Raw genomic sequence first — 56,477 nt, forward strand, 5'->3', positions numbered from 1 at the left:
GTATTAGCCAGACTGTGGGTATATAATAAATGTCTGTGCAAACATTATATTGGTGGCATACAAAGAGACAGCAACAGGCATGCGCCAATTGCATGCATCAACCCAGCGTGTTAGGGACAGCGCAATCCGAGGTGAGGCTTGGCTTGTTGCTGCCGCACCACTCGTTTCTCCCCGGTATTTTAACAGGACTTTAATTGTGTTTTAAATCAAGACCTAGATAGGTCTATTGTCACAGGGGCGATGACATCTAACACTGCAAAGACAATTACACAGTTTGTAACTGACCACAACCTATCAGACCCCTTGAGATTTCTAAACCCAAACTCAAGAGCATATTCCTTCCAGTCAACAGTGCATCATTGCTACTCAAGAATTGATTAGTTCTTTGTAGATAACAACATCTTGGCTATGATCAAATCTTGTAAGTACGACGCTGTTGTTACTGTATTTCTGACCATGCCAACTTGATTTTGGAGCTAAAATCACTATGCCCCACATACTCATCTTGCAGATGGTGTCTTAATCCACTTTTATTAGCAGACGAGAACTGTACAAAAATTTATATCCAAGCAAATCAATTTTTTTAGAGACAAATACACCATCAGAGGTTTCTGCAGGAACACTCTGGGAAACCCTGAAGGTTTTTTTAAGAGGACAGATTATCTCATATCTTTCCCACAAAAATAAATTGGAAACCAAGAAGGTATCAGAGCTAATCAACAAAATTGCTAGAATAGATCAAAAACACGTCATGTATAAAAGGTGCGTACGCACAGAAATGTTGCGTAAGGACATTTCCACATTCAAATCGCGATGTATAAAACCTAAACTTAGCGTCAAGCCACGCACATTTCCACGGTACCTTATACCCTGTCGTACGCAAGTTCTCCACTCGATTTTGAAGACTGGCGGCACCCAGCGTCAAAGCAGTGCTACTGTTCCTGTGTGGTTTATCTTTCTTTCTTAAATCCACATTCCTATTATAAATACAGTGGAACCTCGGTTTACGAACATCTCGGAACACGTGCAAAACATTTTACGACCAAAAAGTTCGCCAAACCGCACACTCGGTATACGAACATGCCAGTTTCCCTTTCGGTTGGTGTGCGCCGATGTTTTCCGCACGTGTTCAGTCTCTCCCTGTGCAGCAAGCTAGTGAGAAAGAGAGACACATGCATACACACACAGGCACATGAGAGAGAGAGAGAGACACACACACGGCATGCGCGAGAGAGAGAGACACACACACACACACACACATGCATGCATTGTTGCAATGTTACTTTTCTTGGTTGTTTATTAAATTATGGATTTTTCAAATGTTCATTTTTTTCCCTGTGCTTAAAACTCATTAAACAAAAGTGTTTTTAGCGAGTGGTTCATAGCGGGAACTCTTGCTGTGTTAGTTTTCTCTGTTGTTCAAGGTTTTCTCAGTGTTATTCAATGTTTTTACATTTAGTTTACTATTACACTGTGCATTCTATTGTATAATTAACTATATTTGTGCTGAAAAACTTTATAAAAAATACATATTTACATACAGTTTGTACGGTCTGGAATGGATTAATTGTATTTACATACAATCCTATGGGGGGAAATTACTTTGAGGTTCCACTGTACACTGAAACTGCATATTGTTTATTAGTGTAATGCATCTGATTGTAATTAACCTGTAACAATATAATGGTCCAAGGAATAGCCACAGTATTCCAAATACCATAGCTGCTTTAATGTTGTTACTGTCACTGCACCTTCTTTTCTTCTTTCAGCTGCTCCCGTTAAAGGTTGCCACAGCGGATCATCTTTTTCCATATTACTCTCACTGCACCACTCGAGTATTTTTATCACTGTATCTGAGTGGGGAATCACAGCAGCAGCTGATCGAAAACAGAATTATCGGTATACAGCATCAAGCACACGCTGCCTCAGCCACGGCAGAACGTTTCAAAGCCTTTCCTGTACGGATCTTGCAGTTCAGAAACAGTTTCATCCCAAGAAGTATAAACACACTCAATCAAGTACTCCTTGTAGAACTGTTTGTACTTATAAGTACAATTACCCCATTCTAAACTTGCACTACAGTTATAATATTGCACAACCTGTGCCACTTTATAAAGCGCGTATTTACATATGATGACGATATCAAATTTAAGATGAAATGCAGCAAAATATGTTGATTATATTATACAGATAAAACTTTAACTTCATTTAAATAATCTGTATTGTTAATAATTAAACATGTGAGGACACGGTGCCGCAGCCCTAGCAAGTTCACATATTGTTCCTGCCTCGCGCTGTATATTTGCTGAGGCTGGCGCGACACTGAAAAGATAGACGGACAGAATAATTAAACACGTACTATGAAGATATTTCAATGTTCCTTAAAAGTTTTGAAGAATCATCATTGTAAGCTTACAGATGGCTTAACGACTATTACAGAGCTGATTGTGTGGCGATTGGGTATTTGGAGAAAGAAAAGTAAGGACAGGAATTGGAGGTTAGTACGTTTGAAAGAGACAGTACTGCTACAATAAATTATTCCATCGAAGGTCGCGCATGGCGCAGCAACATCTTGTGTGAGACATGAACAATCACTGCGCCACCGTGTTCCCATGTTTAATAACATGCTTTTATTCCAATCATCATGGAAATGATATGTATACATCTCAGTATTTTAATTATTCAGAGAGCTGTAATATCATGAATGTAATGGATTTTGTGTCCTGTCAGAGAAAGAGAAAGAACGGAACCACTTAGTGATTCACATACATAGAGCACATAGAAGATCAAATACAAAACAAAGCATTTACCTTACTACTTTAGTTACAATGGGATTTGAGAAACTAGTAAATTAAATGATTTTAAGATGAAGTTTATGATGTTCTACTTTAATGACAAAATAAAATACGTGATTAAAGTGGAAATTTCGAGATTAAAGTTGACATTTTGTGCTTTTTTCCCACTGTGTGCCTATTTTTTTTGTCTGTACCCTAATAAGCTTTCATATGACACTCCGACGGTGAGCTACAACTCGCCTTTTCACGATGACTTTGATATATGACTTCTTTTTTATTTCGAGCACTGTGCGATTTTGTGAACTTGAGCTTTCAAGTTTCTCCAACACGCTATGTCACTCGATCAACTTCCTTTTGTTGATTATACCACTGTTTAAACCAACAAATAGTATGTTTTTCCTTTGCCTCCACTTGGTATTCGCTGAAATTCTTATATTTTCCCCTGTGCTTTTCCCATTGTATTTTCACAGAATGCTGAGCTTAAGGGCTATTTATATTGATTTGCATATTTAAAGAGTATTAATTCTCGGAGGATTTGGGGCAGGACAACAGGCACGTGCACATGCATTACTTTTCACGCTGACTGGGATTTATGTAGCGGAAGAACGTGGAAGTTGGAGTACTCACAGATTCCTGCATCTGGATTTTTCTGTGCATAAGCACATTTCGGCTTTTGTGCTTATGTCATGTTATAGCGCAAACTCTACGCACGCCGTTATGCATGAGGCCTCAGGTGTCCAAGTGAGACGCTTAATACGAAAAGGCAGGCTCTGAATTCTGAGCTCAATCTCTTAACAACTAAAGAAACTAAACAACTCATACTTAAATCAAGATATCATTATTATTAATACGGAGAGAAAACTAACTAACTAAGATCTTAGCTCAACAAATCCACAAGCAAGACGTTCGCAATGCAATCGCAGCAATCAGCAGTACAAACGGAGACAAAATCATTGACCATAAAAACGTAATGCACACATTTAGAGACTACTATAAATCCTTATATTGTACTGAGATTAAAGAAGACAAGACACAATCTAAGGCATTTCTGGATGCATTACAGATACCACAAATAGATACTCTTAGTGCAGTGGAATTGGATAAACCTCTGGCACTATCAGAATTACTAGATGCTATAAACTCACTGCAGAATGGGAAAGCAGCAGGCCCTGATGGCTAACCTGCGGAATTTTATAAGAAATTCTCAACTCAGCTAGCTCCCCTTCTATTAGCAACATTTACAGAAGCTAGAGAAAATAAAAAATTCTACCTAAAATGTTTCGCCAAGCATTAATTACTGTCTTTCCTAAACAAAATAAGGACTTATTAAAATGTGCATTGCACAGACCAATCTCAATACTAAATAACAATGTTAAGATGCTCTCCAAAGTCCTAGTTAGAAGGATGGAAAAAGTGCTGCCTTAGGTAATATGACATGACCAAACTGGACACTTAGCTTCCAATGTTCGATGCCTGTTTAATGTAATATATTCACCAACAAAGTCAAACACCGCTTGAGATATTATTATCATTGGATGCAGAAAAAGCATTTGATAGGTTGAATGGAACTACCTTTTCACCATATTTGGGTTTGGCCCGTACATTTGTGCATGGATCCAATTACTGTATACTAATCCAGAAACTTCAGTTTGTATTAACAACATCAATTCAGACTACTTTAAACTACAGACAAGTACCAGACAAGAATGCCCTTTGTCACCACTTCTTTTTGTAATCGCCATTGAACCACTCGCAATTCACTGTCAAAATGCTATTGAGATAAAGGGGATTATCACAGAAGGACTTGAACAGAAACTTTCTCTATATACAGATGATATGGTACTGTATATATTAGTTCCACAAAATACTGTGCCTGCAGTCCTAATAGCACTAACAGAATTTCAAAAGATTTCTGGTCTCAGAATCAATTTGAATAAAAGTGTGCTCTTCCCAGTGAATTCTCAAGCAAAACAATATTAGATTGGACACCTTCCCTTTTGTCATTGCAGATCAGTTTAAATTCCTAGGTGTAAACATCACAAGTAAATATAAAGCTCTTTATCAACAAAATTTTGACGTCTGTATGGAAAAAATTAAGCAAGACCTGCATAGATGGTCAACCCTTCATCTCATTTTAGCTGGGAGAATTAACATTGATAAGATGAATATCCTCCTCTTTTTATTTCAAAACATTCCAATATACATCAATAGATATTTTTTTAAGAAATTGGATTCAACCATAACCTCATTTATTTGGAATTCAAAACATCCATGTATCCAAAGGGCGACCCTACAAAGACCTAAGGCGGAAGGCAGCATGGCTCTACCTAACTTTCAATTTTATTACTGGGCAGCAAACATACAAACTATGAAAACATGGACATGGACAGAACTAGACAAACATACACATGCTTGATCCGCAATACAAATAAAATCCTGCACGACTTCTTTATATTCCTTGCTTTGTACCCCAATAAATACAAGTTTTTGCCAATATACTAACAACCCAATTGTGCTTCACTCAATAAGAACATGGAACCAATGTAGGAAGTATTTTAAGAAAGAGAAGCTTTTATCTGTGGCACCTCTGCACGAGAACTACCTTTTCCTATTCTCTCAAACATACAGTTTTTAATGCCTAGAAAACATCTGGGATTAAATCACTTAGAGATCTGTAAATAGACAATGTTTTTTACATCCTACAAACAATTACACTCCAAATTTAACTTACCAGCAACACATTTCTCTCACTACCTTCAAATCTGAAACTTTATTAAACAGAACCTACCCAATTTTCCTCATCTCCCACCTACCTCTATGCCGAAAAAAATATTGCTCAGTCTCGAGGACTCAAACAGCATTTCTGTAATATATAAAACTATTTTACAGTCCCTCCCTTTCAAAGGTCCAAGAAAACAGTGGGAAAAGGACATCTTACTCAATATTTCAGAAAAGGAGTGGAAAGTAGCAATGAAACGATTTCCTGCGAGCTCCATATGCGCAAAGCATAGAATTAATCATGTTTTGGGCATGCACCAAATTAACATCATTCTGGACCAAAATTTTTAAATGCCTTTCAGACAGCCTTGGTGTCACAATTCCTCGTAATCCACTAAAAGCTGTGTTTGGTGTACTTCCAGATGGGTTTAAAGTGGAGAAAGACAAACAAACTGCGATTGCCTTTACTACATACACTACTGGCACACAGACTTATCTTGCTCAATTGGAAGAATCCTAACTCTCCTATTATAAGTCAATGGGTAACTGATGTTATATACTATTTGAAACTGGAAAAAATCAAATTCACACTTAGAGGATCTGAATAAAACTTTTTCAGAACCTTGCAAGATCTAATCAATAACAATTTAGAATAAGCATTTACATTGAAGAAGCAGGCTCTCTCCCCTCTTTTACTCCATTTATCTTTATTCATTTATTATTTTATCTATTCATTTGTCTTTACTAGCATAAAGTTTTACACTGCTCGCCTAGATCTCTTTCTCAAGAGTGGGGGTTGATTTGTTTCAAGGCTTTGGTTTTTCTTTTTGTAAAACTTGAGTTATGTGTATGGAATGTTATTTGATTTTAATAAATTCAATAAAATTAAAAAACAAAATGCAAACATGACTGACTGTGTTATGATATCATTTTGATTGCCTCTTTGGATGGCATTGAAAACCTTGAATTTTGTAAAAGTGTGCTGTAGGAGCAAAGGAATACACTGGGCAGCATTTAAAGAGCAATACTCAAATAATGTCCCTATTTTTAATGAATAGATTGTGGAAAAGAGCCCTGAACCACAGACGTTGTTTGCAGCAGGAAGATGTTGAGTCCTGTCATTATAAAGTCACTTCACTTTCTTCACCCTGGTCTGTCTAATACAACAGAGTCAGCTTAGCCAAATCAGTATAACCAAGTTTTCTATTTAATGCCTGAAATGATTAAGTGGGCTCTTAACATGACTACAATACACACACCTTGCTGTGTTTCCTTTTCCCTTTACTTTACAATTAGAAATGCAACAAGCCTGAACAATCTCTGAGCCCCGAGTCTGCTGTCATTTTCTGACTGCTGTTTGCCTCTGGTGACTTAGCTATGATTTGGTATATTATCACTATCTGTCTGTTTAGTACTATATGAATAAAAAGAAGGGCAAGGAAGAAGTAGACCCTTATACTGTACTTGGGGTCTGTTTCCACAAAACTATCAAGACAGGCCTATAATGTGTCAGGTATATAGAAAAATAGACAGAGAAAAGAGTAAAATACACAGACAGAGAAACAGATAGTGTGCTAGGATTCTGAGCTTTGTCCAGATCATTTTTCAGACTTTGATCTTGCTGTATCTTGTTTTGTGTGTTAGTCACTGCTAAACTTTGTGTGCCTGATGTCATTTTTAATTTTCATATTGCTTGTTTGCCTCTGAATCCATCACACAATGTTGGAAAGAAATATGGATGGCCTTTTACATCTTTAGCAAAGCTGATCCTGAAATTTGCATTATCAGCATCATTTAAATAAGTTGCAAAGTAGATAATTGTGAAAAAAAGATCAAGAATGTGCCACTTAACAAAAAAAATAAATAAATAAATAATTGACCGAATGCCTCATACAGAAAAGAAAAAAAAAAAAAGAAATCATAAACATCAATGTATTCTGAGACCACAGACTGACTGGCCACCAGGAAGTCTTGAACATCCATAGTCCAGAGGTTATGAGGTCAATGTATGCTGGGAGAGAGGTGGAAACACAGATATAATTCCTCTTAATTCTCTCCCGAGTATCAAGGCATTAAGAAGTACCTCAACAAAAGTATAAATTGAGATAACACAGAGAGTCTGAAAATACTAATTCTGAAAAATGTTCATGTTGTTAAAGTAATGACCCATGTGTCTACCTGCAGGGATAAAAGGTTTTCCAGGAGTGTCCTTATGGCTAATTGTCCTTGTTTATGAACCATAAGGTTTCACAGCTTGGCAGTAAAAAAAAGCAACTCAATGCCTTGTTAATAAAGCAGTTTTAATATGTGAATCAGAAATGTCTAATATGCCTAATATGGTGGTGCAGTGCTTATCTCTTCTTTCTTACAGGTATAGGAATTTTGCACATTTTAACAATATGTGGATTTTTTAACAGATGTTTTGTTAATCCTTCCCCAGTTCAACTTTACATTTTTAAGCCTAAATCCTTCTTAAGACCTTACAGGTTGTTTCTGCTGTTATCTGTTTAGACTGTGGTTCCTTGTTATCCTGTAATAGACAAGGCAGACTTAGAAAATGAATGGATTAATTGATTGTGTTATATGAAACTTAAGACTTTGAATCAGCAGTATATCTGAGTGAGGATGCCCTGTCTAATTCAATTCAATTCTGTTAATTTCATAATTTTTGGGTTATTTCTATCTGTTTGATGTAATTGAAACTAATAACACTGAAATAAATTGAAATGTTTTCAAAGGACTGTTCAGTCTCAGTAACTGAGTGGCAGGCTTTATAGAGGCATCCAGTTTTACAACTTTATTAATTTCCTTTTTCCAGTCTTTTTCTCATTTACTTTGGAAATCATATGTAGATGAGGTGGGGTTTTTATTTAACACCATGCTCAGCATTGAACAGAGAATGACAGGAGAGGGAGAAGGGCAAGAAAGCGCCCAAAAGCACTGTTAACACAGACAGTAGCTTCATTTCAGAAATGGCAAGTACAGAAACTGTTTACTTGAGGAAAAACATCAACCTTCTGGGATCAATGTGCCTTATTATAGGCACAATCGTAGGAAGTGGGATTTTCATTGCTCCAAAAGGTATTCTGAAAAACTCTGGCAATATCGGCATGTCTCTTATCATCTGGTTGGCCACAGGAATTATCTCTACTTTTGGTATGTAAAATAACACTTTTCTCTGGAAAGCTTGGGTTAAGGTTCAGTCAGTCATAAAATACAGCAAAAATGTATGAAGTTCTATTGAAACATGTTTTACCCATTATTAAATGGCATGAGAAGATTATACAAATATCATCATTTATTGGTTTCAGCTCTATTAATGGCCCATTTCTTAGAGGAAAGTTTCCTGAGGTTCATACAAAGACAGCAGTAAAAAATAAATATAATATTATATTCTATGGTATATGCATATTCAGTTTAGGTGTGTGGAACATTTTTTCAAAATATGGAGAAAGGAACCACAATGCTGCAAACTTACAGTAGATTTTCTGTTTCATGATTTTGCTTCATTTACTATAACTTTTACTCCAAAGTTTAGCAATTAATGTACTGTAATACATACCAACAATTTTTTCTTCATGTTCACCGTCCAACAGCTCTTTTGGTGGGTCTTATTCCTGTGATCACCACCTGCCAAAGTATACTACAGATAGTCCAAAAGCATGTGAATACAGCATTACGTTAAAACTTGGCAAATATCATTCACTATAATTCAATACCTTGAAATTCTCTCTTGGTCCATTAAAGCAGCTTTCCATAGTCTGTCTCTTAATGAAAAAACTTTTTAATGTCGTGCATTGAATGTGTAACTAGCTATATGTATATTGGTATATACAGAGATACAGTAAATTGGAGTTATGGGTAAATTTTAAAGCTGATCATTATACTTCAGTTTCTTTCAATTTTGTGATTATACAGTTTGTTAATTTCTTTAAACAATTTAAATGGAATGAACTGTACATTTGTATTAATTTTAACATTATCTTTTAGTATTTTTAATTTAATTAAAATCAGCTATGTGGGGCATTTTTATTAAGATTTACAGCTTTGTCTAAGGCATCGGTAAACTAGGTTCTACCAGGCTGTGCTCAGAAAGCCTTCACACTCCTGGTGAGGTCGATGTTCTTAAAAATAAAATCCAGTTTTTGTCTTTAAATCGCTTCATGAAGTTTTTTAAATAACCAAACTAAAACTGTTCTGCAAGTAGTTCTGTACCAGTGGCCAGCTCTAGCATGTTTTGCTGCCTTAGGTGGAACTGTAAATGGCACCCCAACACCCCCTTTGGTTTGAGTGGAATCATCACTGGTAGACCAATACACAGAACCCTGTGGACATCAGAGAGGAGCCAGCACTGGGGAGAGCAAAATATAATATTAGTATAATAACTATAGTAATTTCCAAAATGGTCTTATGGTGTTTTCACGTGCTTTTGGACAGACAGTAAATCCAAATTGCCCAGTTTGAAATTCCAAGTTCGTCCAGCATTCACATGTTATTTATGACTCAACAGCTTGGGTTTACTGTCTGTTCGAGAATACATGAATGCAGCATCTTCTATGCTACGCCAGTATGAAGATTATTATTATTGATATTATTGTTGTCATTCATGCTATTGTTGGATTATTATCTCTGATATGGCAGTCCCCAACAGTTTTTGACATGTCAGCACCTCTGAAAACAAAACCAAATCTACAAAGCAACATGTAAATGAAATAAAGAAACATATAGAAGATGAGAAAAGTGAATCTTTAAATTTGGAAGTGTCAATCGTTAAGACCAAACGTCACTAGTACATGAAAATAATATACGTAAAACAAATAACTGGACAGTCATAATGACTCGGAGTGTTTGTAAGTCAGAGCTTGTATTATTTAAAAAAAAATTGCAGCCCTACACTAGGTGACCACCTAGCTCGCCTAATTGGGAGAGCCAGCCTTGCCTGTATTAATGTGGTTATAGACATAAAAATTATAACTTCAAAAATACCTCCTAAGACAGAAGCCACACTGGTGCAAAGTGTTTCTGTATTCTCATAAAAGTTAGTTTGAGTCTACTCTTGTTACAAGATGTTTTCCAGTTTGGCAAGCTCTGCTAGCTGGCTTTAAAACATTATTGTAAAAACTTCCATAGATCATTTAAAAGAAACCACCGTTGAAAAATGCAAGGAATAATGCCATCATATAGTTTAAAAATTATTTGATTTTAGAAGTGAAATTAGATTTGTTTTTGTTCGGAAACTCAGAAAACAAATATATTGGCCATTATTGTTATTTCCATTTTTTGTTAAACAGTATCACAAATGTAATAACATTACAATGTACTGTAAGGTTAGGCGCATGCACTGATACAGCGCATTGGTGCACCCACCACATGACAAACCAATTCAGGATCCAGATTAGGACCCGACTGCATCCATGCTATGGGTGACACCTCAGCACCACACCAGTTGAGATGGAGTGGAAGCAATGTGCTAAACATTAAGATGCAAAAAATGAGAGGAAACCATCCAGTTAATGAAGCACATTTGGTTAATTAATAGTCTATATGCCCCAAAATCGTATGTCAGCAATTTTTTTGGAAAATAATTAGGGGCTGTGCTTCAGCTATGTAACTTATGAGTATATTTTATATGTGTGAATAATATTGTCCTCATATTTACATATGTATGCTTGACTCCTAGGAGCGCTCTGCTATGCTGAGTTAGGTACAAGCATTAAGAAGTCTGGTGGACATTACATTTATCTTTTGGAAACCTTGGGACCCATGCCAGCATTTCTTCGTCTCTGGGCACAATATGTTTTGATTTGGTAAGTTTCTGTGAGACGACCACGCAGATAGTATATTTTGTATTGTCTGGTCATTAATGATTAAGGTTTGGCAAGTTCTAAAGACTGATGGACTGACATCTCCATCCATCCATCCATTTTCCAACCCGTTGAATCTGAACACAGGGTCACTCCTTCAACATAAATGTTTAGATTACATCAATGGGGTACTCAGTGCGGTCTATGGAGAGTGAATGGCCAATGATAACCACATGGTTTATTTCTGGGGTTACGGAAAATTTAGAAAAAATGGAATTCTTTAGGTTGTGTTTTTTTACTGTACATCAGAAGATCAACCAAGATTCAATGTTTGCTAATACAGGCACAGATATTATTAAAATAAAAATTTTAATTTGGTATAGTCACACCTTGATTTAATTCAGTTTTAAAGTGCTTGTGAGGATTCCTCAATTAAATTCTGTTCATCTGGACATATACTGATATATCCTACAAAATAAAACAGTATGATTTTAATTTGTTTTGAGAATTTTGCTCAATAATGAGAATTTTTTACCATTAGAATCTCAAAATGTAACATTAAGAACATTAATGGTTAAAACCAAAAAAAATAAAAACCTAACAAGCATAAACCTTAAACCTAAACAATGATACAAAATTTGATCTAGGAATCCTGCTGTGTGTTTAGGATTATATAGGATTATACATGTGAAGGTGTGTGTGTCTGTCTGTCCACCCCGGAAGTATGAGGCAACTTCAGCATGAAGCTCAGAAAGCCGGCAAGGCAGACTCAAGTTAATGAGTCAGGAGAAGAAAGTTACTCTGCCAAGAAAAGAGAGAAACTCTTACACAAGCAGGACGAGCTCATCAGCAAAAAATCCCTTTTACTTTTCCTTCTGCTGCTAATACACAAGTGGGGTGAGTGCGTTGGCAAAATGAAACCTAGGAGAGAGATGCCCAAAATAGTTCCTTTCAATTACCTGACATCTGTACATTTCAATTTTTTTTCTGACAAATACAGTAGTTTCTAAGACCCCAGGCTTTTTACTGCACGGGCTTACACATCTAGTGTATATATATACATATATATATATATATATATATATTGTGAACTTGACCCCGGACACAGGCAGACAGACATCGTTTTGCTCACCACACACTCGTTTATTTACACTATCTACAGATTTTTCCCGCGCTCAAGTCCCCAGTGCCTCTTGCACCGATGCAACGATTCTAGGCCTTACAACGCCTCTGTCTCTCTTCCCAGGCCTTACAATGCCTCTTTTCTCTCTTTTCTCTCTTTTCTCTGGCCGCCTCCAGTCCTCCCGCTAGCTCCGTCCTCTTCCACCCGACTTCCGCTCCAGACTGAAGGGAGGCGGCCCTTATATAGTGCTCCCGGATGAGCACCAGGTGTTTCCGGCATCCACTCTGGCCACGCCCAGCGTGGCGGAAGTGCCGCTGTCCTCCCGCAGCTCTCCGGTCGCCACAATAAGTCTTCCCCGGCACTTCCTGGTGTGGCGGAAGTGCCGGGCTCCCGGGATAATTAGGCACCGGGGCGCCGCCTGGCGGTGGCCACGGGTCCCTACAGGGCTGGGCTTCAAAGCCCTGTACCCGAGGCGCCCTGTCTAACCAGGACGGACGCCCCCACTCGGTCTGGAGGAGGCACACGCCTCCTCCGGTCCTCTAAGGCGTCCCGGCCGGGCTCCACCCCCGGCCGAGGGCCACACGGGATGAACCGGCATCGGGGCGCCGCCCGGCGGTAACCACGGGCCCCTACAGGGTAGGGCTTCCATGCCCTCGACCCGTGGCTCCCAATAGAACCAGGACGGACGCCCCCTCGCGGTCTGGAGGAGGCACAAGTCCTCCTCACGTCCTCCTGGCGCCCCGCCGGGCTCCAGCCCGGCCGGGCCACAGTGCCCCACCGCTAGCGAGGACACGTTGGTCCGAACGGCACAACCCGAACGGGCAGCACGTCCCCGGCGAGGGTCCTACTATGCCCCCAGGGTCCAACACGGCACCCTGGGACATCCGTCTTCGGCACCCCCGCCGGCGCAAACGCGCCCCTGTGGTCTGCGCCGCTCTCGCCCCCGCTGTTCCCCGCAGCTGGGACACTATTGGCCTCTCGGCGTGGAGCCCTCCCGCGGAGCGGCCCGTTTCAGGAGGGCAGGTCCCTGACGACGTCGTCCCCAGCGCTCGTCGGGGCTTCGGGCCTGTGGAAAAAGGAAAAGAGGGCCAGAAGCACTGCCAGGACACTCACCCGAGTGCCCTGCCGGTCTCCGCACCCGCAGTGCTCCTGCCCCCCTCCGACAGCCCCTGACTTGCCTGCTGAAGTCCTCCGTCGCAGGTTCCATGCCCGTCCGTCTGTTGTCCGCGGCACCGCTCTCGCAGGCGGCTCGCCCAGCCGCCCAGGGGATCTCCTCTGCCCGCACAGAGGACTGCCTTTTTCCGGATGCGCGCACCCAGCGCAGCGTCCTCCCCTGTCCGAGGAACCGGCATTCACCCCTCGGTTCCTCCCTCTCTTCTTGGACGCGTTGACGGTCTGGGTCTGAGCATGGCAATAGCTCAAACCCAGCCCCGTCTGCGTCCCTGCAGAGCGACGGGAAACAGCCGCGGGCTTGGAGCGCAGGGCGCTAGGACCCGGGGCACTTTGCAGCCCTGATCCTACCAGCCCTGCGCGTACGACCTCCTCGCCTCGCCAGCCATCTGCACCACCGCGTCCGCTGTTGGGAAGTTGCCTACTCGGAGCCGGTCTTCCGTAAACGGTCACGCCATGTTCGGCGAACCCCCCTACTTGCTTTACGGGGACGGCAACACTCACCACCCACGCAGTGCTCCGACCGGCCTCCGGTTCCAGCGCGCGCCGATCCTCCGTCTCACCCGACGCTCTCCCGACGCGACCGCCTTCCCCATCAGCTCCTCCAACTGAGCGGCGATAGCACTCAGCATCTGCATCATAGACGACTCGGCGGGCCGAGGGGATTCCCCGACACGCGCCGAGCCGCTGGTGGGAACAAAGAGACAGACGCCGGTGAGCTTACCTGTCGATCAGCTGCACTCGACGCCTGCCTCCTGTGGGCCACTCCTCCTGGCCCAATCGGGTCTCTTCTCTGCACGGGACTGGCATTCCTTGGACCCGCCTCTATCCAATCATCGGCGGGTACGCAAGACACACCGCCAATCCCGTGCCTGTCAGCGGCGGGACCACCGCCCGCGCCATCTTGTCTCCCCTGCGCTGGGTGCGGAGGCGTGCCTCCTCACCGCTGTAGCTGCAGCTGCAGCGATTCCTCGAGCCGCAGCGGCTCGATTCCGCAGCCTCCTTTGCTGCCTCCGTAGCCGCACAGCCGACAGCCCGTGGCCCCGCGCTCCTGCCACAGACGCGATCCGGTCTGTCCCTCCCTGTGGAAAACAAGGTATGACCGACCCGAAGGGCCGATTACTGCAGGGCAGGGTACTCACCTCCCGGATCCCGTCTTGCCGAGGCCCCCACCTCGGTGTGGCCTTTTGCGTCGCCACGCCGGCCTGGCTGTCCGTGTCGACAGCGCGACTTTCGGAGCCCGCTGCGCTCCGGCGATGTCTATTCCTCCTCCGCACCCGGGGATATCCATGCCGCGGTCCGGCGGCGGTTTCCGGAGCAAAACGCACCCGCGGGGTTTTGCACGGGCCACACCTGCAACAAGCGTGTGGAGTCCCCTGCTGTGCCGGGTCATTCACAAAATATTTATAAAGACGGGGTCCCCCCCTTTTAGCAGGGGGTTGGCCCCACGTTGGGCGCCATTGTGAACTTGACCCCGGACACAGGCAGACAGACATCGTTTTGCTCACCACACACTCGTTTATTTACACTATCTACAGATTTTTCCCGCGCTCAAGTCCCCAGTGCCTCTTGCACCGATGCAACGATTCTAGGCCTTACAACGCCTCTGTCTCTCTTCCCAGGCCTTACAATGCCTCTTTTCTCTCTTTTCTCTCTTTTCTCTGGCCGCCTCCAGTCCTCCCGCTAGCTCCGTCCTCTTCCACCCGACTTCCGCTCCAGACTGAAGGGAGGCGGCCCTTATATAGTGCTCCCGGATGAGCCCCAGGTGTTTCCGGCATCCACTCTTGGCCACGCCCCAGCGTGGCGGAAGTGCCGCTGTCCTCCCGGCAGCTCTCCGTCGCCACAATAAGTCTTCCCCGGCACTTCCTGGTGTGGCGGAAGTGCCGGGCTCCCGGGATAATTAGGCACCGGGGCGCCGCCTGGCGGTGGCCACGGGTCCCTACAGGGCTGGGCTTCAAAGCCCTGTACCCGAGCGCCCTGTCTAACCAGGACGGACGCCCCACTCGGTCTGGAGGAGGCACACGCCCTCCTCCGGTCCTCTAAGCGCCCGGCCGGGCTCCACCCCGGCCGAGGGCCACACGGGATGAACCGGCATCGGGGCGCCGCCCGGCGGTAACCACGGGCCCCTACAGGGTAGGGCTTCCATGCCCTCGACCCGTGGCTCCCAATAGAACCAGGACGGACGCCTCGCGGTCTGGAGGAGGCACAAGTCCTCCTCACGCCCTCCTGCGCCCCGGCCGGCTCCAGCCCGGCCGGGGCCACAATATATATATATAGTGACAGATAGGGGCGCTATCGCTCCCTTGAACCCCTGTCCACGACTCCAGACACCAGGTAAAAGTCCAATAAGTGACTTTATTAAATTGCCACTATACTCATAAAGCACAATACTCAATTACAAATAAACAATCCTCCAACTCCCAGACGCGTTGCCACCCTTCCACCCAGCTCAGCTCGCCATCTGGGAGCTCTCATAGTCCTTTTATATTCCCTGACCCGGAAGGGTTCCCAATCCCCAGTCCATCTTGTATCACTTCCGGGTCAGGTAAAAAGTCCTTTTCTTCACCCTGGAAGCACGTCGCTCTTCCTTTGATGCACTTCCGGGTTATAGGGCATAAATAAATCTCCCTGCAGCTCCCTCTTGCGGCCCCTGTGGTATCCAGCAGGTTCTTGTATAAAAACTACATAGTCCATTACTCCCTGCTAGTCTTCGGGGCACCTCCATCTGGCGGCCTGAGGTTATTGGCCGGGATGACAAGCAGGCCAAAAATCACAATATATATATATATATATATATATATATATATATACACTGTATGTATATATACTGTAGATAGATAGATTGACACCACATTCTTTGTACCAATACAGAAATTTTGCTTTTAACAGAAGCTCAATAAAGCAATAAATACATATTAAAACAAAAATATCCCTGTCAAATACACAGCAGAATTACTAAAAACAAGATGAAAAGAGCAGTCATAGCCACAGTGATGGCATTATAAAGGCTTCTTGCTGTTGGCATAAAGGAGCCCCATTTGAAATTCTTGACACACTTCTTTTAGCTGAATTTGCTGAGGGTTTCTAAATGGTTTAAAACAGTTCAAAATACAGCAATTACTAAGGCTTCAGAAATGTTTTGACTCGTGTTCAAAAAAGACTTCACAGTCCTTGAGTCATGAAATTCAAAACAAATGGTTCACATGAAAAATAAGGAAGAAAGTTGATAATACACACGAAAAAACAAAAACTTCTTGAGTTTAGTGTTCTGTTTAAGACTTAAAGTTCCAGGTCACATTTCTTAAAGGTTTAGTATGTTAACAAATATGCTAGTACTGTATATACGTAATGTTAACATAACAGTAATGATAATGGCAGCAAAACCTTTGCACCTTTCTCTTTAGCAGTTCAGGTTTCTTTCTCGTTGTCTAACTACAAACTGAGGGCCTATTGTCTAAATACAAAAATAACGTAGAACATTAAAGGTCATTCCATTAAGTTGTTAGCTTCTGGGGTGTGTCTCTCTGGAATTGATGTTACTGGCCCAGCACACCACAACATACAAAATCGCTCTGGCCATCACAGAGTTGTAGAATGTGTGGGGGATGTCACTTCCCACATTTAAGCAATGCAGTCTCCTACATAGTTCCTCTGTGTTCTGAGACTAGTCCAACCTGTCACTGATGTGGACCCCAAGTACTTACAGCAGTGACTGGGCATAGAGAGTTTTTGCTGTGGCAAAAGTCAATAACATCTTCCTTGGTTTTGTTGATGTTGGGCTGCAGACAATTCTTTCTGCACTAAGAAACAAAGTTCTCCACCTGACATCTATACGTCTTATTCTCCTTGTCAGTGTATTCCAATAGTGAAAACTCATCTGAAAATTTCTGCAATTGACATGACTTTGTGTTATATTTATAGTGTGAGTTGTACATGGTGAAGTTCTTCCTTGTGGTGCTGCACTGTTGCTCACATCCACATCAGCCACACTATATTTATGATAATAAAAATGCTACTTAAAGGTACTTTTTAAATTCTATACCCAGTTAAGATTAGCTACTGTAAATAAATGCCATGTAGCCTGTGAGGCTAAGGGGAAATACACCCACTTTGTGTAACAATGCCGCAGTTTGTAGACGGTTACTTTGTAGTCAAAATTTTGTCTCAGATAAAATAAAAAGCAGAGGAGTTAAAAAAAAAGATTTACAAGAAAAGCTGCCCTGCTTCCCTCTGTAACATTTAATTGTTTGTTGTTTTTGTCTAGGCCTGGGGCATCATCTGTGGTGGCTTTGGCATTTGGCCGATATATTGTTGAACCTTTCTTCAGCCCCTGTCCAGCACCAGAAGTACTCGTTAAAATGGTTAGCATAACTGGAGTCTGTAAGTAGTCATTTGAGTTTAATGTGATCTTTTCTTCTTGTCTGCTTTAATCAAAATTTTAATCATATACGCACTGAAAAGACAAAAAATTGTTGCTCAATCCAGACACCTCAGTCCTGAACAGAAGAGAAACTAAAGAAAATGATTAAAGTAGTCATTGTGGTCATAGTTGTTTCAGAAAGCAGTTTATCCTGAAAAAGTACTGTAATACTTTTTGTATTTTATTATTGAATAATTAAGCACTATCTTGTTCATTTAGTATTTGTTATTATTATTTTATGTTGATTGTATTAGTGAATGTCTTTGTTTATTGGATTTAAACACTGCAACTGGCAGGATAATGATCTGCAACATGTTGAAAGAGGTATTTAGCACTAAGATGCACAAATGAGTATGCATTATGATTTATCCATACCTGAAAAGCTGCTTTTGCTTCATTGTTTTAAGACTAGAATTAAAACATTTGAGACAAGTTGTTACTTTGTGTATTCCCATTATACAGTAAATCAGCTCCTTTACAAAGTATTTGTTATTTAGATAAATTTAATTAAGCTGATATAATAATAAAGTAATATTAACATCTAGTTGGGGAGCTTACTTTAGTTCATTCTCTCCTTTAATATGGTAACATGAGTATATGAGTCCTCTTGTCAGACAAAGATTGGAGTAAAAGATGCAATTATCTCACTTTGTTCTCACATGAATAAATTTGGCAGCACTGTGGGGATTTCTCCAGCATCTTCAGTACCATCCAGTCGTCCCTGTTAAGGGTTAAGCTCAGAGACGTGAAGATGGATGAGCCTATGGTGTCCTGGATAATAGATTGTCTGTCGGGCAGACCAATGTTTGTGAGGCTCCAGGACTGTGTTTCTGATACGGATGTGAGCAACACTGGAGCACCACAGGGAATAGTCCTGAATGTTATGCTATTTGCACATTTTATAACTTGTGTATTTTTGTGGTACCCATCAGTCTCAGCATTTTATAATGGTGACATCATATGGCACACCTCCGTTAAGTAAGACCCACATAACTGGCAATAGATGTCATAATTAACAACAATACTTTATTGCCATTGAAAAAATAGAGGAAATGACAGTACACATAAGGCAAAATTTTATCTATTTGATGTCATCCAAATGAAAAAAATAATTCCACAAAATAACAAATATATATAACAAATAAAACAAAAAATAACATATCCCAATGGTAAAACCATAGTAAAAATGTTGTAGCATACTTTCAAAACAATGATTAGCTTGCTTCTGTACTACACTGATGATTAGAGAAAAGTCTTTAAATGAGAAAGGACCAGAAGGTAAGATGCAGTCAAATTCGTGCCAATTCATTAACCCCCTGCTGAATACAGTTTCTTTCCCCCTGTCATTTTATTTCTCACATTTACTTAACCACTTTTGTCTTTCTTCATCTTTGCCTAGCGTTTGTTGTGGCTGTGAACTGCTGGAGTGTCAACTGGGCAACACGATTGCAGATACTACTTACCGCCATCAAGATGGGGGCCTTGGTTTTGATTATTGTGCCGGGAATGATCAGACTTGCTTCTGGTAAATTAAATGTATTGCTTGCTGTTTTTTGCTCTTTTGATCTAAATTTTTTGTGTAACTAGGAAACACTGTTCCTTGATGCCAGGATTTTTAGATTTTTAGAAGCCTGCATTCAGTGATGCCCTGTACCAAGAAAGGGAGAATTGGAATATCTAGGTGCAACAAATACAGTATATATATTTTTTGGACAAATGGCAAGCAGATAGTCAGAACATCTTGGCAGTCAATCTTGTCCAAAGACATTTCGTATGGTTTCCTCAGGGTAAGAGCAAGTTAGAGAAAAAAACGAATCAGAAGATATATGGATATATTATTGTATTGTAATAAAGAAAGTTCAAGACATTTAAACAGAATCATAGTCAAAAACAGAGCAAAGTAGTCAGATACCAGAAAAGCTGCACATCAGCACTGCCAAACTGTGAGATGTAAATTGTAATTTAAGGGCAGAAAAAAAAGTTGTAATCAGTAAGCTCACAACTAAGTTTCAGAATAATGCCAAGCTTTGACAATGCTGACCTTTAAATCGTCGTGGAAGTGATGTCACATGTCACACACTCCCAGTTGTCCAACTCAGTAACAGAATAGCAACCATCAATAAAAATGGTGGCGACCACAATGAAAACAAGAAAGTGTTATGAAGGAAGGTAATTCATTTAAAACACAGCCAAAAACACCTAAAAACAAAAATGAATTTTCCACTAAATTACTTGGCATCAGAAACCCCAAAAAATACTCAAAACATTTTTAAGGAGTCCAAAGAATAGTTGGAAAAAATTAAAAACACAAGCCAAATTATGACAGCCCATCAAATGTGCTGGGATTCTGTCTGTGAAATGTTTTAAAATAGGAGCATAAACATTATCTGCAGAGACTCAAAAATGGACCCCATCAGTGCACCAAATACTCAGTTCATGTACCATGATATTTTCACTCCAATATCTTCTGGGTCAGAGGAATAGATCAAGGCTTGTAATAAGAAATGTTATAAATGGTACTTAATCATGAGACCTGAAACAGGGAAATTCTGAAGTAAGCAGGAAAGGCCAGGTGATAGGAAGATGGTACCATCTTTTGCAAATGACTTAAGGACCAGTTTAACTTTACATTAAATTTTAACCATCATATTTAAACAAATAACCATAATAGTTGTTTACTGTCCACATCAGCGTATTTTGTATACAACATACTTTTAAGTAAATCAACCTTTAACAATGGCAAGGAAGTCAAAGCTTGGAGTTACGGTCATGTTTTTATGTTGATCGTTAAATTTTATTTTGTTTTGTCTGTGTGTTCTACTGTGGAAGCCTATTCCCACCACTCAGTTAAAAAATATAGCATTAATCTGCAAAGAATTGTATTATTTCTGAAGAAGCAACCTGCTGCTGCTAGTATATTTGGTGCTGTAATAACCTCTGGCTCTCTGTGACCCTGAACATTGTGGATTAAATGTACTCCTCAGTACATTCAGGATTAATTGTATCCTTACAGTGTTTGTTCGGTTCTTGCCAATTGATTGCAGACTGTGCACATCCTTAATCTATCCTTCAGTAACCATCAAAGGACATCAGGATAACATGCATGCACAATGACATTGAACACAACAGGCAATCACTTTTGTGAAATAATGCAATAATCATTGTGAAATAATTCAACATTTTTCCAAAATAGCACAATGTTTTGGGTTTTTTTTTGAGTGGCAGGAATAAGCTTTTGTAGCCTACATTTCTACAGTTGTAGGACTATTATTATTATTATATTTATTATTATTATTTTAAGCAAAACGCTATTTCGATCTTGCTTCTTTTATGTATGTACAGTAGATGTTCTCTATAAATTGGAAAAAATAACTCCAAAGAGGCCTATAATTCCATCGAACAAATATTTAAAACCTCTGCCCTCTCTCATATGGTAGACCAGGCTTCTCAGTTATGTTTTGAGTTTTTAATACTTCATTCTAATGTAAGAAGTACTGCAGAACTCTGCTGGTAAATCTTTCAATAGTAATGATCAGTGTCGGAAATCAAGCAATACATGTTGTCAATTTTAGGCTTTTGAATGTGGCAAAATACAATTATTATTAATTGTGTTGTACTCCATAATTAACCCATCAATATTTAAAAAACATCAGTGTCCATAGAGGCTAAGGCTAAAAGCTATGTTTCACTGTGCTACTGGTTAGTACATTGTTTTGTGGAAAACTTTGAGCTCAGTCGCCCATATGGCCTTGGCTGTAAGAGCCAAATGTTTCTCCCACCTGCTTCTCCAATTGAGTTGTCCAGTATTGTGAGATTAAAAACTATTAAATTATTGAATGAGTCTCTTAATTATGGAATCTTGGAGACTATTATCATGTAGAGTGTTTTTAGTATTATAAATGTTACTGTTGTAACATTAATCTGTCCACATTTCAGATCAGCTTGAATGTTCCAGTTAAGCCTTCTCCTTCTGTACGTCCCAGGGCTTACTAATAAATGACTCCCCTTGATCTCATGCAAAGCCTAGGTGTCTGTGACAGGAGAGGTATAGTAGGCAGCACAGTGACCAAATAAAGGCTGTGTTTTTTTTCAAGCTTACAAGATCATTTGTAATGTGACTGTTTACTGGGTAAAACTTGAGCTACCATTTCATACTGGTATGGATTTCACTCCACATCAAACACTCCCAAAATATGTATTGGTCTCTAATGTTAGAAATTCATTGATAGCATGTGTGGACCACCAGGGTGCATACAGCCACCCTAACCCGACACAGATAGGCAGAGACATGAGTTCAGCAGAGCATGTGTTTATTTACAGCTGAGGCAGCACTTCTTCCTCGCTCACATACATACACCTACATACAGCACCACAGCACAATTCACAGTCCTTCCATCTCCACTCTTCCCTCACAAGCTTGGTCCTTCTTCCTCCTGACTCTAGTAGTGGCCACTGGCACCTATTATAAGGCACCCGGAGGTGCTCCAGGTCATCGTTGACTTACTTCCAGCAGCACTTTTAGGTGTGGCAGATGTGTTGCAAGCAAGGGCTCAGTAGTTCTCCAGGTGCCCCCTGGCAGTGGCCATGGGCCCCAGCAGGGTTGAGCTTTCAGGCTCCTAATCCATGGCACTGCTGTACGCCGGGGGGCTGCCCTCTACCACTCCGGTGGACGCAATGGTCTGGATATGCTCTCTCCCTGGACCTTCCATTATGGAGCTGTCTGCCACACATGATACATGATTTTTGTGTTTCACAGCATTCAAATTGGCTTGGTTTTAAAACATAATATGTACAGTATAAATCACAAAATTGCAATTGACATATATTAGTAAACAGGAGCTAATCTTTGGACACTTACATAATCAACGGTTCCTTTCAGTTAAGACTCAGAACTTAATGATTATTCACCAGTTTCAAAATTTCTAATAGATTTGTGCTTTAACTAATCATGTATTAACAAGGGTTCAGCCTCCATTGACCAAGGATGAAATATATTGAAAGTATGCTGCAGTTTGATTTTACTGATCTCTCCATCTTCTAGTCTACATAATAATAATAATACATTTTATTTATATAGTGACTTCCCATTGTAGAATATTTGATCAGATTTGTATTTTTACATTTGCAGGGCACACTGAAAATTTCCACAAAGCGTTTGACACCAGTTCCTTGACACTGGACAAGTTACCACTGGCTTTTTATTCAGGATTATATGCCTATGCAGGATGGTAGGTGTCTTTTCTCTCTTTCTCACTGTTTTTGTTCTTGCATAATTCCCGCTGGTAAATTCTTTCTTGAATATGTACAATAGGCTTGGTGCAAATAGATTTAAGATCCTTTGTGAAAAATCAGCTGACATATATCATCTTGTATAAAGTTATCTGCAGGATTTATTAGATAGATAGATAGATAGATAGATTATTTGTTCCAAGGGAAAATTTTATTTTTACAGAAGCCAAAAAAAATTTGTTTTACTTTTTATTGCACAAGAGGAAAGCAATTTCAAATAATAAAGCAAGCAACTAATGAATTTATTTAGTCAATAATTTTGTAATTACATCCCTCCCTCCCGATGAAAGGACAGAATTTTTTTTACTAATTTGAACGCTAGTTTATCAAACTAGAGATGTAACACTTTTCTAAGTCATAGAAAAAAAATAAAAGTAAAAGTCCAGGATTTTATGAGCTCAAAAATTGCTCCAGCATAATTTTTACAAGGAGTTTGTGAAATGTTAATACATTTTGAATCTGGCAATTTACATGAGGGCTAATGTTTGTGAGAAGTTTAATGTTGTCCCTGTGTCTTGGTGGCTTTTCTCCTGGTAGAATTTGTGCATTCCAAAGATGGTTCTTGTTTTTCATTTGATGTTGCCAGGATAGGCTCTGACTAACCTTGACACTACAATTAAAAAATAGGTTCACGTGACCTTAGGTTGTTAATAGATGTTAAGCTAACTCACCATCTTCCTGGTTGTCCTAAATTGGTGACATTTTAAAATTGGATGGAATTGAAATAATTCCAACAACAGATGCAAATAATATTACTATCCCCTACTACTGTACACACACTCCCTGCCCCTACACATCATTGAAGCTGTAAATTTGGTTCTGATCTCAGCCAGCCTTTAACTATTCAATCCTGTTACGGAATAATCTTTCTACTCCCCAATCTATCATTCTCTTTACTAACTTAACTATATATTCTTATCCCTGGTGCTTCACCTTTCTGCTTTAAATACCAGTATGCTTTGTAGCATCCTTCTTAAGTAGTCTGGATCTTATCAGGCCTATTGAAGTAGATTTGTTTTTAGATTCTCTTCTCCCACTGGAAGAGCTTAGGGAATCTTTGGATTTTATAAGCAATGGAAAATCACCAAGCCCTATTCAAATTAGTTGTCTTTTTAATGATGACGTCATCCATCACCTTAACAAATACAAACACTTCCATTAACCTAGCCTAATTACTCTCCAAACAAAACAGGATAAAAATCTCCATGAATTCTCAAATCACTGCCCAATTCCTTTGATGAATGCAGTTACCAGATTGTTGGATAGACTTCTTCCCTGCTACCTCGGAGTGGTTATTTACAAATTTGTCTACACAGGTCAAAGCGGCTTTATCAGCTCTCATCATACCACAGATATTATTTATCACCTTCTGTATCTAGCAATGTATTACACCAACAGACTGAATGCAATAAATACACAGAGTCTATTACTATGTATCATGAGTTCATGAAGTGCTGACACACCTGAACTAAATGATACAGCAGCACTTTCACTCTGGCACTTTTTCATTCAAATGGTACCTTATAGACCTACTTCACTATTACCAAATTCCTCTTAAAAAGCTGATCAATAGTAGCTAGACTTATGGTGCTGATATTTTGAAACACATCATTGTCTTAAATGACTTTCTGTTTTATGTTGTTCGGTCAGAGAGCATTGTTGTCCAGGACCATATTTATTATAACAGTCTCCTGTTCAGCTGTAACAGCATATGATCTTTCTATCCTGTGGTGTACAAAAATCAAATATTTTTCACAGTAGTTGAATGCTATACAAATGGAATATACTGTATGTACAGTGATCCCTTGCTATATCGCGCTTCGACTTTCGCGGCTTCACTCTATCGCGGATTTTAAATGTAAGCATATCTAAATATATATCACGGATTTTTCGCTGGTTCGTGGATTTCTGCGGACAATGGGTCTTTTAATTTATGGAACATGCTTCCTCAGTTTGTTTGCCCAGTGGATTTCATACAAGGGACGCTATTGGCGGATGGCTAAGCTACCCAATCAGAGCATGTATTACATATTAACTAAAACTCTTTAATGATATACGATATGCTTCCCACGCGGTGCTTGATTGTTTGCTTTTCTCTGTCTCTCTCACTCTCTCTGACATTCTCTGCGCCTGACGGAGGGGGTGTGAGCAGAGGGGCTGTTTGCACAGAGGCTGTTTGCCTAGAGGATATGGACGCTCCTCTAAAAAATGCTGCTTTATCGTGGTGCTTCGACATACTTAAAAGCCCAAAAGCATGTATTGATTTTTTGATTGTTTGCTTTTCTCTCGCGCACTCTCTCTCTCTCTCTCTCTCTCTGACATTCTCTGCTCCTGACACACATTCCTTTGAAGAGAAGATATACTTGCATTCTTTTAATTGTGAGAAAGAACTGTCATCTGTGTCTTGTCATGGAGCACAGTTTAAACTTTTGACTAAAGGGTGTTATTTCATGTCTAGAGGGCTCTAATAATGTTAACAGTGTGGGAGAAAAATAACCATACAAACATATGGTTTCTACTTCGCGGATTTTCATCTATCGCAGGGGGTTCTGGAATGCAACCCCCGTGATCGAGGAGGGATTACTGTATAATCATTTGAAGTATGTGGTAGACTATACTGTAATTCTTTAAGTGCTCTGTGGTAACACTAGTTCTTAATGATTCTCCCTCCTGAAGGCACTTATAATTAATCCAACTGTTGATCTGCTCAGATTATTTGGAACCCACATTCCTGCTTTTCCCATGCTTCAGCCCATGGTTAATTATATTGTCAAAAATTGTTGCCATTATTTCATTTGATATATACAGTATCTAGTTTGTATTTGATGACCCCTTCCAGCTCTTTCACCTCACATTTGCACCCACCTACCTCTACACCTAACAGCTTAATTTCCTACTCCTTCTGTTAGTCCTTCTCCTTCCATCATATTTGATTGAAGTGACCAACCTGGTGTGCTCCTTTATGTGTGAATTCATAATGAACCGCAAATCCACAGCTTTATACATCTGCATTCTCACAGTCAGTAAACAAGCTTTAACATCTGCAAAAGATTATTCTACGTTGAAAACATCATAAGAGGACCTGAAACAAATAACTCTCAAGTGAAATCTGTACTCTGTGCTGTCATTTGTATAAAATATTTTGCAAAGTTTATTTTCCATTTGTTAGTATTGTGAAAAGTGAAGAGAATTCTGTATAGTGAATGAGAACTCATATGGGTTTCAATGAATGCTAGTACGTGCTTACAATATTATAGTTAGGTAAGTTTTCAAATTTTAATTCCATAACATGTTATTGAAAAATACATCTTATACTAAACCTTTGCCTTTGACCAGTGATAACAATATAATCCATTTAAGATGGGGCCTCATGTATAACGCTGTGCATAGAACTCACACTATAACATGGCATAAGCACAAAAGCGGGAATGTACATATGCACAGAAAAATCCAGATGCAGGAATCTGTGCGTACGCCCACTTCCGCGTTCTTCCACTACATAAATCCAGGTCAGCGTGAAAAGTAATGCTCGTGCAGGCGCCTTCTGTCTCGCCCCATCTCCTCCCAGAATTACGCCTGTTTGAATATGCAAATCAATATAAATAACCCTTAAGCTCAGCGTTCTGTGAAAAGGCAATGGCAAATGCATGGAGGAAAATATAAGAATTTCAGCGAATACCAAGTGGAGGCAAGGAAAAATGTACTATTTTTTGGTTTAAACAGTGGTATAAACAACAAAAGGAAGTTGATCAAATGACATAGAGTGTCGGAGAAACTCACACAGTGCCCGAAATAAAAAAGAAGTTGTCACATATCAAAGTAAAAAGAAGTCACATATCACTGTCTGAGTTTCATATGAAAGCTTATTAGGGTACAGAGAAAAAAAAGGCACACAGTGTGAAAAAAGCATGAAATGTCAACTTTAATCTCGAAATTTCCACTTTAATCATGTAATTTATTTTGTCATTAAAGTAGAACATCATTAACTTCATTGTTTAATTAATTAGTTTCTCAAATCACAAGTAAAGTAGCACGTTAAATGCTTTGTTTTGTATGTGTTCGTCTATGTGCTCTCTGTGTGTGAATCACTACGTGCTTCTTAAACTGGCTTTCTTTTCCTCTGACAGGACACAGAATCCATTACATTCACGATATTACAGCTCTCTGAATAATTAAAATACTGAGATATATACGTGATATTATTTTCATGAAGATAGAAGTTAAAGCACGTTATTAAACATGGGAACACGGTGGCGCAGTGGTTGTGCACGACCTTCGATGAAATGATTTATTGCAGCAGTACTCAGGGGCGGCTCTAGGCTCATGGCGGCCCTGGGCAGAGAAAGAATAGGTGGCCCCTTCGCCCGCCAATGTCAATATGGTATCTTATGCACGGTGGATGGTCACGTCTGTTGCGGACACTGCATAGCCACCTCGTGCTCATGACACAAGTGTTTTACTTTTGCCGTAATTTGTCACTGCGTTTTTAACTGTTAGTTATTTTCTCTTTCTGTTTTATATTCAATATATATTGGCGTGGCAGCCCCTGGGATTTGGTGGCCCTGTGCAGATGCACAGTTTGCACATGCCTAAGGCCGCCAATGCAGTAATGTCTCTTTCAAATGTACTAACCTCCAATTCCTGTCTTTCCTTTTCATTTTCCAAGTAACCAGTCGCCACACAATCAGCTCTGTAATAGACGTTAAGCCATCTGTAAGCTTATAACAATGATTCTTCAAAACTTTTAAGGAACATTGAAATATCTTCGTAGTACATGTTTAGTTATTCTGTCCTTCACACCAGTCCCAGTGAAGCATACAGTGCAAGGCAGGAACAATCGTGAGAGGAGTGCCAGATCCTTGCTAGTGTAGCAACACCGTGTCCTTTAATTATTAACAATATAGATTATTTAAATGAAGTTAAAGTTTTATCTGTATAATATAATAAACATATTTTGCTGCATTTCTTCTTAAAAATGATATCATCATCATATGTAAATACACTATATAGTGGCTCAGGTTGTGCAATATTATAACTGTAGTGCAAGTTTACAGTGCGGTGATTGTACTTATAAGTACAAACAGTTCTACAGGGAGCACTTGATGGACTGATTGAGTCCGTTTAGAGCTCTTGGCATGAAACTCTTTCTGATCTGCGAGGTCCGTACAGGAAAGATTTGAAGCGTCTATCATATGAAAGCAGTTCAAATAGGACGCATGGCTGAGGCATCGTGTGCTTGATGTTGTATAACGATAATTCTCTTTCTGATCAGCTTCTCCAAGTGGTGCAGTGAGAGTAATATGGAAAAAGATGATCCGCTGTGGCAACCCTAACAGGAGCAGCTGAAAGAAGAAAAAGAAGGTGCAGTGAGAGTAATAATGCTAAAGCAGCTATGGTATTTAGAATAGTTTGACCATTCTGTGGACTATTATATTATTACTGGTTAATTACAATCAGATGCATTAACTAATAAACAATATGCGGTTAATTTCAGTGTATTTATAAAGCCCCGTCAGGAAAAGAAAGGATAACCACACAGGAACAGTAGCACTGCTTTGACACTGGCTGCCGCCTGTCTGCAAAACCGAGCGGAGAACTTGCGTACGCCAGGGTATGAGGTACCGTGGAAATCCGCGTGGCTTTACGCCAAGTTTAGGTTTTATACATCGCGATTTGAACATAGAATCGTTTGTACGCAACATTTCTGTGCGTATGCACCGTTTATAAATGAGGCCCCAGTGATGGGCAATAAATTTGTCAATTGCCAAGGCACATTTTGGAGACATCTTCATTAAGAGCTGAATATTGTCAGTATACAAATGGAATGTGATATCAGGATGTTGAATTAGGCTCCAGTGACAACAGATGTTACCAAGCACTAACATTGATAGTCATAACCAAGATGGAATAGGGCAAGGAAAGGCATGCAATAGCAAGTAAGGTATTGATGTGGAATTTTGCCTTAATATAGCTGCTTTATAGTGCCCCAAAAGTACAGCCTTATTTATATGTGGATAGCTGCTTTAGGCAAGGAGACTTACTAGTTGAGCATAAGCAGATCAAACAGTTAAGCTACGTCTATGCTAATCACCAAAGCAGGTTCCCACTCACCATGCTGATTTTATTACTGGAAGTCTCCTTCCTCAACTGCTAACCCCTGTGGGAATAATGCGATCACCCACACCAGGTGCTCTTAACAATATTCCTGGACCCAGTCAAACAGTATAACATCAATATTATTGTAAAGCAAAATGAATAAAAGTGATGGTAGCAAAAGTAGGAAATATATTTGAAAAGAGACATAAAATTTTAATAAATGTATTTAAAAAAAATCTTATTAAAAATACTTGGGCAGAAAATACAGGTGATGGAAGACGAGTCTTTAAAGGTATGAATTCAGAGTTGTTTCATATTATTTTTCAGTCTGCAACGGTCTTGCCAGTTTCTTTGAGCTCTGCTTTCTTTTGTTGTTTCCTTCTCTGCTCTCCTTATTCTTCTCTCTCTCTCTCTTTTATTTTGCTCAGCATGCATCCCAAACTTGAAGGTCTACTTCACTTCAAATTAACAATGATTACAAGAATATATTTTTGCTTTTCTCAGGCTGTTAGTTTATTTGTATTCTAATTACTTTAGGTCTAACAAATTACAAAAATTATTTGTAACCATCTATTTTCTTTTTTAAGATTCTAAAAGAATGATCTAAAAGACACAAGGTTCGAGTCACTAAAGATACATAATTTAAAATTAGTCTATACCATTTATTTGAAAAAATACACAAGAGTGTGTTTAAAATGGATTTAGAGTCCAGAGGTTACAAGTTTAGGGAGACTAAATAAAGTTTAAATAAAGTCAAAAAGTCCAGGTATTCTCATTTCTGTCTGTTTACTCAGTTGTCCTTATTTCTGGCAGGTTAATCAATGTTAGTTCCATGATATTCCATCTAGGCTACAGATTTAGTTTTGAATTGTAAACTACTTAGTTCACATTTTTGAGTTTCTACTGTAATGGTGTCCAAAACGTGCAGTGCATTCAATAAATAATTATCCATAAAGTAGTACTCTATTGAAGGATAAAATACTGTGAACATGATCATCTCTGTTGTTACCCACTGTGACCTTCTGAGCCCGCTACCCTATCTTGCCACCTACTTTGGCATCTGCAGGTCATTCAAACCCACAATAACACCTGAGCTTCAGCTCAGCAATAGTGATCAATCTATGGAGCACCGTTCCCCTTGCTCCATTGTGGGGCATCTCTGACTGCCTTGACGCAATTGCACTGGCACCTGCCTGATTCTGTTCTTGTTTTTATATTTCTTCTCATTGATTTTTCTTCTTTCCTTTTTTCTCTTTTACTCAAACCTTTTACATATTTTATGAGCGCAGATGCACTAAATGATCCACAAAGTCCCAATTAGGAATAGCTGAGCCAATTGGTTCATTCCCAAATTAAGTGCTCTGTGCTTGAGCCACATTATTTTTGAAAATATTCTGCACCCACTCTGAACCACAATGGACCGCGGCCACACATATGTCTGCAGTATCCAAAACACATGTATATTTATCTAAAATATTGTTAAATAAACTCAGGGTAAAGTACAAAACTATCAGATTACGGTTTTGAAATGAACATCTGCTTCCACCCTCATTCACTGGTCAAGAGTCCTATGTTAAGTTCTATTGTATGGAAAGCTTGGTTGTCTCAGTTTTCTATTAAAACACAAGAATAAAATTTTTTCTTAGCCATCGCTACAAACATTTTGGGGCAAATAACAAATAATAAAAATAATCCTTTTTTGATGTTGGATTCCATTAATAGTATAACATTCTAAAATGAGTTCTGGTTGACCTGCTCCATTGTGTCTTGCCTGGCATGCACCTTAGATCTGAAGGCAATCTTAGATCTTACTATTACACAGTAATGCAATTTTGTTTTCTTTAAACAGGCATGTACTGAATTATGTCACAGAAGAAATCATCGATTCCAAAAGGTACTGAGATTCTACCTCTTATGTACAAAATTGATTTTATGAAGAGATTATAATAATAGTAATAGTACATAACAAATAGAGGATCGAGTGGAAACAATCTTTTTGTCAGAGAGCAGAAAGAATTAATGCTGGCCTATTTAAACAATAATGAATTGTATTTACAAGTAAAACTACAAAAATATAATTAATGCTGAGAGGCAGAATGCACTGTTACAAAATAAGACACCTCATTCACTCTAATGTGCAAGGCTCTTATTATGCATTAAACACTTTTTCATTTTATCATTATTATTGCTGCTATTAATAATATTATTGATCATCAGATTTTTTTATGATTGCCTTTACTGTCTGTGAGCTTGGGTTCCCAGAATCCCTAGTGTTGTAGGTGTAAATATAACGATAATTTCAAAGTTTACCTTTTTATTTGCTGTCAGTTCTTTTTCTTTCTTCTGACTTAATCAAAAACCAAATAAAAAAAGAAATGACTAAAGTCTTAACTCTCCTTTGCTGCAAAATAGGCATGCATATTTGAAAATGTTGATGACATCTATAAATGAACAAAGAACATTATCATTAAATCAAATAATGAAATATTTCATTTATATTATATACAAATTTTGTCACGCTCAAATGAAATGACGTTGCTATGAAGAAGAGACACCTTCACAGTCAGAAGACCAGTTGGTCCCATTTTCTGGTGGTACCATCCTTTGCCTTGACTGACCATGTGAAGGAACCTCTTGGGAGAATCTTCATTAAGTAGCATTCAATTGTAACCTAAGTTGACAAATAATGTGAATAAATTGTGTTGTATAACTAACAAGAAACACCATTTCAAACAGAGCCACTGATAATCGAACATCAGCTTCAGCCCCATCATCTGCAGCAGCAGCAGCAACAGAAGCATCTTCTATAGACAGTTTGGGCTTCTATGTTGGTGAGACACATAAGGTGAACAGTGCCATTATGGTGCTGAAAGGGTACCTCACCAGTTCTTACACAGGTTAACATGAATACCTGCTTGACTTCTGGCAACAAACAGCAGCTGCGTAAACATATCTGTACTAATTTTTAAAAAGTATCTGAGTTAGCCAATAACATCCATTACTTGTGAATACAAATTTTAATGAGGTGATTACCTGCGGTGGGCTGGCGCCCTGCCTAGGGTTTGTTTCCTGTCTTGCACCCTGTGTTGGCTGGGATTGGCTCCAGCAGACCCCCGTGACCCTGTAGTTAGGATATACTGGTTTGGATAATGGATGTATGGATGAGGTGATCAGTGAAAAAAGAAGTTATCTTAACCTCAGCATAGCTGAATAGATTATTTTCTTAAATACAAAGTATGGTTACCTTCCCTATATGCCTCAATAAAAATCACTAACACATTTACTGTTTGTCCCCTAACACTCATGTTGCCCAAAGCAAGCACAAATTAGACCTTCTAAGCTTAAATGCAAACCCCAAAATAATGATGAGGGCAGATATAATAATGTTAGGAAGCAAAAAAGAAATATTTGTGGTGTAAATAGTATTTCTCAAAATTGTTTGTCAACTTAGCTCATAAATAAATGCTATCTAGTCAAATTATCTTCAATTGGAAAGTGCTCATTTTGCAGATCACGCCTATTGGACTTCAGGGACGGAAACATGGGTCTACACAAAGTGCAAAAAGGCACTACTTTTGCCAGATGAGCTAAAGAAGAGCCCTTTCTGAGAAACTGACGAATTAGTTACTAAAAAATAGTAAAATGTAATAATTTGAAAGTAACGATTTAGTTCGGTTTGGGTATGAAATTAACACAAAAATACTTTTTAAACTTACACTTTTACTGTAAAACTTCAATAAAAAACAACTGTTTGCATTCAATTTTCATCAATATTGCATTGAATTTTGATTCTGTGTTAGGACTTTTCTCATGGCAACGCAATGTATAACTGCTCGTGACTGAATTTCGTTTCTCTCTCTCTTAAATAGAATTACTTTTTCGAATGTTTGGCTCTTAAATTTGTTAATTATCTTTGTAAAAGCTATTCTAACAGGAAACTGTTAACATTTTAATACTGATGGTATATCAAGATCTCCTTTGTTATCTAATGTTATCCGCGGAAGATTTACTACATTACCTTTCTTGGATACATCCTTCTTTCTGCAGTAATTTGTGCAGTGGAAAACTAGATGGTGTTAATGGTTGTAGATATTCTTCGGGATATTGTAAGTTGATGATCACCACCAACTGTTTCAGCATAGTCTATTGATATGCATTTAACCAATTTGCCATGTAAGTGATCGACATTTTTACCGTTAATTCATTTGACTTCATCGTTTCTCGGTGCTAGGATTGCCTGTATACTCATTTTTTCTGTTGATTATTTTTACCCTGTATTCAGTAAATTATGTCACTACTTGTTTTGAATTGTGGCAGTTCAAGACCATTCGTTAACCAACAGTCCCTAGGTGTTTCAGAGGAGACTAATTACAGAACCAAGGGACTTTAAAAAGCTCCAGACTTTTTAGAGTGGCTTCAAAGCAGCATTAGCTGGTTAATTTGCTGTGTTGATGCTCTCCCTTATCTTGACTCTTGCTGTTGTGGCTTAGGTTTGGTGGTGTTCTGACCACTCTGCTTTGATTTTTGTGGCTTTTTGACCTTTTGATTTCACTTTCTCTGCTACTGCTTGTGAATTTTAGCATTTTTTAAATCCGGTTAAGGATTTTTTTTAACATTTGTTGTTTAACTGTTTTCAATAGGAAATTGATTAGGGTTTTACTTTTAGGAATTTTAGTACTTTCTAAAAATTTGTTTTTGTTGTTTTGCTATAATTTTAACTAACTAATTAATTAATTAATTGCTTTGTCATCAAATATGTAAAGGAATACTGCAACTAAAAATGATGTTGTGTTCAAATATTACTCTGTGAACTTTATAGTGATGGCTGAGATAATTTTTTAATCTCATGTTTTCATGCAGAATGAGAGAAAGTACATTATTATCATATAATGCTATCTAACAGTCACCATTACTGGCCAAAGCAAATATCGTTTGAAAACATCCATGAAAAAAAAAAAAAAATCCTCATGTTACTCTGTCACATAATCCATATGTCCATTATACATTTGAATACTCAAAACATACAAAAGGTACTCATTTTTGCTGAACTATTATTAACATATACTTTCAGAAAAAGCACCATGCTTTGTAAACTATGCAATGCATTCCTGGTAATTTTGTGCTTCTGAAATGAAGACAGGACAATTGATCAATGAATGAAGGAAGAAATGGGTGTTCAATACAATTTTTGTTTGTGGGTGTGTGTGCGTTTTTTTCTTCTTAGAGCATTTTCTGAAAGTGGTTGTTTAAAGTAATTAAATAAAAGCTTAAAATACATTTTTGGAATGCTGTGAGCAAACAAGTGGATAACTTTGTATGTCGATTAAGCAATAAGTTTAACATGAGAATTTTTCATGGAAGTTTTAATATTGTTTGCTGTTTTCCTGCATTGGTCATGTACTATAACTGTTGAATCATAAACTTTCTTACCTTCTTTCTGAATGAACTCATGGCATTTAAAATTTGTCACAATAAAGCACAATGTGTTAGCAACATTATAAATAAAATATTTTTTAGGTAGAATATTCTTTTAGATTTCAAAAAAATCTAAATTGTTTATGTGCATGATCTGAGTTTTAGAACATTTCCGAATCCTTGTGCTGGTGAATCATTACACTCTAAGTACTGATAATAAGTATTTGTTTTTTTAGAAACATCCCTTTGTCCATCATATTATCTATGGTAACAGTGACAATTGCTTATCTTCTGGCGAACATTTCTTATTACACCGTGATGACATCTCAAGATGTTCTGGAATCCAATGCTGTCGCCATGGTTTGTGAATTCACTTTTAATAAATATAAACAGACACATATTAGAATGACTGGAAAAGATCTGTCTAGGAGCACAGTGATTAGCACTGCTGCATCACAACCTTAAAAGACAAGATGTGAACCCCAGCATGACCACTGCCTGGCTCTAACAAGCAGGTTCATCCCTGTATTTGTGTGGTTTTTGCCATCTGATCCTCTCACATTCCAGATTAAGTGGTCATTCTTAACCAGCCTGGTAGAACTGAGTGTGGGTGTGCTCATAAGAGTGCTCATGAAGGACTGGCACCTTGGACAGTGTCAGATGCTGTTTTCCACACAGTGCTGCAAGAATGAACTCTAGCGTCCCCAGCCTTGAAATTAAATAAGACAAGGCCAGTTAATGGGTGGATGGATACATTCATGAAATAACCTAACTACATGACTACATTAAACTTCCCCAAATGTAATGGAATGCTACTCCAACACAACAATCATGTATCTTTTGAGTCGTAAATTTCCAGTGCATAGGTCCTAGTTGATTTCAATAGTAGTCTGAATATTTTCCATTGTTTTTTGTGACTGCTAATTGCATTAGCCATATAACAAGGCCACACTTTTCTTATTATACTTTCTGACATTGCTGCCTGTGGTTTAGAAGTTAACCACACACGCTCTAAAAACCTCTTACTTTCAGTCCTAATCGCCAATGTAACAGTTGCAAAATTCAACTAACCTAATGCTTTATATCTACCATATGTTCAGCAGATTTATGTTTATCTGCTTTAGATGCCTTCACACCATTTTTGGACATCTCCATGTTGGCCTTTAATATCCAGATGTTAACCTGTGAGAGAATATGGGTGATACTAAAATAATATACCCATATATTTACTATGCATACAGTATGATCCAGTCCTTAAAGATGTGATAAATGCTAACAACTTGTTGACTTTTTCAGGATGTTATTGTTGATCAGAATGATTTAACTAATCAAATCACCCCAGCCAAACCAGGCACAGATGTTTGTCAAAAAGAGTCTTGATGTATTATGTAGATTACATTCATGAGGTCTTGGGTGCTTTACAAGGTCATTGGCTTAAGATTTCCTTTGTAGATGTGTTGCTTGCCAACATTTAAAATACAAATGTTTATAAATCATATGTATCTTTAATATAAACTTTACCAGTGACAGAATACTGAAAAGTATTCAAACCAATATAAAAACAAATTACTCATTTGGTAATTTAAAGAAAAACCATAAAATATTTTACTATGGGAAGCAAATCCTCCTACAGTGCAAAACATTGAACTATACATAAAAATTAAGGTGTAGAAAGCATATAAAAACATTAAATATTTTAATTTTCAAATGGCTATAAGCAGGTTTTTTGTAGAATACATTTTTATAATTTAAAAAGTATTCTCAATAATTACATTTTAGCTCCAGAATTGTACATTTGCCCTTTTTCCATGTTCTGGTCATTCTATATATTGTGACCAGGTGCAGGAATGACAGATCTCATGATAACATTTGGAGCACCAACAAAGTCATCACATTTAATTTAACAAAAAAGTTCAACAAAAAACAATCACTTCCTGGAGTTGGTTGTCTTGCCCTTGAGCTTACAAATAAACAAAAAAAGGTCTGTTAGCTTGGGAGCACCATCCTGCAGGTCACACTTGCCAAAAAGATGTCTCCTTCGTGGCAGCCGGGTTCTTATGGTTGTGGAACCGGAAGGGGTGGGGCTAAGTGCCCTCACTAGACAGTTCCTTGGTGCTGCAAAGTGAGAAGAGAATGTTAGCGACAGCACCCCCTCTCATCCCTGTGGTTTATTACCTACCTTGCATGAGCCCATTAGGAGATCCACCAACACACTTGCATGACAATATATAAAATGCAAAGTTGACTGACTCATTCACTCACTCTTCAACAGAAACTATTTCCTATTTAATTAAAAAACTGAATTTGGCAGGATGGTACATCTAGGGCAGTATGTATACATTAAGAAAGGACATTTAGATATTTCAATATTTAGGAGTACAAACAACCCCTGCAATAGAAAAATTAAACATCCCATAATCTAAAAAATGCTTTGACTAATTGATATTTGGTGACATAATAGAAAAAAGAAAAATACTGTAGCTGTCCTGTTTTTTTTTCTATATTTTTGTCCATAATATTACTGCAGCAAGCAGGCTAAGTTAACATGCAAGCTGCATCCTTTTTTCGGGTCAGCTCTGAGAATGTAATTGCAGAGAAAAAAGGGGGATTTCCTGTTTATGTAGATTAAGGCCTCCAGCTGAAGCGTAAAGAGAAATGCCTGGCAAAACTCAAAGAAGTCATGGTAAGCAACAATGATTTAAAGCTCAAGTCCGGGTGCCAGGTGCTACGGCAGGGAGTGTAGGTGTTGATTTGCCAGAACCAAAAAGTGATGGAGAGAGAAGTAGAAAAGGAAGTTGTGTCCTTGGATCTAAGACAAACTAGGAAAGATGGTGTCCATTAGCCTGTTTAAATGCACAACAGCTCAGTTAAGGGGTCCCCCATGGCCACAACAGAGAGGAGGTGCAAACTTTACATAGTTCAATATTATTTTTACCTGCACTCTTTGTACAATTCTTAAATACTAATTCATAGCCTGAGCTGCTTAAATGTGCAGCATGTAAAGGTCAATGCTTTCTGTAGTAAGTTAAAGTAAAACACAAATAAATCAGTGTTAGAAATAAATCTGACTATTGCTTTCGCAGAACATTAATATGACCTCAAAACACTTAACACAGAAATTAGAACACAATACCCATGCTACAAAAACTTTCATCTTCAATACAAAGTGTAGTAATGCATACATTTTTTTTAATATCTTTATGGTATTTGTGAATTTTTATCAAAAATATACAAATACTAGCCATGTGCGCCCAACTACGTTGCGCGTGTTAAAGTTGTCTGTGAAGGGCTCCCTGTTTAAACACGGCTGTCAGTCGTGAACTGGGCCCTTTGTCGCACAGCATTATGATTTTTTATAAGGGAAACAAAATTACAAAGACAACCTGTGGACATTGATTCGATAGGAACGGCCTACTCAGAATCACTGTCCAAATAGTAATTATGTGGTGGTGTAGAAGCATTTCTGCTTCTGTCCGTTCACAGTCCGTCTCGTTTTCACGACGCTATCGTTTCCTCTCACGATGTCTTCTCAACCTTTCTCCAATCTCACAGGTTGCTTTGTGGCAATCGAAAGAGTGAGGCAATATACTCGGAGCAATAGTTATAAAAGGGGGACACATAGGTATCCAGGCTCTTTAAAGCATAAACAGAGATCACTTCACTGACATGTGAGCAAGCCACGGTACAACTGTGAGATGCGCAGCACTCGCTGGCTACAATGTAACAATAATAATTTCCGGAACGTGCTGTTACGTTGTCATTCATTTTACCCACTGTCTTTCATTCACTCATATGTTACATAGGCACATACCTTTTATCTTCGGCAATCTCATTCTCTAACCAGGCCTCAGGAGCTAACCAGCGTAACACTTTCCACCACCCCTTTCGTTATTCCGGCATATTGTTGACATCCGTGAGTAACAACAACGTATTAAAATGGAAGGTGGTCTACGTATGTGTGGACAAACAAAGATCAAGATCTAAATGAAGATCTCTTTAGTTAATTTAAAGCACAACAATTTGTTTAGTTTGAATGTCTGTGTTTTGAGGTGTGACTGGAGTACTACAGTCTTCAGTAGTATAAGCCTGGAGGAGATTCTTAATGCAATGCCTATGTTTTAGCTGTCTCTCTACTGCCATCTAGTGCTTCTTCTTCTAATTTATTCGCGGACAAACAAAGATCAAGATCCAAATGAATATTATATATAGAGATGGTAACCAATGAGTGGAGAAACTGTCCACTCATTCCAACACAGGAATACATTTCCCCTAAGAAAACATACTGTTGTGCAATCTCATATAAAATAAATTGTAACGCTATAAAATATGCAGTCCAGAGGAAGGATTTATGTACAGTAGACACACAATCAAATTTATACAGAACAGTTTTACTCACTCTGTGAAAGCAAATTATAAATCTCTTTATTTGTCCGTGTATTAACACAACATTCACATAACTCTCTGCTGTACAATGTAATGTTTTGTTGGTCTAATCTTTGATCCTTGTCAGGCCAGAGAAATTTCTCTTGCAAGGCACCTAGGAAAAAAGTGGGAATGTTGAATCCAAACCTGACATGACTCTACTGTTCTGTTATCACATGCCTCTTCCATGGCATGCAAAAGTGATTCATTTACATATGGTTTCGAGAATGAACAGCATTTGTTTAACCAGTTAAATACCTAATGATTTGCTGACAGTCTGGAGAACAGAGCATAAGATTTAACATGATGAAAAGACTGCTTCCTGGCTACAGTGCTGTTGCGCCTGGTGCAGATGTCACCAGGGGCCTCATGTATAAACAGTGTGTATGCACAAAAATGTTGCGGAAGTCTGTTTCCATGCTCAAATCGCAATGTATAAAACCTAAACTTGACATAAAGCCACTCACATTTTGAGGAGATGGTGTCTCAGCGCTAGCAAGGAGCTGGCGCTCCGTTCACGGATTGTTCTTGCCTCACGCTGTATTCTTGCTGGGATTGGCGCGACACTGGAAGGATAGAATAATTAAACATGTAGTATGAAGATATTTCAATGTTCCTTAAAGGTTTTGAAGAATCTGCGTTCTAAGCTTACAGATGGCTTAACATCTATTACAGAGTTGATTGTGTGAAAATTGGGTATTTGGAGAAAGAAAAGTGAGGACAGGAATTGGGGGTTAGTACGTTTGAAAGAGACAGTACTGCTGCAATAAATTATTTCATCGAAGGTTGCGCACGGCGCAGCAAGCATCTTGCGTGAGGCAGGAACAATCAGTGTGCCACCGTGTTCCCATGTTTAATAACATGCTTTAATTCCTATCATCATGAAAATGATATCAAGTATACATCTCAATATTTTAGTTATTCAGAGAACTGTAATATTACGAATGTATTGGGTTCTGTGTCCTGTCAGAGGAAGAGAAATCCTGTTTAAGAAGCATGTAGTGATTCACACACATAGAGCACATAGAAGATCAAATACAAAACAAAGCATTTAACAACTAACTACTTTAGTTACAATGAGATTTGAGAAACTAGTAAATTAAACGATTTTAAGATGAAGTTTATGATGTTCTACTTTAATGATAAAATAAACTACGTGATTAAAGTGGAAATTTTGAAATTAAAGCTGACATTTCGTGCTTTTTTCCCCACAGTGTGCCTATTTTTTTTCTTTGTACCATAATAAGCTTTCATATGACGGCTGACGACTCTCCTTTTCATAGCGACTTTGATATCTGACAACTTCTTTTTTATTTCAGGCACCGTGCAACTTTGTGAACTTGAGCTTTCGGGTTTCTCCGACACTCTATGTCACTTGATAAACTTCCTTTTGTTGTTTATACCAACAAATAGTACATTTTTCCTTGCCTCCACTTGGTATTCGCTGAAATTCTTCTATTTCCCCCTGTGCTTTTGCCATTACCTTTTCACAGAACGCTGAGCTTAATTTGATTTGCATATTCAAAAAGGCGTAATTCTGGGAGGAGTTTTGGGAGTGATAGCAGGCGTGTGCATGTGCGTTACTTTTCACGCTGACCAGGATTTATGAAGCGGAAGAACATGGAAGTTGGCAAATGCACAGATTTATGCATCTGGATTTTTTTGTGCGTACGAACATTTCCGCTTTTGTCCTTACGCCATGTTTTAGTGTGAATTCTACGCACGTCGTTATGCATGAGGCCCCCAGGTGAGTTGGAGTCAGGATAGGAGGAGTTTAATGATTGCCTGGGAAGAGTGGAGGAGGGAGAAGTGCTGACAATTGTGAAGATCATGCAAGAGAAAACTTGAAAAGGTATTTCTGTGGTAATAAAACAACTTTTTTTTAAAATCTAAGATCGAGCATTGACAGTTGTGCCTCGGATTTGGGGTTCTGATATGCCCTCTAGCGGCCACAATGCAGAATATACATATAATATAAGCACTTTTTTCCATTTACATATAATTTCCATAACCATGTTTTTCTCATGGCATTTAAATCGGAAACAATGCACACTGCTTATCCTGACAACACTGGATTCAAGACAGAAATCAACCCTTCTTATGCCAGGCTTTCAGAGGTCATAAACTGGCTGAATGTATAACAGTTAACCTAGAATCCATCTCTCTGAAATGTCTGAGGAAAAATGGAGTGCCATCAGAAGAACCCACTCTAACATTAGGAGAAAATGCAAGCTTCATACAGACTGGTTTTGAACCAAAGTCTCTAGAGATATGGAACACTTGCACCATAGTATTTAGCAAATTTCCATTACTTTAGTTTTTTCTTTTTGCAACCTTTTTCAGACATTTGCTGACAGAGCACTCCAAGGTTTCTCCTCTGTCATTCCAATCCTTGTTGCTGTGTCCTGTTTGGGAGCTATAATGGGAGGCTGCTTTACTACACCCAGGTAAAAATATTTGTTTTCAAACCATTTTTACTAGGTGGGAAGGAGCTTAATTTAACCTCATTAGCATTAGAACCAAGCGTAACTTGGGCTGTAAAAAACTGTGTGACAAGTATTAGCATCGAGCATCTCTCGGGCAACTGTATAGACATGAAAGTGTTTGATCTGATGATTACTCGGGCTGTAAAAGTGCCAACAGCATTAGTGCTGAGCGTTGCTCGGGAAACGATATAGTATTACCCAGGCAATGGTGCAGACTTGTCTTCTCCTAGCCTCATAATAGCGTCTCGTAGGAGATGTTTTTCAGCAGCCCAAGTGCTGCACACTCTTGACAGTGAAATGAGCAGTGATGACAAAGTGAATCTGTCTTCAGGAAGTGAAATTGAAACAGACAGTGAAATCGAAAGTGATTCTGATGAATCTGAAAGTGATGCTTGTGTTAATCGCAAATATGCAGTGGTGCTGTTCAAAAGCTGATCAGTCTGGAAAGAAAATCTGCAAGGAATCACGCTACTATTGTCCTGACTCTGACATTAGATTGTGTATTTCATTTTGACAATGTATTCGGTATTATCATTTTTATTATTATTCATTATTATTATTTGTATCCTTATACTTTCTAGACTTCTGACTTTGTACTTTTAGTGTTTTGCATGTTTTACTGTAGAAATATTTAATAGATATGTAATTTTTCAAGCCAGAAAATGCGGCACTTTTCACCTGTGTTTTTAAGAAAAAATGTAACACTAAGGAGGTTAAGGATGCCAGTTTGATGTTTAAATCTAAGGTAGCTGTTGTGGAATGGCACTGCTAATACAGAAGAGCTAAGAATAAGTCTTCTTATAAAGAACAGCCTGAGTATGCAAAGGAGAATTTGCAAAATACTTCTATAAAACCAAACATTTTAGAGGCTCAAAGGGGTAAAATAAATTCCACAATGTTCAATTTAAGATGATTTCTATGGCTCTGAATAGTATTAACAGGGTTATGAAAAAGATAAATGAATTTTATATTGAAAATGAGTGCAGAGTTCTACAAATTTGACTTTAGTGGTCCATAAATGTGCTGGTTGTTTAAGAGAAAAATTGCAGTGAAACAGTTTTAGTCTTATAGAGAAAAGTGAGCATACATCTTCTCTTCATCATACTTCTGCCCTATGGTATTAACCTAACTGCCATATGTGTAACCAGATAATCTGTCACCGTTAAAATCTTTCAGTCAAAATATATTCAGTATCTCATTTAAAGTCACCTTCCTTAGCCAGCTGTTTTTCTGTTAAATTTAGCTTTTAGCAAACATTTGTGTTTATCTAGTTCGATGATCAGAATTTGTAAATAAAGTTTAGTTTCTAAATTTAGTGCACAGACACAGATTCCTACATATATTTTTCACTAAATTTAATTTCAAAACAGAAAATGTCATGAAGCATATGCAGTACATGTAAATATAATGAAAATATGAGGGACGTTCAAAAAGTTTCCGCACTTTTAACTCTATTTATTAAGAATTTGAAAAACAAATGACGTCACTTTTCGAAATAGTCTTCTTCATTTGCGATGCAATTTTCCCAGCATCATACCAACTTTTTAATGCCCAATTACTACTACTCCCGCCTTCACCACTTCCAACAAAAATATAAAAGTGTGGAAACTTTTATAATGTCCCTTGTATACACGTATGTATGAACATTTGATGTTTATGATCCTTGAACATTTGTTCTTTTCAATGTATTAATAGATCTGAAAGACTTACAGTAAGAATTATCATGTAAAATGAATTTACATGAGAGAATAAAGACTAAGGCCAGTTAAGCACAGAAAGGAACATTATATTCCCATTTACACGAGTCTCAGTTCATTGAGGATTGTTAAAAAGTAAAGCCAAATTGCATGAGATGTAGACCTCTCAGTCCTGCCTCATCGTCCTGTGATATGCTATAGTAGAGTATTGTATAAGGTTTTGTAAAATTATTTGATGATGTGATGATGGCTGTGTCGCCAGTAAAGTCATTGTCTCCCTTCTACTTGGAGGCATTTTGGAGTATCTTGGGCAATGTATTAATGACATCATTTGCCACAACAGGAAGAGAAAGAGGAAAGTAAAACCTTATAAACAAGCAATCACAGTGATTACATATTACTTAGTGGTCCATAATTTTTATCTAGATGGTTGAAATTCAAATTGAGATATAGAAAATAGTCATATTGACTTTAAAGCCTTTGTTTCCTTTAATGAATCCAGCATCATAAGTTTGAATTCCATGCCCAGTCAATGTGAAAATGGAATGTGAATGTTCTGTCCCATGTCTGTTTGCATCCACAAGATATACATGTTGAGGTAATTACAGATTAAACATTGGGTTCCTATTAGGGTCTTTATGAGTGAGCCCTATGATGGAAAGGTGCTCTATTCAGGATTGGATTCCCAACTTGTAACTGATGTAGTCAAGACTGCCACCATCCCATGACTGTAAAATGAATTTTTAAGTTTTAAAAAAATATCTGGGCATATACTGGGGCAACTTAGCGAATAGCTATTAGGAAACCAAACAAGCTTGATTAACTTGATTGTGAATTTGAGTCATCAATATGGGAAAGACACATATGGGGCCTGTAAAAGACCCATAAGGTCAGCCAAGACCTCCCCTGACCTGAACAGGAGACTCACCTAAACTCAGCCAGCCCCCAAATACTACCTGCTGAACAAGAACATGCCCCAGAAATTGGGAGCTGTCTTAAAAAGTTCTTAAAATACATGTGAAAGTCTCACAATTTATCAAACTTTCTCACAATAGACAGAAAAAAAAACTGTCAAAATCTAACTTATATTGAGGAAAAGTTTCACAGTAATCTTTATAAATAAAGATGTATTAACAAATATATAATATTAAGCAAAAATACCAGAACAACAAAGGGCAGAAGAATTTGCCTAAAAAGTAAACTAACAACAATCAAGTCCCAATACATTATCCAGTACGAGTAATCCAAAAACAGAAGCAAAATCCAAATACCAGAAGGAAAAAAATTAGAAATACATTACTCACACAAACTCCAAAACATGTTCTGCTGATGCTTCTCTCTTTCTGATTTAATATAAAGCCAGGAGGAGAACCAGCAGCAGTGATGTCAGGGTGACTCTGCCTCCTGTGTCTCCACCCACAAAGTACAAAGAATGAGCATACATTTATATTTATAAAATAAAACCACTATATCATGGACAAACCTAAGAGAAATTATATAAATATATGAATAATAATAATTCTAAAATAAGAAAAACAACAATCAAACATTAAATACACAATAATACAGGCTGCTATATAACAGACTCAGTGGCTTGACTGACTTCTTATGTTTTAAATCATATGAACAGTCTGCCTAGCAGTGCTAATATGACTACACAATGCTAAAGTAATGAGTGATGATGTCAGTTTCTCATCTCTTCTGTGAAGTACTTTATACAATTCCAGAGTTTGAAGGCTTTCAGAGTTCATGAGTTTAGACTGGTTTATTCTCTATAATAGGCCAAATCAAACATTGTCTAAAAAGATATCTGTGTAAATATTGTATTCTTCTAGATAATGGGACACCAGAAAAACTTTGCAATTTTGTTTTTTCGACATGTAGCAAAAACATCCCATGAATATTAAGAGCATCTTATTTTATTTTCATTAAGTTATCCATACTGTTTCTGATTTTTTGCCCACCCTACAATTATAGTTTGATTTAAAATTTTGTTCACAATTCATGATGCATTTTTCTTATAAACTTAATTCATATATTTATTTCTACTTTTCACTCATTTGCTTATGCAGGATGTTGTTTTCTGGCGCCAGAGAAGGACACTGGCCTGTTCTCTTTGCTATGATTCACATTCGAAGGCACACTCCTCTACCTGTGGTGCTACTAATGGTAACCAATAACTTTCTTATAATTCTGGGAGCCGTTTCCACTAACCAAAGGCTTCATTTACTCACTAATTACAGAACAAGTAATATACAGTATAATCAGCCTGCTTTATCCTACAACAGATACCTCTTTTTCATTACGGCAATATCTCACTGATAATAGCCTTGCTTCACTGACTTAACATCTTTCTTTGTGGCTACAATTTTAAATCTAAGTCAAAATTTTTTTTTCCTGAAGACCTCATCAAAAATTGCCATTACATTCTATTTTCTTATTCATGCATTGTTTTATGTCATAAGCTATGTGTTGTATCTAGGATTAATGGTCTTACTCATGTCCTCACAGTACCCCACAGTGGTCTTCATGATCTTGGCCGGTGAACTCTTTGGCCTGCTAAATTTTTACAGCTTTTCTCGATGGCTGTTTATGGGCCTTAATACTATAGGCCTCATGGTCCATCGTTATCGGAATCCAGATCTCCCACGACCTTTCAAGGTACTTTTTATTATTTCGTTATCTTGTTATTATTTCATTGTACATTATTTTATTATTTACTGTATACAGTTTTGTTTCCTCTGCCTAGAACTTTACAAGCAGAAAAGGAATATATTTAATTTTGAATAGTCTTTTTCCCTAAAGTAAGGTTAAGGCCAAGTACATTTCTTTGATTATAGTCAGAAATGTTATTTTTACCATTTGCACTGTGGTTGATTGTAATCTATCAATATGCAGACATAGTGCAATAATCTGGCAAATTACAGAAAGAGTGACGGTATCCTCTTCCTAGAATTGGACTGGATAAAGATCCATAATGCAGCTTAGTTTGAATGCTTTTCTGAAAAATGCACTTTACTACTTGACATGATGGAAGAGAAAGAAGACAGATTTCAAGTGTATCCAAGATATAGCATTTATAATACAATATTTAAACTGCATTTGGCAATGCAATCGAAATAATATTTCAACTTCTGACTTGTAGCACCATAAGCTTTTCGACATCATGGTACAACTTATATAAGATAACACTCTTAAACACTCTTAAATTAATTTAGGGTCTTGGAGGGCCAGAGTTTGACAAGGCATCACCAGGCAGAAGACAGGAACCATGAGTAGGCAAGGTCCTCCAAGGGCAGACTCATGTACACTCACCCAATATTTCATTAGATGGAGTTTAAAAAAGAAATAAACAAGAAACAGCTGCACATTTTAATCTTATATTTTTTAACAACAATTTTGTTGTTCACATTTATTTTCTATCCAATCATTTTCTATTAATTTAAATGCCATGATAGCCAATACCTATTTTAACACCAAACAGTTCAGTATAGGCAGGAACCCTGAATGAAGCATCAGTCCTTTACAGGTGCCGACTCAAACACACACACACACACACACTGACTTATATTTTACTAGTTGACTTACCATATGTGCCTTTTGCACATGAGAGCAAAACTGGAGCTCCCAGAGTAAATCACAAACTAGCACTCACTGCCGCAGTCACATTTATTTTCATAGGTAAATTATTAAGTGGTTAATTTGTGTTACACAAATTAGCTAGTAAAGCAGAAGAATGATTCATTTATAGTTCAGCTGAATGTAAATGAACTGTAGTATTTTTTCAGGACACTACTAATCTCTCTCTCCTCTCTTCTTGCACAGGTGCATCTATTCGTCCCTGCTGTTTTCACCATTGTATGTTTTTTCGTTGTGGGGATGTCCCTCTATTCTGATCCATTCAACACTGGCAGTAGTTTTGCCCTTGTGCTGACCGGTGTCCCGATTTATTTTCTTGTGGTGCAGAAGCAGAGATTGCCTGTATGCATCATCAGAGCTTATTGTAAGTAGTCAACAGGGTTTATTCTGAGATAGAAAACTCTGGTGTAGACTTCTGTATGTTTTACTGTCATTCACCTCCTGATACATCCTTAAAAATCAGTCTTTACCAAAATTGTGCATCAGTCCCATCTGAAGTAAGCAACAGCTTAATAATACAGTATGTTTTGTAGTAGACAGTACAATGGTACAGAATTATTTCTGTGCTACTATAAGTAAAATAATTGAACTCATTGCCCATTTACTGAGTGTGTTGCATTTACATGTTTTACCTATATTGGCATGAGTTGCCTCCATGCACTTTTTCTTCTTGTTACATTACCACAATATTTTTTAGGCAGCTCTAAATTATCAGAGAGTTGTGTGTGTTGTAAGCGTGTATCCTATTCAAGATCTGTATTTCTGTTCGTGAAGTCTTCTGGAAGATGATGCCTCTGTAGGCCATGCCTCTAACTTGTTGCATTTATTCCTTTTTTTCTGATGGTTTTTGCCTTTTTTATCTGAGTTGCAGCACAGTTTGTATGCAGATTCTCAGTCGCGTTTGTCTATCATCACTTTTTGTTGCTTAATATCAGTTCAGAGAAGGTAAACTTTTCTCAGCAGAAAGGTTACACCTTTTTCCCCTCGCTTGCTGTTAGTCAAAAGTATGCTTGAGAATTTGCGGTCCCACAGAAGGAGGTGAAGGAAAATAGTAGGTGTGCATGCACATTTTTGCCATCTATGGTGGGGGGGTTCCGGTCGGGATCTTTGTTTTCTCCCTGCTGTATGTCGCGGAATGGCTGCACTGTGGGTGTGATCTATGAGCACTGAGGTTTGCTGGTCCAGGCCAGTGTACCTGAGACATTTACTGCCTGAAGCTCCTGGGGCCTCATGTATAACGCCGTGCATAGAACTCGCACTATAACATGGCGTAAGCACAAAAGCCGAAATGTGCTTATGCACAGAAAAATCCAGATGCAGGAATCTGTGCGTACTCCAACTTCCACGTTCTTCCGTTACATAAATCCCGATCAGCGTGAAAACTAACGCTGCGTGCACGCGCATTATATACGCCCAAATCCTCCCAGAATTACGCCTATTTGAATATGCAAATCAATATAAATCGCCCTTAAGCGCAGCCTTCTGTGAAAAGACAATGGAAAAAGCACGGGGAAAATATAAGAATTTCAGCGAATACCAAGTGGAGGCAAAGGAAAAACATACTATTTGTTCAAATAAACCGTGGTATAATCAACAAAAGGAAGTTGATCGAGTGACATAGCGTGTTGGAGAAACTTGAAAGCTCACATTCACAAAATCGCACAGTGCGGAAATAAAAAGAAGTCACATATCAAAGTTGCCGTGAAAAGAAGAGTTGTAAGCCCACTGTCTGAGTGTCATATGAAAGTTTATTAGGGTACAGAGAAAAAGGCACGGTGGGGAAAAAGCACAAATGTCAACTTCAATCTCGACATTTCCACTTTAATCACGTAGTTTATTTTGTCATTTAGTAGAACATTATAAACTTCATCTTAAAATCGTTTAATTAACCAGTTTCTCAAATCACATCGTAATTAAAGTAGCACGTTAAATGCTTTGTTTTGTATTTGATCTTCTACTCGTATGTGATCTATGTGTGTGAATCACTACTTGCTTCTTAAACTGGCTCTCTTCCTCCAACTGGACACAGAGTCCATTACATTTGTGATATTACAGCTCTCTGAATAACTAAAATACTGAGATGTATACGTGATGTCATTTTCATGATGATAGGAGCTAAAGCACATTATTAAACATGTGTTTCATGAGCCTCGTGCTCATGACAAGCATTATCTTTTGTCGAAATTTGTCGCTGCGTTTTTAGCTGTGTTGTTATTTTCTCTTTCTGTTTTATATTCAATATATATTGCGTGGCCGCCCAAGAGTCCTTGCTTTTCTTTCCCCAAGTAACCGATCGCCATACAATCAGCTCTGTAATAGACGTTAAGCCATCTGTAAGCTTAGCGCCGATTCTTCAAAACGTTTAAAGAACATTGAAATATCTTCGTAGTACATGTTTAATTATTCTATCCTTCACGGCACTCCCAGTGAAGAATATAGATTATTTAAATGAAGTTAAAGTTTTATGTGTATAATTTAACAAACATATTTTGCTGCATTTCACCTTAAAAATGATATCGTCATCATATGTAAATACGCGCTTTATAAAGTGGCCCAGGTTGTGAGATATTATAACTGTAGTGCAAGTTTACAGTGGGGTGATTGTACTTATAAGTACAAACCGTTCTACAAGGAGCAATTGATTGAGTGCATTTAAAGTTCTTGGGATTAAACTGTTTCTGAACCGCAAGGTCTGTACAGGAAAGGCTTTAAAACATTTTGCAGTGGCTGAGACAGCGTGTCCTTAAAGCTGTATACCGATAATTCTCTTTCCGATCAGCTGCTGCTGTGATTCACACTCAGATACAGTGATATAAATACTCAGAGTCGTGCAGTGAGTGTAATATGTAAAAAGATGATCCGCTGTGGCAACTCCTAACGGGAGGAGCTGAAAGAAGAAGAAGAAGAAGAAGAAGAAGAAGAAGAAGAAGAAGAAGAAGAAGGAGAAGTGAGAGCAGTTATGGTATTTGGAATACTATGGCTGTTCCCTGGACCATTATATTGTTACGAGTTAATTACAATCAGATGCATTACACTAATAAACAATATGCGGTTAGTTTCTGTGTATTTATAAAGCCGCGTCATGAAAATAATGAGTAATCACACAAGAACAGTACCATTGCTTTGACGCTAGGTGCCGCCAGTTTGCAAAACCGAGCGGAGAACTTGCGTACGACAAGGCATGAGGTACCGTGGAAAAGTGCGTGGCTTTACGCCAAGTGTACGTTTTATACATCGCGATTTGAATGTGGAAAAGTTCTTACGCAACATTTCTGTGCGTACGCACCGTTTATACATGAGGCCCCTGGTGTGCTGTCTGCCGGCTCTCGGCCAAGAGCCGAATAGTTGGGGATTGTCATGAAAGTAACTTCGGGTTGCTCTGTGCTATTCCTCGATCCTCAGGGATCCATTGCAAACAAGTCTTTTACTTTAAATAATTTTTTCTGTAGTCATGGGCTGGATTTTATGTTTTTAACAGAGACTTGGCAGAGGGACCTTGAGCCTACACATCTGATAGAGTTGTGTCGTGAGGATTGTTCATTCATTAGTACACTATGGCTCTCTTCTCATGGTGGTGGTATCGCTCCGGTTTTCAAGAAGTCGTTTCTATGTCATTCTGTAAGCACTACTTCACGTATGTCTTTTGAACTACTGATTCTTAAAGTTGGATGTGCAGATCAATTGTACTGTATACTAATTAATCGACCACCCAGTGCTGCTGACCTTTTTCTTGTGGAATTCCAAGGTTTTTCATCCTCCATTATTAAGCTGAAAAGTTATAATTATTGGTGATTTTAATATTCGTGTTGATGATACTTGAAGTAACGTGCCTTCAGAATTTCTGAACTTCACTGATTCTGTTATTCAACATGTCTCAGATCCTACACATAGTATAGGACACAAGTTGTACTTTTTTCACATGTAATTCTCAATATCATTACTGTATGTGATGTAACCTTCAGTGACCATACATGTATATTATTTGATTCATTTTTTAGTCTGAGGACAGAGTGGTGGCTCTGAGGCTAGTGATTTGCGCTGGCAATAGGAAGGTACAAAATCCTGTGGAGTGACTCTACTCTGCTAGGCCCTTGAATAAGCCCTTCAACCTGCAATTTCTTTGTCCTGGGTATGGTGTTAATCTGCATCCAGGCCTACAAGCAGGTCCTCCATCATGTAGGGAAAACTTGGGGGTTGGTGGCAGGATTGACACTCTACCACCATAAAAAAAATACCTCACACTGTTACAGTGTGGTGCTGAGGTGTCACCCACTGCACTCAGGTCCCAAACCAGATGGTGTGATGGGTGTAGAGCAACACACTATCAACGCCTGATCCCAACCTCTTCTTTTTAGTCTGGAGTTGGAACCTGTTATTCATACTAGGCATGCTCGCTTCATTAACGATTCAGTGATTGAACAGTTTGCCCTTATGTTTGGCTAATTTGTTGCTGGCAATGGCGATAATGTGGTGTCAACAGTACAATCTTTTAATGAGCAATGATATTTTGGACAGGATTGTACCTGTTAAAATTAGATAGCATTCTGTTACTCATTCATCCCCTTACACTCGGATGCTCTGAGCTTCCACTCAGTATCTGTGTACACCTGCACACTATACTATCTTGACATTTTAAAGTATCTATCTATCTATCTATCTATCTATCTATCTATCTATCTATCTATCTATCTATCTATCTATCTATCTATCTATCTATCTAAATGCTATTTTATCTGTTTGTTTTTGTATTGCCCTTGTATACTACATCACATTCTGTGATTTCTTATTTTATCTTTTTATATTTATGTTTTGTATTCTTTGTTGTCCTTGTATGTTGCACCAATACTATCTAGGCAAACTCCACATTAGTGTACCTGGCCAATAAAGTGAATTCTGATTCTGACGATCATTTAGTCATTTTAATATAAATTCAAAATCTCAGTTGTTTTTGTTAAATTACATTTATTTTCATTATACTCAGGGGCATTACAGTCCAACATGTGCATAAACCATTGAATCATATAGGACATGTTACAATGCAAAGCAGCAAACACAGATCAATAAACCTAACATGTAAACAAGCAAGAAATGATAATGTAATAATGTCAAATTAAAATTTTCACTTGTAAAAACTGAATATTGTTAATTTGCTAATAAATAAGATTATAATATGTATGAGACGATATATATATCTAAACTGATAATGAGTGATAGGAAAATAAAGTTTGAGATTCGAGTTAGTAGTGTAAACAGTGCAAGCACTTTGCATGATGGGGGTTTGAGTCACATCAGCACAAGTCAAACAGATGAGTGCACAATATGTGTATAAGCAGCATAACTGACTGCAAAAGAAAAAATGTGCCAATTTGTTGTTATGAGACTTGATTCTTTGATGTTGATTTATAGACAGCAATGAGTCACAAATTCTTACAGTGGCAAGAAACTTGTTGCGCAGTCATTTTTTAGTGTTTGTTAAAATTACCTTATTGTATGTTCCGTACTAACATGCAGATAAATGATGCAAGACTATTGAAGGCATATTTTTAAAAGCATATAAAACCCTAAAATATGATACTGGTGCTCAGTATGGAATGTTTGACATGCTTTTAAAATGCTTTGCTTTAGTAAAATATTTTCATCAAGAGCAACTTCTTTAGGCAATATTATAAATTAAGAATCACTTACTATGGTGTACTAACAGTTAAATAACAAAGTAATTTCCCTTAAGGTCCTCAGTGTAACTGGCCTTTATTCCATTGTACTTATCATATAACTATAGCACCCGTATATGTACTGTAATAAAACAGACAACAGAGCATAAAGGTTTGGGGTTTTCTAGCCCCATATACTGTACAGTTTTCAAAGAATTTGTTTCCAAGGTCAGTGATATAGCATATAGCATTACAACAGACAGCGTGCATATGATAAGGGGGACCATTTATGAGGTGGGACCGGAAACTGATGGATGGAATGCTGGAAAGGAACCAAGGTGCTGAATGGGAGGCATGACGTCATCAGAGGTGGACCAGGGGAAGTGAAGGAATGCGGAAGTGGTGGCGCGTGGTTAGGGAATTCCTTGTAGACTATGGCGGCGTTGGTTCTGTCTTTCTGTGAAAACAAAAGAATGAGAGGTTAGTACCCCGCCATTGTCCCCTGGCACGATATATTACGCTGCTCAATGGGTCTTTATGAAGCTCCCTATGTGCGTGCGCATGACAGTACACATTGCTTATTTTTTACATATCTTGCTGTGCACAAATACTACTAATTCAGTATAATAGTACATAAAAAATGAAAGTTAATTATTGTGAAATTGCCTTATCATGTAAATTCTTTTGGTGGACACCTCTCAATAAAACACAAACTTCTTTTTCTAGTGCACCAAATCTTTTAAATGCACACTATACAACCTGGTTGTGATAAATGTTCAGTTTTTCCAAGTGGCTCATTTTTTGTGTTACTTTACATGTCATCAGTAAGTCAGAGCATTCTTTTGTTGACTTCTCTCATCCTACTATCTTCTCTCTAATCAGCCTTTTACTGACCTTTGTAAGTTTATGTAGTTATGATGTACTCATCCTGTTTCTAAGACGTTTGCCTTTTAAAACTTAAAATGTGTCCTGTCTCTGAAAAGTCCTTTCAGAAATCACATGCTATGAACAACAGGCAAAAACGCAGCATGTTTATGTAACTTAGAAACAGGGCTTAAAAGGAGTGGTTTTGTGCTACCATAAATTGCACTTTGTGGCAGATATACAGTATTTCCTTTGCTCTCACAACCAAAAAATTCCATAGTTGGATTTCTAAAATTGTAGACATACAATGCTAATGAACTTTTTACACTTTCTAGCTATCTAATTATCAGACTATTTAGGCAATTCTTAATCATTTACAAAAGTATTAACAGATAAGGTACATTTTGTAGTAGCCAAGTAACATAATAAGCTGTTTTATAAGGAAAGGAAAACAGTGTCTTTAAAAAATACACTTTATAGACATTACCAGAGATGCTTTGCTCCATCCAGAAAAGTTTTGCTACTTCCTCTTACAGTAATTATACCAAGGGACGTTGAAAACGTTTCCACACTTTTGTATTTTCATTGAAAACGGTTAAGGCGGGAGGAGTAGTAATTGGGCATTAAAAAATTGGCACGACACTCTGAAAATTGCATTACAAAGGAAGGTGAATATGTAGAAAAATGATATTTACTTTTGAAATTTTTGAATGTCCCTCGTACTATAAATGATGTAATAAGAAACACATAATGTAAAGTATTGTCCATAACTTTTCTATTTAAACAAAAAGTGTATTCAGAATGGTTCATATTACAACTGTTAGACTTGTATGTAAATATTTTCTGGAAAAAGTCTTTGTTTTTACAGTTTTCACTGTAAACAGTTCCTAATCAGACATGACAATCAACTCATTTCAGGATGGAAGATAAAGAAGCAGCACTCTGTGGAGGAATTACTCTTCACTTCAGGTGATGATAAGTTTGACATGTTGGTTTTATTATTTTACAGACACCCTTACTAAGAAGCTCCAGATTCTCTTGGAAGTGGTGCCACAGGAGGTGCAGACCTACTAATCCTTGGGTTGATGAAAGCTTTACCTTCAAAAACTTCATTTGGCCTTTACATAATACTTTATGTGTGCCAAACATAATTTTTTTAGCTGGAAAATAATGTGTTATGGATGAAAGACCATTACTGTAAAGAAATAAAACAAACATTTATCTGATTAAGCTGTTTATCCTATTGATGTGAGACTCTGTTGTTTAAGGAGAGATGCATGATGATCTTGTTTTTATTTAATAGAAAACATTCATTGAAAACTTATTTCAAATGACATCTGGTAAGTTTCATGAGAATGAATAAATACATTTTCACCATATAACAAGCCAGTTGTTCAAAAAGTATTATTTACTAACTACAGTATAGTATCAAACAATATGTTCTATTTACATTTCATTGGATTGGTCTCAACCCTTACAATATGCAAATGTATCACCGCAGCCTTCTATAAAATACTAGGAGACAAATCAGCAAAGTGCCTGCCCATCGTTCACTTTTCAATCATCTTGAAGGTCTTGTCATCTGCCTTGCAACACTTTACTAAATCTGTGTGTCGATTCTGGCTGGGGATTCTTAAGCATTCCCCTGCACTCTTTTCCCTCTACTTTTCAATGATCTCATTTATTGAAATATTTAAAGAAGCATATAAGGAAATGAATGGTGGAAAATCAGACACATGTACAGTACATAAAGAATATTACTAAGCACTAAACATCATGTCGGTTTACTCAGGACTAAAATGAACAAGGCAGACATTATATTTATTGTGCTACATTTTCATGTTTCATATTTGTCTTCTTAATACACTAATCTGTAAAATTCTTAGCCATGCCCTGCAGGATCTTTGACAAAAAATATAGATTAATAAAATGCATTCAAATCAATCAAGCCAGTGTTTCTTATGGGTGCCCACTGGTACGCTTTGCCTATGATCTGAGGCAGAAGGCTGCCACTAATTGCCCGTCACTTTGGATCAAGAGGCCATTCCATTAGAGGTGATCTATTCGAGTTGAATAGAGTAATAGATCAAAGGATTTAAGGACAACAGTTAATAAGAATAATAATGGGCAGCAAGGTGGTGCAGCGGTAGTGCTACTTTCTCACAGTGAAAGAGCCTTGGATTCGTGTTTATGTAAAATTTGCACCTTTTTTCTAGATGCTCAGGTTTCGTTCCACAGTCCAAAACATGCAGGTTAAGTGGATTGGCATTGCTAAAGTGGCCCATGTGTGTCTTTGTGTTCGCCCTGTGAGGGACTGGTGCTTCATCCAGAGATTGTTTCTGCTTTACTTCTGATGCTTCCTGGGATAGTCTCCAGCTGCTCTATGACCCTGCCCTGGTTAAAGGGGTTAGGAAGATAGAGAGAATTATGAATGGATGCCAATCTGTTCAGTTCTTGTCACCTGATTACATACAACGTACCTGCTCAGTATTCTGTCTTAATGAAGCACACACGTACAGTATTAATCTAGCAGCAGCAGATAATTGTGATATAGAAAAATAACCTTCCATATACTTAAAGAATTAAAACAATTTGTAACTGTGCCTTTTTCAGTTATTATTGTCTATTTGTCTATAGAACAGAGACATCCATTCGCATCTGTGCATCAACAATGAATAATATCAATAACCAGATGCTTGCTGATGGCTTTCCCAGATGAATCCACGTAGAGGAAAATGAATGTGGTAGATCAAGCAGGACTACTTTTAAAATCTCACAACTATGGTTTGAATTTTCTTTTTTACATTTTTAAAAACAACCTGAATACACTGTTTACATATTCCATTTCCGGCGCCGCATCCAAGTGGCAGCCTTTCCAGCAGCTCCGT

At 38.2% G+C, this 56,477-nt stretch overlaps 1 protein-coding gene across 1 annotated transcript; it reads left to right on the plus strand.

Annotated features, from left to right (window-relative positions):
- The first annotated feature begins 8,485 nt into the window (after positions 1 to 8,485).
- Positions 8,486 to 54,685, plus strand: LOC120538599 (cystine/glutamate transporter-like). Its single transcript, XM_039767988.1, has 12 exons — positions 8,486 to 8,669; positions 11,194 to 11,320; positions 17,875 to 17,990; positions 19,430 to 19,555; positions 23,159 to 23,258; positions 31,265 to 31,309; positions 35,067 to 35,190; positions 41,596 to 41,699; positions 45,508 to 45,604; positions 45,947 to 46,096; positions 47,261 to 47,438; positions 54,599 to 54,685. Exons 1-12 carry the CDS (start codon positions 8,486 to 8,488, stop codon positions 54,661 to 54,663), a joined length of 1,416 nt encoding a protein of 471 aa, XP_039623922.1. The 3' UTR covers positions 54,664 to 54,685.
- Positions 54,686 to 56,477: the final 1,792 nt, after the last annotated feature.

The sequence above is a fragment of the Polypterus senegalus genome, chromosome 11 (assembly GCF_016835505.1).
Source record: "Polypterus senegalus isolate Bchr_013 chromosome 11, ASM1683550v1, whole genome shotgun sequence".
NCBI classification, from domain to species: domain Eukaryota; kingdom Metazoa; phylum Chordata; class Cladistia; order Polypteriformes; family Polypteridae; genus Polypterus; species Polypterus senegalus.

Excerpts from the sequence above, each read along its gene's own strand:
- LOC120538599 (XM_039767988.1), top strand. The coding sequence starts at position 8,486 with ATGGCAAGTACAGAAACTGTTTACTTGAGGAAAAACATCAACCTTCTG. Across the intron at positions 23,259-31,264 it reads TTATATGCCTATGCAGGATG|GCATGTACTGAATTATGTCA; the intron begins GTAGGTGTCTTT and ends TTCTTTAAACAG. Across the intron at positions 41,700-45,507 it reads GGCTGCTTTACTACACCCAG|GATGTTGTTTTCTGGCGCCA; the intron begins GTAAAAATATTT and ends TTGCTTATGCAG.